The sequence below is a fragment of the Prionailurus bengalensis genome, chromosome A2 (genome assembly GCF_016509475.1).
Source record: "Prionailurus bengalensis isolate Pbe53 chromosome A2, Fcat_Pben_1.1_paternal_pri, whole genome shotgun sequence".
Lineage (NCBI taxonomy): Eukaryota > Metazoa > Chordata > Mammalia > Carnivora > Felidae > Prionailurus > Prionailurus bengalensis.
Genome location: NC_057348.1, coordinates 9,891,636 through 9,959,420, shown reverse-complemented (window position 1 = coordinate 9,959,420; position 67,785 = coordinate 9,891,636). Strand labels below are relative to the sequence as shown.

Here is a 67,785-nt window from a genome sequence, read left to right as displayed (position 1 = left end):
AAAACTGCCCCTTGACCATTGTGGCTTTAGAATGCCATCCCCACTGGACACTTTCGTAGATGAAAAGCCTACCTAATAATGTTAACTGATCCTACAACGAAACTCCTTCTTTAAAAAGATGCTTATTTACTTTTGAGAGAGAAAGAGAGAGAGAGAGAGAGAGAGAGAGAGAGCAGGGGAGGGGCAGAGAGAGAGACACACGCACACAGAATCCGAAGCAAGCTCTAGGCTCCAAGCTGTCAGCCCAGAGCCTGACTCGGGGCTGAACCCACAAACCATGAGATCATGACCTGGGCTGAAGTCGGACGCTTAGCCAACTGAGCCACCCAGGTGCCCCTAGAAGCAAACTCCTTTTGTTTGTTTGTTTGTTTTAAATGTTTTTTAACGTTTATTTATTTTTGAGACAGAGAGAGACAGAGCTTGAATGGGGGAGGGGCAGAGAGAGAGGGAGACACAGAATCGGAAGCAGGCTCCAGCCTCCGAGCCATCAGCCCAGAGCCTGACGCGGGGCTCGAACCCACGGACCGCGAGATCGTGACCTGAGCTGAAGTCGGACGCTTAACCGACTGAGCCACCCAGGCGCCCCTCCTTTTGATGTATAAAGACAAAACCTTTGGGGGGCCTGGTGTGAATGCTCACTGAACTTTTAAATATTCAGAATATGGGGATTTCTAGGCAGTTTTTTATTATCAATTCCCAGTACAGTCTGTGTTCTAATTAGAGCATTCTTTAATGTGCCCTTCATCACCTCACCCCTTTGAAGCTCCTGGAAACTGGCTCTATGGCCTGGTATGCAGTTGATTTTGGTAAATGTCTTAATTGTACATGGAAGAAAGGCATGTTCTGACATTTCCTATGTGAGTCTATTAGGTTGTTTGCTAATCACATGCTCAGATATTCTAGATCTTGACTTGTTTTTCATCTATTATGAAATTACTGATAGGAGTGTGTTAAACTCTCCCACAATGGTTGTGGATTCATATATTTCTCCTTGTTGTTCTGTCAATTTTTGCTATATGTATTTTAAAGCCATATTATTAGGTACATATAGTTTTAGTACTCATATCATATTGGTGAACTGAATTGTTGCCGTCATGTAGCTACCTTATTTCCCCTTCATTTTCTTCTTCCCTCCCTTCCTCCCCCTTCCTTCCCTTCCCTTCCCTTCTTTTTCTTTCCCTCCCTCCCTCTCTCTCCCTTTCTTTCTTTTCTTTTCTTTCTTTTCCTTCCTTCCTCCTTTCTTTTCTTTCTCTTTCTTTCTTTCTTTCTTTCTTTCTTTCTTTCTTTCTTTCTTTCTTTCTTTCGTTCTTGTGTTTATTTATTTTTGAGAGAGAGAGGGAGACAGAGGATCCAAAGCAAGCTCTGCACTGACAGCAGAGAGCCCAATGAAGGCTCAAACCCATGAACCACAAGATCATGACCTGAGCTGAAGCCAGACGTTTAACCAACTGAGCCACGCAGGGGCCCCTCCCCTTCACTTTCTACTGAATGTTACAATCAGAAGTCTTTATCATATTTTTTTAAAACATGACTATAGGGGTGCCTGGGTGGCTCAGTTGGTTAAGCTTCTGACTTCAGCTCAGGTCATGATCTCATGGTTTGTGACTTTAAGCCCCACGTCGCATTCTGTGCTGACAGCTCAGAGCCTGGAACCTACTTCAGATTCTGTGTCTCCCTCTCTTTCTTCCCCTCTCCTGCTCATGCTGTCTCTCTCTCTCTCTCTCTCTCTCTCAAAAATAAACATTTTAAAATTTAATATAAAATAAAATAATGTATTAAAAATTAATATTAGGGACACCTGGGTGGCTCAGTCAATTAAGCATCTAATTTTGCCTCAGGTCATGATCTCACATTTGTGAGTTTAAGCACCGCATCATGCTTGCTGCTGTCGGCGTGGAGCACTCTTCAGATCCTCTGTCTCTGTCTCTGTCTCTCTCTCTCTGCCCCTATTCGGATCGTGCTGTCTCTCTCAAAAAAAAAAAAAAAAAATTAAAAAAAATTAATATTAGACCATGTGGCCTAAGAGGGTTATGGGCCCTGCTGTTTTGTTCCTCTGCCATATTTACTGTGAGCCAGGGCCTAGCGACGCCTGGAACATTGTAGGTGCTCAACAGATTGGGAGCAGTGGGGATGGGTTTCTGTCCTCTCCTAACGCCACTTCCATACTAGCACCGGAGCCCTGGCGCACTGTGCTGTATTTTATGGAGCTGAGCCTACTCTTGCTTTCAAACCTTTGCACCTGCTGTTCCCCCCCCCCCCCCCGGCCTGCACCCATCTTCATGTCTCAGCTCAGACCTCCTAGAAGTAGCTGACGTTGGGGGAGGCTTGCCCTAAGCCAGGACCTCTCTGAGCATCCCTCTCCCCCCCCCACCACAAAGCCTTGGGGTCACCTCAAAGAGGCAGCATCAGCATCGTCACCTCTGTCTTGTCCACGTGGTTGTTATTTGGGGCTTCCTGACATGCGCGGGGAAATGGGACGGAGCCCCACAGCTCACCTTCCACAGAAGCAGGGCTTCCTGTGTGCCCGCTGTCCCGCAGACATTCCCCGATATCCATACGTCTTTTGGAGTTGCCAAGGAGGAGGAAAGGGGGGTACAAGTGAGAGAGGCACGGTGGTACAGACTTCCGGGAGGGGAGACGAGGGTGTCGGGCAAGCCTGGAGAGCCTCACCAGAGGGCGGCGTCTGGAAGGACAGAACGGGGCTCCGGTGGCCCCACAGACCCTCTTCGTTCTCCATTCGGCAGCGGCCGTACACCTGATAGCCAGTGGCTAGCTCCAGGTCCTGGATCTCAATGGGGGTCAGGGGTATGGACTTCACTTCTGGCTCCAGCTGGCGGAGAGACAGGGAAGAGCAGTGAAGCCGAGGGCGGAGTTGCGAGCATCTGACCTGGTATCTCCGCAGGGTCCAACTGCCCTCTGCTTTACACACGACCAAGGGGACTCCCAGGACCCAGGCCTTTTGGGTTTGACATTGGGACAATCCCCAGCAAAAAGAGGAGACAAATTGGCCACTCTATGGCTCATGTACAGCAGTAGGTAGGAGTAAACTCTGTTATTCTCCCCTTTTACAGTTGAGGAAAACTGAGGCCCTGGAGAGGGGGAAGTGCCTTGCCCAAGGTCACAAAGCAGGTGGGCGCTGGAGATGAGAGTCATACCCAGGCAGTCAGATTCCAAAGTCTGCCTCTCAGCATTGCTCTGAATCGCATGCATAATCACAATGACAACTTTCTTCAATATTGCAATGTTTTGCATGAGGCGCCTGAGACAACTGGTGATCCCCAATATCCATTCTCCCCTTTTTCCTTTGGAAATAGAAGCCCTGAGTATCAGCGGGGAACATGGCTGTCAAGACTGAGGACTACATTTCCCAGCCTCCCTTACAATCAGGTGGGACCATGTGACCGTGTCCTGGCCAATGAGATATGAGAGGAAATGATCCTGGCAACTTCTGTGTTTGTACAAAGTGCATGGGCGGGTCCCCCAACTCCTTCTGGGGGTCTCCTCGCTCTAGGGTTCTCTTCCATTTTCTTGCTGTGCGAGCTTGGTAAGGTGCTTAACTTCTCTGAGGTTGGCTTCCCCGACTGTGAAACAGATATCGTAAAAGCATCTGCTATAAAGGAAAGTTGGGAGGGACTCATCAAGATAATCTGTGCAATTAGCCTGGGACCTGATGATGCCCAGCAGGTGCTCAGAAATGTCAGCTGCCTTTATTAATTATTTTTTAGTGTTTATTTAAACCAAGCCTTGCTCCTCATCTGTAAAGCGAGTAGGTATAAAAGGCATCTACCTCGGGGCGCCTGGGTGGCTCCGTCGGTTAAGTGTCCGACTTCAGCTCAGGTCATGATCTCGCGGTCCGTGAGTTCTGGCCCTGCATCGGGCTCTGTGCTGACAGCTCAGAGCCTGGAGTCTGCTTCGGATTCTGTGTCTCCCTCTCTCTCTGGCCCTCCCCCCCACCTCAAAAATAAATAAACATTGGGGCGCCTGGGTGGCGCAGTCGGTTAAGCGTCCGACTTCAGCCAGGTCACAATCTCGCGGTCCGTGAGTTCGAGCCCCGCGTCAGGCTCTGGGCTGATGTCTCAGAGCCTGGAGCCTATTTCCGATTCTGTGTCTCCCTCTCTCTCTGCCCCTCCCCCGTTCATGTTCTGTCTCTCTCTGTCCCAAAAATAAATAAACGTTGAAAAAAAAATTAAAAAAAAACTGTTAAAAAATAAATAAACATTAAAAAACAGGCATCTACCTCAAAGAGTTCTTGTAAGGGTTCAATAAAGAGCCTAGAATAGTGCCTGGCACACAGCAGGCACTTTCTAAATGTCTTCTGTTATTTTAAGGTTAATGTAAGCTATCAGAGGGCTTCTTTGCATTCACAAAAAGGCTGGAGGAAGTTTACTGAGTTTCTCAAAATTCCCAAGTGGAGTTTGGATTGGGACTGCATGAAATTTGAGATTATTTGGTGGGGCGGGGTGTGATTTTTTTTAGCTGAACAAGATGCAACATACAGGCCTTTTGTGTGAGATGGGGACAGACTCCAGGAACAAGTGAGGAACGGGTTCTGGGCTGGGTCTCTGATTTGGGGATGATGCCTTGGACCTTGCCTGGAGTAGGGTGGGGGAAGAGGGGCCCCTGACACTCACCAGAGTCCAGGCAGTCCCCTGGCATCTTTGATAGTAGAACTGGCAGACCAGGACCTTGTGGGGTGGCCACACCGGCGGGGCCCAATGGACAGTGGCCTCCAAGGGGTCATCCTCTGAAAAGTCGACGTCAGGGTAGAGCCGGGGGGCATCCGGCTTCACTGAGGAAGGAGAGGCCGGAACGTATTTAGCCGGGGTCTCCAGGACCACCCCCCCCCCACAGCACGCCCCCCCCCCATCCCCCCTGTTACTTCGGGTTTCCAGGTTCACGAAGACTGGGGGCCAGAGAGGCTGGCCGGCCTCAGTACCCCAGACAAGCAGTTCATCAGACATGGTAAGCTGTTCCCGCGGAATGGTCACCCAGCTCTGCCCAGTGGGCACTGTCACAGTCCACGTTCTGTTGGGATGGCTGTGAGGAGAGATGTGGGGGTAGGGGGGTATAGATTGGGTTGGGGCCAAAGCCATCATGATAACTGCTCTGCCTGGGTTCAAATCCCAGCTTTGCTGCTTCAGGGCTGTGTGACCTTGAGCAAATGGCTTCACTTCTCTGTGCCTCAGTTTCCTCATCTACAAAATGAGGGTGACAGAAGCGCCTGCCGAAGGGCGGAAGACCGAGGGGAATCAATGAGGGAAGACGTGGAATGTATTACCACGGACGTTTAGAACATAAACCACGTGGTAATACATGGAACGTTTAGAACAGCATTGGCGGGGGGGGGGGGGGGGGTGCACCTGGGTGGCTCAGTCGGTTAAGCGTGGACTCTTGGATCCTGCTCAGGTCATGATCTCACGGTTCCTGAGTCCGAGCCCGGCACTGGGCTCTGCACTTGATAGGGTGGAGCCTGCCTGGGATTCTCTCTCCCCCCCTTTCTCTGCCCCTCCCCTGCTCGAGCTGTCTCTTTCTCTCTCCAAATAAATAAATAAGCTTAAAAAAAAAACAACAAACCAAAACAGCAGTGGGTGCCCGCCACAAGCCACGTGAGCATTGCTCGTTGCATTTATTGAGCACCTACTTCCAGGCGGGCACATTTACACTTATGCAACGATACAGTCAGCAAATCCATATTGTGCCAGGCCCTGCTGTAGGAGCTGGGGACAGGACTGGGACCAGAGCAGGCCAGGACCCGGCTCTCTAGAGCTGCTCCTCCAGTGGGGGGGAGGCCAACGAGAAACACATAAATATATAATCGATGGCGGTTATACGCGATACACAGAACAATCATCAGGGTGGAGAGGATACAGTGCGGTGATGTGGTGAGGAAAGACAGTGCTATTTTAAGCAGGGTGGTCAGGAGCCTCGCTCAGAGGTGGAGACCTTTGAACAAAGGCCCGGAGGATATGAGGGCGGGGCCGTGCAGTACAGGGTGGTGGTGGGCGGGGGAGGGGAAGCGTTTTTTAGGAAGAAGCGGCAGTCGGTGCAAAGGCCTCGAGGTCAACTGACCGGTGTGTTTGAGGAACGGCAAGGAAGCCCGCGTGGCCGGGGTGCAACGAGGGAGGCGGACAGATGCGCCCTGACTCAGGTGTCCACGGGCGCCCTCTGGCTGCTGTGGCGGAGAACACGCCGGGAGGGCGCAAACCGGAGCCCAGGAAGGAGGTGGGGACTGCGTGGTCCGGGCTCTGCTGGCCAGGACGGGGACTAGACCAGGGTGGGTGCTGGGGAAGGAGAAAGTGCCAGATTCTGGATACTGGAGAAGGTGGAGCCGGCAAGGCTCGCTGACAGGTCAGAGGTGGGTGACAGAGAGCGGCGCTGGGGATATCCTGAAGGATGAGGTTGCAAAGATGCAAAGACGAGGCCTTCATAAAACAGCAACAACAACAAAAACACAGGCGCTCGTGAAGATGCCGAGGAACCGTAGGCCCTCCTACGGGAATGGAAAATGTTGCAGCTGCTGCAGAAAACAGTTGGGCCGTTTCTCAGTTAAACCCAGAATTGCTGTGCGACCCGGCAACTCCACCCCTATGCACGGACCCAAAAGAATGGAACACAGGGACTCAAACGCTTGTAGGTGTATGTTCCTAACGGTGCTAGTCACAGTTCCCAAAAGGTGGAAACAAACTAAATGGCCATCAACAGATGAATGGAGGGGCGCCTGGGTGGCGACTCTTGATTTTGGCTCAGGTCATGATCTCACAGTTTGTGGGGTTGAGCCCCGAACCACGCTCTGCACTGACAGTGCAGAGCCTATTGGGGATTGTCTCTCTCCGTCTCTCTCTGCCCCTGTCCCACTCACTCTCTCTCTCTCAAAATAAATAATAAGCTTAAAAAAAAAACCAAACAGATGAGTGGATACACAAAATGTGGTCAATCCTTACAGTGGAATATTATTCAGCCATAAAAAGGAACGGTGTTCTGACTCATGCTACAACGTGGATGAACCTCAAAACCCGCTAAGTGAGGGGCGCCTGGGTGGCTCGGTCGGTTAAGCCTCTGACTTCGGCTCAGGTCATGAGTTCGAGCCGGACATCAGGTTCTGGGCGGACAGCTCGGAGCCTGGAGCCTGCTTCGGATTCTGAGTCTCCTTCTCTCTCTGCCCCTCCCCTGCTGGCACTCTGTCTCTCTCCCTCTCTCTCAAAAATGAACAAACTTAAAAACAACAACAACAACAACAACAACATGCTAAGTAAAAGAAGCCACACACAAAAGGCCACATAGTGTATAATTCCTTTTATATGAAATGTTCAGAACCGGTAAACCCACAGAGACAGAAAGCGGGATGGCGGTGACGGGGACCGGTGGGGAGCACGATAGGGAGCAGACTGTTCGTGGGATGGAACTTCCTTTTGGGGTGATGAGAGTGTTCTGGAAGTAGAGAAGGTGGTTGCACAACACTGTGAATGTACCGAACGCCACTGGATTGTTCGCTTTGAAATGGTTAACTTTGTGTTATGTGAATTTCGCCTCCTTAAAAAAGGGGGGACCTTCTCCGACTGCCCCCTCTTAAACCGAGGGGGCTTAAACCTAGGCCCCTCTGGAAAGGAACGGTGGGGACCGCTGCCCAACGATGTGAATGTACCGAATGCCACCGAACACTTAAAAATGGCTGAGAGGGGCGCCTGGGTGGCGCAGTCGGTTAAGCGTCCGACTTCAGCCAGGTCACGATCTCGCGGCCCGTGGGTTCGAGCCCCGCGTCGGGCTCTGGGCTGATGGCTCAGAGCCTGGAGCCTGCTTCCGATTCTGTGTCTCCCTCTCTCTCTGCCCCTCCCCCGTTCATGCTCTGTCTCTCTCTGTCCCCAAAATAAATAAACGTTGAAAAAAAAATTTTTTTTTTAAAGGCAACAGCCCCTCCCCGACCAGTGGTTCCCACCTTTCCATGCCCCTTTCACGCCTCCCTCACTTAGCCAAATTCGACATGAATTGGAGTTTGCAGGTGTGATTCATCATGAAGCAACCCAGGTCTCCCCCCTTCAACTGTGACTTCCACGAGGTCCAGGCTGTCGGTCGGCCTCTTTCACTGCTGCGTCCCCAGCACCAGACCAGATCCTTTTTACACGCTCAGAGAAGTTAAGCTACTTGCCTAAGGTCACACAGCAATAAAAGCCAGCTTCTAATTATTAAGCAACTTCTCTTGGCCAGTGCCTAACTCGTTGAACCCTCAAAGCCAAAGCTGGGAGGCAGGTCCCTTTATTCTGGCCATTTGGTGAGGGAGGAAAGAGAGGCTCAGAGAGGGAAAGTGACTGCTTTAGGGTCACACAGCAAGGAAATGCACAACCTGGATCAAAGAAAGGGCTTGAGAGTGGGGGGGGGAGGGGTCCTCTCAACTGAGTATGCTGGGACCTGACTGGCCACCCTTCCAAAGCCTCAGTTTCCCCACGTCAGCCGGTTGTACTCACTACTTCTGGCTCTGGAGGTGCAGCGTGGAGGGGGCTGCCAGATCCCCAAGAGGTCCCCACGAGCAGTTCAAGTCGCCCAAGGGTCCAACTCCATAGCACTGCAGTGGCCCGGGACTTCCTGGAGAGGGAGGTGGGAGGGTCCCAGGGAAGAGGGTCAATTCTCCCAGCCGCCTGCACATCCCAGAACCTGAACTTCCCCCGGACTTCTGCCAACTGGGGAGGGCGATCCAGGGTCCCTGCCGGAGGCGAGCAGTAGGAAGGGGGCGCTGGATACCCCTCCCCAGGCTTTGGGCATAACTACTCCACTCCCTCTGCCAGCCACATCCTGTTGCCACCCCAAGAGCCTCCACCCCACCCCCGGGCCTCGGGCTCCCACCTCGCTGCCGACCCCCGTTCCCCAGCTGCCCTCTTGGCGCGGTCCCCGCCCCAGGAGGTGCAGAGAGGCGGCGGTCGTTCCGCAAACTTGCGGTGCACCCGGAGGCTTTGCGCCCCCGAGGCGAGCGCGGCGCCAGAGCGCCCGACACGAGCTCGCTCCAGAACTCACCCTGGGGTCGACTCCGGTGGCACAGCAGCGACAACAGAGGCAGCAGCACCAGCTCCGGCCGCGGCCGGAAGGGAGAGGCCCGGGCCCCTCGCATGGCGCTCCCCCTACCGCGCCCCGAGTCCGGCCGGCCCTGCCCGGCCCTGCCCGGCGCGGCAGCGCCGCTCGCCTCGCTCTCCGGGTCCGGCACCCAGGCGGCCACGGGAAGCGCCCCTCCCCTCCCAGCCGCCTCCGCACCTTGCGCTCCGGGTCCCCGCCCCTTCCCGGTGGCGGAAAGTCCCCAGCGGCGCAGGCTGGGGCTGTCGAGAGGGAGGGGGAAAACGGCCTGGGGCGTCTGGCGGGTGCTGAGCGCCTCGCCGAGCTCGTGTGAAACCCGTGCCCTCCCCACCCCGCAACAACGCACACGCCGCAAAGTCCTTTGGAACTTTTATTATTGGGGTCGAAGAAGGTTCCGATCGGTCCCCCCCCCCCCCCACCGAGCCTCCCACCCCAGGATGGGTGAAGGGAGCCCAGGGGTCCCCACCATTATTTCTAGGGTCCACAGCACTAGAACCCCAGCCGGTGGGGTTGGAGGAGGAGGGGCTGGAAGGCAGGGAGCAGGCACCCAGCAAAGGCTGGAATGGAGGGGGGGGGGGTTGTAATTTGGAAGAGTGGCCACAGTTGGGCAAGAGAGAATCACAGTTTGGGCAAAGGTCTCAGCGTGGCCGGTTTCAGTACAATAGGGGCGCCACTGCGGCAGGGAACGGTATAGGCCAGGCAAAGGCATGATAGGACCTAAGGAGAGGTCAGGGGTCAGGATCAGAGGTTCCCATTTGGCCAGGTAGGGAAAGTTTGCTCGGGTTTAGGAGAGGCTGGTCAAAGGTCAGGGTCATTGGGTGGGGGGGGGGGGGCGGCGTGTCCAAGTGCACAGTGCCTGACCCCTGACTTGCGGATGAATGAACGCATGAGGGGCCAGAGTCAGGTGCCCAGCTGGCCCCTGGGCCCCTGGCCACCCGGTCGCTGGTCTAGCAGAGGCTGCTGATTTCACTCTTACTGCACCCCCACTTGCAGCAGTTGCTGGAGAGGCCATCCAGGACATCACGGACAGCGCGCGGAGCCCCTGGAGTTCCCTGCCAGCCAGGTCGGTCTGCATACAAAGCCCGGGGGTACTTGGTCAGGGACAGCCACTCGCTGGAGGCTACTGCCCCGTCCAGCTCGCTGTCTGTGTCAGAGTCTGTGTCTGGGAAGGCGAAGGATGAAAAGAGTTAGTGCTTGGGGCTCAGCTGCGATCACACCCAGAGGCTGTCTCAGCTACTTCTATTCTTGTGATGGAGCTTCATGGTCAAAAGTTTTATCCCATTCAGGCCTACCTTCCAGTTTTGGCAGGCAGATTATTCAACCTCACAGAGCTTGACTGTCCTCTCTTATCATTTCTTTTCTCCTACTCTTTATTCATTGAGGACCTGATGGTTAAGAACATGTGTTTGGGAGCCTCTCTGAGTTATACTCTGGAGCACATGAATGTACTTCTCCGACCCTTGGTTTCCTTGTGTGCAAAGTGGGGATAATAATAATGCCTACCTTCTAGGGTTTTACGTGGAGTAGATGACAGAATTAATACCCATGGAAAAGCTTAGAACAGAGTCTGGCATGCGAGAAGCACTCACCGTATACTTACCATGTGCCAGCCACTGTGTTGTGGTTGGTTTTTTTAATGTTTATTTAGTTTTCACGGAGAGAGAGAGAAAGAAAAAGCAGGGGAAGGGCAGCGAGAAAGACAGAGGATCCAAAGTGGGCTCTGTACCGACAACAGAGCACCCGATGTGGGGCTCGAACTCACAAACTGTGAGATCGTGACCTGAGCTGAAGTCACACCCTTAACCGACTGAGCCGCCCAGGCATCCTCTGCCAAACGCTGTTTTAAAGGATTTAGTGGGCTAACTCCTTTATTCCTCACAATGACAACCCCATGAGGTGGGGGCACCTATTACCATGCCCATTTGCCAGAGGAGAACACCGAGGCACGGTTTCGTAAACCAACTTGCACAAGAACACGCAGCCATTAAGTTGTAGGTCTCCTACGTGAACCCAGGCAGCGTGTCTTCCAAGTCCACCTTTATATCATCACCATCATGAAAACTTTTGTTTAATTTTTTCGCCAGGCTCCTGCCCTTCATGAAACCAGGCCCCATGCCCCCCCGCTTGAGCCCAGACTGAGCCCCCTGCCCACCGTCCTGATCTGCTTTGACTCAGTGTTGCCACTTAGCCATCCTGGGAGATTCAGGGACTGTGCCTCTCATTTGCAGATAAGGAGGCTCAGAGAGGGTAAGCAACTTGCCAGGAGGGTCACCAGCTAGGTGGCAAAATCTGGCCTTGTATACACCACACCCCTCACACTACCTTCCGCAGAGGGTTGAAAAGCGGTTCAGTGTCAGTTTCTCAATGGCGTCCCATCTCCCACCCCACCCCCCATCCTTAAGGACAGGCTCATACACAGCAGGTGCTCCAAAAACAGCGGCCAGTTCTCTCACGACTCCGCAGGTCTGCTAACCGGCTCCTCCCTGCCTCGGCACAGCTCTGAGGCCTGAGCCAGTTTCCCCAGCTGTACATCATAGGACAGGGACTCTCCTGCCCCGGCCCTTCATCTCATCTCCATCCCTGGCTCCTTGGACCATCCCATGTCCCATCCATTGTCCACCCCTCCCTGCCACACTACCCCCCCCCGCAGCCGCACCCCCCCAGCCTCACCCGTAGCTTCATGGGCCAGGATGTCTGACCGCCTCCATCGGGAGCCCCCGCAGGTGAAGATGACGGCCCGGATGAATTCCCGGCCGCAAAGCTTCACTCCGTAGGGTGATGCCCGGGCCTCGGTGCTCAGCCACAGCTCCCCAGCCAGCACCCACACGGCCAGCAGCAGCAGCAGCGAGCGCTTGGCCATGCTGGACAGGAACACCTGGGACCCTGGGGCACAGCGACGCAACCTCCCTGGGAGTCTGTGTCTCTGCTGCCTCCTGGCCCCCCATTTATACACCCCGGGTTCCCCCCACCTGTCACGGAGAAGGCAAGTGACCTCCTTTATCTCCTCCAGCAGAGGGGAGGCTGGCATGCCCCCCCCAACCCCGACCTTTCCCGTTTCCAGGAGCAAGTGATAACCTTTAACCAGGGACGGAGTGACGTGCTCCAGCTCACTGTCATCTTCATCTAGAAGGGCGAGAAGGTCTCAATTCAGCAGAGACCGGGGACCCAGACCCCACCAGACCCGAAGAGAGGGCACAGCCAAGATACAACCCCCGCATAGGGCTGGATCTCCTCTAGAATAACAATGATAATGAGCGTTTCTGCTTCGCAGTGTGGGTTAGGCTACAAGGCCAGGCACTGCTCTAAGTATTTTGCATCTGTTTCATCCTCCCAGTGACCTATGATAATGGTTCTCAAATTTGAGCAAGCCTCAGTATCTCCCAGAGGGCTCGTTAAAACACAGATTCCCGGGCCCTATTTACAGAGCATCTGAGAATCTGCATTTGCAACAAATCTCCAGGCCGTGCTATTGCTACGTTGCTCCAGAAACGGCACTTTTCTGTCTTTCTTTTTTTTTTTTTACATTTATTTATTTTTGAGAAAGGGGATGGGGAGGGGCAGAGAGAAGGAGACAGAGGATCTGTCGCAGGCTCCTTGCTGTGACCGCAGAACCCGATGAGGGGCTCGAACTCACGAACGTGAGACCGTGACCTGAGCCAAAATCAAGAGTCGGCTGCTCAACCGGCTGAGTCACCCAAGGCACCCCAGGAACCGCACTATTGAGACCCACTGGACTATGAGATTAGGACTAAGATCATGCCCATATTACAGATAAGGAAACTGAGGCACAGAGTGGTGACAGAAGGGGCCCAAGCTTGGCTAGTAAGTAGGGGGGGGGATGGGAATTCAAGCAGAGCCACCTGACTCCAAAATCCATGCTCTCCAAGGGAAAATCTTAAAGATCACAAAGAATATATTATGGGTACAGGGTTGTAGTTTTACAAGGTGAAAAGAGCGCTGGAGACAGATGAACTGGACACGTAAAAGCGACGAAGATGATCAATTTTATGCGTATTTTACCACCATTAAAAAATAACTTTAAAATGTTTAATTACGATAACATACATCAAGAAGCTGGGATGTGCTGGGAAGCGTTTACCAATGAGTTCTCCAGAAGAAAGAAAAAAAAAAAAAAGAAAGAAAGAAATTAAAAAGACCCTGGTTTGTAGCAGCTGTTGGTTTCCGGCCAATTTCAAGCTACCGATATGACGTCTGCGTGGTCAGCAGAGTCCCGAAGAGTCAACCATCAGGTCTCATAAGCGAGTGTCAGCTGACTCGGCCAGAACGTGCATTTGAAAGAATCATAAACAAGACACCCATGTTGTTACCGCTCAGGTCAGGAAATGGGACTGTGCCAGCAGCATAGACATCCCCCGCTGCATAATCCTGTCACAGGCCCTCCCACCCCCTAGGGGTAGCTTTAGTTGTCGCTTCTTTGTATTTTGTTGTGATTCTAACGCCAACATGTGCATTTCTGGGACAGATAGTTCTGTTTCCTTCTTTCCTTGTGCATTTCTCTTGCCTTCTTTATTATTTTTTATTTTAGAGGAAGAGAGAACAGGAGGTGGGGAGAGGTGCAGAGGGAGAGGGAGAATCTCAAGCAAGCTTTATGCTCAGCACGGAACCCAACATGGGGCTAGCCCCCATGACCCTGGGATCATGACCTCAGCCAAAACCAAGAGTCCAACGCTCAACCAACTGAGCCACCCAGGAGCCCCATCAATTGAACTTTTGATCAAAGTATGACACACTTAAGGAAGAGCACACAGATCATTCGTGGACACCCAGAAGAATTTTCACAGACCAAACATACCGCGTAACTATGACTCGGGTCCAGAAACACCCCTTCCAACCACCCCCCAAGATAGAAGAACGAAGCTCCACCTTCTGGGAAGGGAGAATTTGGAAGGATTTGTGGACATACGTCAAAAGTACAGTAGTTGAGGGGCGCCTGGGTGGCTTGGTCGGTTACGCGCCGACTTCAGCTCGGGTCATGATCTCGTGGTTCCTGGGTTCAAGCCCCGCATCGGGCTCTGTGCTGGCAGCTCAGAGCCTGGAGCCTGCTTCGGATTCTGTGTCTCCTCCTGTCTCTCTGCCCCTCCCCCACTCATGCTCTGTCTCTCGAACATGAATAAACGTTAAAAAAAATTTTTTTTTACAGTACAGTAGTTGAGATACGCTTTGGATGAAACACTTTGAGGCTCTGCAAAGATCTTGTTTCCCAGTTTACCCACTCGCGCTAGCATTCTGGGTAGATTGTGTGCATAGACGTGTTACTGTGGTGTTTGTTTGTTAGTAGTTTTCCACGTACCTCATCCCTTCCACATTTACTATCACTTATTATTTGGAATTCTGGAGGAAGAGTTGTTCTGTCTCCAGTTATTTGTTCATTCAATCATTTATTTATACCAATATGGACTCGTGAACGGTTATTTCAGTCTTTGGGTTGTAACCCGACACTATTGTTATTTGTTTTGTTCCTCACACTGTTCCAGCTGTGGCCATTGGGAGCTCTTTCAGTTGGCTCCCGCTCTAAGCATTTTATTTCAGGCGCCCTCCTTTCGCGGCCGTGACTCCGTATTTTTTGTTGGTTTGTTTTTGGTTTTTTAGCACTTCTTATTTCCTGGCACCACAAAAAAAACGCAGGGCTTGCCTCGTGTTTTCCCTGCCCCAGTCCTAGAATCAGACGCTTTCCTAAGGAGTCAGGATTCCCTTTTATTGGAGTATCGCAATGGGAAGTCAAGACCTGGGCACTGGGTGTGTCCATCACCACTGGGAGTGCGGGTGGGACGGGTACGTCATTGCTTCCAGGTCCTCTCAGCTGAGAGTCTTCCTTTTTTTATTTTTATTGATTTATTTTAATTTTGTAATGTTTATTTTTGGGAGAGAGAAAGAGAGAGAGAGAGCAGGGGAGGGGCAGAGGGCGAGGGAGATACAGAATCCGAAGCAGGCTCCAGGCTCCGAGCTGTCCGCACAGAGCCCGACGCGGGGCTCAAACCCACAAACTGTGAGATCATGGCCTGAGCCAAAGTCAGACGCGTAACCGACCAAGCCCCCCAGGCGTCCGGCATTCATTTTTTTAAAATACTGGGTAAAATTCATACAGGTAAAATTAACCATTTCGGTGTTACATGTACATGTATGTTGATAGCACTATTCACACAAACAGCAGGAACAACCCGTCAACAGATGTATGGATAGACAAAATGCGGTAGATCCATACAATGAAACATTATTCGGTCATAAAAAGAAATGAGGTTCGGATACACGTTACGGCGTGGTTGAACCTTGAAAACATTACAGCGAGTGAAAGAAGCCAGACCCAAAAGTCACATATTATAGGATTGCGTTGATCCGAAATACCCAAAATAAGCACATCCCTGGAGACAGAAAGCAGACTAGTGGGTTGCCAGGGGCTGGGAGGAGGACAGAGTGGGGAGTGATCACTACTGGGTATCCCTTTGCAAGGGTGAAAATGTTTTGCACAGAGGTAGTGGTCGCAGAACATTGTGACTATCCTATCTGCCGCTGAATTGTTCACGTTAACATAGTTTTGTGTTACGTCAATTTCACGTCGATTTAAATAAACAATACTAGGGGCTCCCATGATGGGCTGAGCTGCCTTGGAATCCCACCCTTGCCTCTTTCCTGCTGTGTGACCGTAGTAGGCAAGGAAGGCACTTAACCTCTCTGTACCTTGGTTTTCTCACCTGTAAAACAAGGAAGATTCAATGCGCGCATCTTAAAACATCCCGGGGCCGGCGGGCAGCGCTGTGTACTTCTGTTATTTCTACTTGACACATTCTCTCTGGATCCGAACTTTATCCCTTTGTCCTTTTCTTCATGACAAACTCCTGGCCTCTGTTGCCCCCTGTGGTGTCTTGGGCCCAGGCAATGCTCCAGGAGGCGGGAGTCATATCTGATTGTACTGCTTTGAAAGGGCTGATGAATAAAATGCTCCCCCCACCTCCTCTTCTCCCAGCGACTCTCCAGGGACGTACCCCTTCTGCCCTTTTCTCCATATCCCCAGTGCCCGGCTCAAGGGCTGGCAAAGAACAAACTCGCTGGGAAATAATTGCTGTCTGTCTGAGTTTGACTGCCTGGCCCATAACCAGAAGGCTCTTTTGTGCTTCACACAGAATCAGAGTTTTGAGCCCAATATAGCTGCATTCAAATTCCAGTTCCTATGTGAACTTGAGAAAGGCCTTACACCTCTCTGAATTCATTGGGAAGACGGAGTTAATTATCATATTTCCTGGGGCGCCTGGGTGGCTCAGTCGGTTGAGCCTCTGACTTCAGCTCGAGTCATGATCTCGCGGTTCGCGAGTTTGAGCCCCACGTCGGGCTCTGTGCTGACAGCGGTCCCCCATTCTCTCTGCGACTCCCCCGTTCACACACACTCTCTCTCTAAAATGAACAAACATTAAAAAAAAAAAAAAGAAAATTAAAAAAAATAGGCCTATTTCCTTCCTGGGGCTGTTTGGGGACTTGGGTGAAATTCTGTAAAGTGCTGAGCACCACGCACAGCGCACGGTAAGTGCGGTGGGTTGGGTGTGACCCTGCACAAAGATACCTCCCCGCGTCCTAACCCTCCGGAACTCTGAACCTGATATTATTTGCGGAAAGGGTCTTTGCATACGTAATTAAGGCCTTTGAGATGAGATGGTCCTGGATTATCCGGTTGGACCCTAGACCCAATGACACAGGAGAGATAAGGCCATGTGAAGACAGAGGCAGAGGTTAGAGTGATATACACGAAGAAACCAAGTCATGTCTGGAGCCACCAGAAGCTGGAAGAGACACGGAAGGATCTTCCCCCAGAGTCTTTGGAGGGAGCATGGCCTTGCGGACCTTGATCTCAGCCTTCTGGCCTCTAGAACCGTGAGAGAATACATTTCTGCTTTTGTAAGCCCCCCAGTTTGTGGCAACTATCAAAGCAGCCACAGGAAACGAATACGCAAGAATTAGGAAAGCCCGCCTGCTACTAATATCATTATTATTTTCATTACCATTATTATTTTTGGTCAGCATACAAATGCACCCAAAGTTTACCAATCCTAAATAAAACCACTCTCTCCAAACTTAAGTAATCCTATTTCTGGATGGTCGGTACAGCCTGGTGCATCAGGAGATAAAAAGCATAAGATCGGCTGCGGTATCTCCCTCCCAGTCTCAGCCCCCACTTTCCCCTACAGGTAACTCACTGCTCTTAGTCTCCTGAGTATCTTTCCAGAATTTCTGTGCACCTGTACAAACATGTGAATATAGGTTCTTATCCTCCCCCCCCACCCCCCCACATACACACACCCACTTTTACATGAAAGGTAGCATTTAAAATTGTTTAATTGTGGTGGGGCGCCCGGGTGGCTCAGTCAGTTAAGCATCCGGCTTCGGTTGAGGTCATGATCTCGCGGTTCGTGGGTTTGAGCCCCGCGTCGGGCTCTGCGCGGACCGCTCGGAGCCTGGAGCCTGCTTCGGATTCTGTGTCTCCCTCTCTCTCTGCTCCTCCCTGGCTCGCTCTCAAAAGTAAACAAACATTAAAAAAATGTTTTTAATTGTTTATTGTGGTAAAATATACATAACATACAATATGTCATTTTAACCCATTTTAAGTGTCCTGTTCAGCAGCATTAAATACGTCGCATTGTTGTACAGCCGTCCCCACCATCCATGTTTACCACCCCTATGTTTTTAAATCTTCTCAGATGTTTTTAAAATTTCCTTTTAAAATTTATTTATTTTGAGAGAGAGCGAGGGAGCATGCACACACGTGCACAATAGGGGAGGGGCCGAGAGACAGAGAGAGGAAAAAAAGAGAGGGAGAATCCCAAGCAGACTCCACGATGTCAGCACAGAACCCGACCTGGGGCTCAATCCCCCGAACCCTGAGATCACGACCTGAGCCGGTATCAAGAGTCTGACGCTTAACCCACTGAGCCACCCAGGCGCTCCTCTTCAGAACTCTTTCATTTTCCCAAACTGAAACTCTGTCCCCATGAAACACTAATCTCTCACTTCCCCCCTTCCACTCAGGCACCCATCATTCCCCCTTTTTGTCTCTATGGATTTGCCCATTCCAGGTATCTCGTGTGAGTAAACTCCTATGACGTTTGTCGTTTTGTGTCTGGCTTCTTGAACTTGGCACAATGTTTTCTTTTCTTTTCTTTAATTTTTAAGCCTATTTCTTTATTTTGGGAAAGAGAGGGGGTGGGTAGGGGCACAGAGAGAGGGAGAGAGACTTCCAAGCAGGCTCCGAGCTGACACAGCGCAGAGCCTGATGCGGGGCTCGAACTCACAAACCGTGAGATCACTGTCTTGAGCGGAAATCAAGAGTTGGAACCTTAACTGACTGAGCCACCCAGACGTCCCTCTTTCCCCCCCTTTTTTTTTTTAAGTTAATTTATTTATTTTGAGAGAGAGAGAGAGAGAACAAGGGAGTGTGTGCATGAACAGGGGAGGGGCAGAGAGAGAGAGAGGGAAACAGAGAATCCCAAGCAGGCTCCACGCTGTCAAGTGCAGAGCCTGATGTGGGGCTTGAACTCACAAACCACGAGGCCATGGCCTGAGCTGTAATCAAGAGTCAGATGCTGGACCAGCTGAGCCACCCAGGTGCCCCAGGCACCACGTTTTCAAGTTCATCCATGTTGTAGCATGTGTCAAAACTTCAATTCAGGGAGGCGCGTTTTATACATTCTGCTACACCTTACTCCCCCCCCCCCCCCCCGCCCCACTTAACAACAAACGCCGGAGATCTCCCCATATTGAAACTCTCTTCACACACCTTGTTGTTGTTCTACAGCTAGGTAATATTCTGCTGTGTGGATGTCCCGTAGTTAATTTCACTCCCAGAGACGGGCGACATTTTTCATCCGTTTGTTCTGGAGCTAACACTGTGGTGAAAAACCTTGTAGAAATGTCATTTCGCACATATGCAAGTGTATCAGTAGAAAAGTTCCCCAAAGTGAGATTTCTGGCTCGAACAATATGCGCATTTGTGCTTTTTATAGATATTGCCAAATTTCCCCTTGGGGGGATAGATTAATCCACACTCCCTCCAGCAATTAATGAGTGTTCGGCTCCTCTATGGCCTCACCCACAGAGTGTGTCAACCTTTGGATTTTTGCCAGCATAACAGGTGAAAAATGGTATCTCGGAATAGAGAAAATTTACACTTCCCTTCCATAAGTACAGTGGGACATACTCCATGTGTTCCAGAGCTATTACAGTGTTCTCGTTCCTCTCTGGTCACCTTCGTTGCCCGTTATTTTTTAGGTTGTTGATCTTTTTCTTCTTGATTTCTAGGGGTTCTTTATATATTAAGGAGATCTCTTATCTGGTTATCCGATGGGGGATAAATATTTTCTCCCAGGTTGCCGTTTCTCCAAACTTTTAAATTAACGAACACTGACATTTATTGAGAATTTGATGGACGCCTGGTCTTCTGCGGTGCTTTAAACACCCTAGTCAACCTGACTGACATCATTTTTCGTCTCTAAATACTACGTGTAACATGCATCCCTAGAAAATAAGGATATTTATACACTGACAAATATACAAGCATTCTTCGGTATCATCTTACGCCGAACACATATTCAAATTTCCCTGAGTCTGTGAAATGTCTTTTCAGAGTTGATTTACAGCCCAGACCAACAGAACTTTCCACGAGGGTGGGAGTGTTCTATATCTGTGCTTTCCACCATGGTGGCCACCAGCTGGCTACTGAGCGCTTGAAATGTGTCCAATAGCGATGAGGAACTAAGTTGTTCGTTGTATTTTATTTTAGTTACTTTTATTTTTTTTAAGGGTATTTATTTATTTTGAGAGAGACGGGCGTGTGTTAGAGAGTGGGGAAGGGGCCGAGGAAGAGACAGAATCCGAAGAAGGCTGCACTGTCAGTGCAGAGCCCGACGCCAGGCTCGAACTCGTGAACTGTGAGATCATGACCTGAGCTGAGATCAAGAGTCCGGCGCTTAGTTGACTGAGCTACCCAGGCATCCCAAGTTACTTTGAATTTTAACAGCATGTGGGAAATTGCTGGTCAGGATCCCTGATGCACGTAGGTGCAAAAACCCTCAACAAAATATTAGCGAACTGAATTCAACAATACATTAAAAGGATCACACACCACGATCAAGTGGGATTTATTCCGGGGATGCAAGGACGGCTCGGTATCCGCAAATCAGTGTAATACGCTAGGAAAATGAAGGACAAAAATCATAAATGATCATCTCAAGAGATGCAGAAGAGCATTCGACAAAATCCAACATCCTTTCGTAACGGAAACTCTCAACAAACTGGGCATAGAGGAGACGTAGTTCGACGTAATAAAGGCCACGTACGACAAGCCCACAACTGACATCATAATAGTATAACACTGAAAGCTTTTCCTCTAAGACAGGAACGAGACAAGGGTACCCGTTCCCACTACTTTTATTCAACACAGTGCCGCGAGTCCCAGCCAGAGCAATTTGGCAGAAAAAGGAATAGAAGGGAGGGGCGACTGGGTGGCTCAGTCTGTTCAGAGTCCAACTTCTGCTCGGGTCATGATCTCACGGTTCATGAGTTCGAGTCCCGCGTCGGGCTCTGTGCTGACAGTGCAGAGCCCGCTTCAGATCCTCTGTCCCCCTCTCTCCTTGCTCCGCCCCCAGCCCTCGAGCCCTCTCAAAAATGAATAAATGTTTCAAAAACATTAAAAAAATAAATAAAAGGTATCCCTTTCTCCCCCCCCCCCCCCGCCCCCAGCAGCCACCATATTAGTGCAGATTTCAAATCTGTCTTCCTGACCCAAATACATCTAACCTACATTCACTGTCTCCATTCACCTCCCAATTGGCCCTCAGCCGTTTGCCATCTGCTATATGCTCCCCAAATGCCAGTGAACCTAGGTCTCACCGAGTCCCATCTCTCCCCAAACACTATTACGCCCTCACTGGTCCAGGCAAAGTGCCCACTGGTGTAATTTCATCCCAGATAACCAATTTCTTGCTCTTCCCAAACCACTGCCAGAATCTCTAAGACATTTGCCCTGTGTTCCTGAACAGGTACATAACCTCGAGCAATAGGATGTACCACTGTGTATGTTTATATGCTCACTTTGTATGTGTGTGCAAGTATGTTGTGACTGGCACAATGGGACTGTGTACTAGATTTCCATCTGTACCCTTTTAGCTCAGTGATATATTGCATTTTTGTTAAGAGAGTCAAAGCGGTTATTAACTTATTTCCTTCAGCCTCTCCCCACCAAAAATTGTCTTACCACTTGGTGGGGGGTGGGAATAGGTTGACACAAGTTCATGTGGATACGCATGTGTCCCAAGCATTTTCTCTCAAAGCCCAAGCATTTAGGGGATCACCTCTCAGATTTTTAAAAAAGTTTATTTATTTTGAAAGACTGGGGGGGGGGGGTGGGAGAGAGAGAGGGAGAGAGAGACGACATGTGCCAGAGAGAGCAGGGGAGGGGCAGAGAGACAGGGAGAGAGAGAGAATCCCAAGCAGGCTCTGTGCGGTCAGCACAGAGCCTTACGTGGGGCTTGAACTCACAAACCTCAAGATCATGACCTGAGCTGAAATCAAGAGTCAGAGGCTTAACCAGCTGAGCCACCCAAGCGTCCCTCACATCTCAGATTTTTGTTTTTTAATTTTGTATTTATTTTAATTTTTTTAATGTTTATTTATTTTTGAGAGAAAGAGAGAAAGAGCGTGACCAGGGGAGAGTGAGACACAGACACAGAATCCGAAGCAGGCTCCGGGCTCTGAGCTGTCACCACAGAGCCCGATGCGGGGCTTGAACCCACGAACCGTGAGATCATGACCTGAGCTGAGGTCAGATGCTTAACCGCCTGAGCCACCCAGGCGCCCCTGTTATTTTGTAAATCTCAGTTCATTCCTTTTTCTTCCCCTCAACTTTTCCTTCCGCTCGATGATGCAATACCTTCAACAATATTTTCCCAAGATCACCTTAACTCATCAAAACCCTGCTTGCAACATAGTTCCCAAAACCTGTCGGACTGGGCGTCCTCTGACACTAGATTCCATTTTATCCATGGATATATCTGCACAGTATTCACACATTTACGATATATTTTTTTCTCTTACCCCATTGTGTGGCTTGAAAAGTTAGAACTAGCCTGCTAAGCATAACACTTAATAATAAGCAGAAATGCACCGGCTTTTATGATGATTTGCCAGTGTAACAGGAGGATGTCTTGTTTGCATTCCAATGCACCGAGGGTCAGATTCTCCTTGGTAGCTGGCACATTCGTAGATAGTTTAAAATTTCTTCTTTTTCTCCCTTTTAGCAAAACTCCACGGAGATCTCTTTCTCCTGCCGCTTGCGGGAGAAACAGGGTTGCCGGGTCTTAAAATGCTATGGTGTCTGGGTTTCACGCCCATTAGCACGATACTTTGTAAGCTACTTTTTGCTGCCGGGCTACTTGGCTGAGGAGTCTGGATCATGCCCCTTTCTTAGTTCATCTTGCTAGAAAGATGGACATGTACGTTGCCTCCAGTGACCCACCTCAGTGAGTATGCTCACCCGGTGCAAAACTTTCAATGAATATAAAAATTTGGAGCAGAACCACCGAGGCGCGGTTCCCTTGGTTTAACAGAGACCCGATGACTGGCTTAAATGCGAGAGAAGGTTGGTCTCTGCTGGTGGATAGCTGGGAAGCCCGTGCCCTTCTGTCCCTTGTTGTGCCATCCTCTAGGGTAGTATCTCCAAGGACGTTTGTCTAGAGACATCTTTCAGTGTCATACCTGGCTGGGGGAGGAGGCTACTGGCATCTAGTGGGTGGGGGCCAGGGGCACTGCTTAATATCGTAAAACACACAGGACAGTTTCCCACCACAAAGAACAATTTGGCCCCAAGTGTCGACGGTGCCGCCTGCCCTAGAAAAGTCCCCAGTCCCTTTATTTCACGACTGACTTGTTGAAGAGACAGGGACAGTTGTCATGTGGTACCCCCCCCCCCCGACTGTGGATTTGTCTGTCTGTCGCTTCCTGATATTGTCATTTAACTTGTTTCTCTACCCTTTCCATTTCCTGCAAACTGGATGTGAGGTTGAGAGACTTCATCAGAGTCAGGTTTAACGTTTTGGCAAGACGTGTCCTAGGGGAAGCTGTGAACTTCCTTTCGCATCACATCGGGAGGCCCAGGGCCCTTTACTGTGCTGCTGAGCTGCCTGGCAGCTAATGCTGGTGACAGCCTGGCCTCCGTGATCAAGTCCACACCCCTGGGCTCCGAGAGCCATCCAGCATCCTGCGCGTAGTTTGTTCCCCATCATTCTCTCACCTGCTGCTTTATGATGCCCATCGACGATCATTGCCCAGATCAATGATTTCCTTGGCTTTTGCAAAACGGCAAATTTTCTTTTTCTTTTTTTAAGTTAATTTATTTTGAGAGAGAGAGGAAGAGGGAAGGAGCGGCAGAGAGAGAAAAGGAGAGCATGAATCCCAAGCAAGCTCCGCACTGTCAGCACAGAGCCCAACATGGGGCTCGAACTCAACAGACCATGAGATCATGACTTGAGCCAAAATCAAGAGCTGGATGCTCAATGGACTGAGCCACCCGGAAGCCCCCAAATGGCATTTTTTCTAATTCTTTCATTCTTTCTGCATTAAAAAAAAAAAAGTTTATTTATTTTGAGAGAGAGTGAGCAAGCGGGAGAGGGAAAGAGACAGAGGGAGAGAGAGCATCCCAAGCAGGCTCTGTGCCATTATCGAGGAGCCCGACATGGGGCCTGATCCCACGAACTGTGAGATCATAATCTGAGCTGAAATCAAGAGATGAACGCTTAATGGACTGAGCTACCCAGGCCCCCCTAATTACCAATGTTTCAGAAAGGAGTTGGTCAAGAGTATAACTTGACTTCCAATGGTATAACGTGTGTTTTTAAGTTTCAAATTGGGGTATAACATACATAAAGGACATAGATTTCGAATGGAGAGCTCAGGGAATTTTTTGTATCTATAAACCCATGCAAACACTATCAAAAAAAATAGAACACTTCTAGCCCACACTGCCTTCCCTGCCACAAAGGCTTATAATGAATATTTGCGATTGAAGAAATGATTTCCAGGCTTGGCTGTGCTCACTGGGGGGTTAGGGACTTCAGGGAGGTGGGGAAATGGGTGGGAGGTGGCAATAGGGCTTCTAGTCCCCCACCCCCACCCCCCCGTGGCCCCCATGCACACAGGGCTGGCCCTGGGACCTCCACCTGTCTCACAGACGCAGCTGCAGGGGCTGACTGGCTCTGCGGGCTGGGATTTATCCTGGCCACCTTATGCCTGCAAGTCCCATTCATTCTTGGGTGGACTTATCAGGGCTGGGGCTCCGAGAGCATTTCCAGGCTGATTGAAACTGCTGCTGCTTTTCCTGTACCGTGGAGGGTCACACCCCGGGGCATCAAAGCACATTGGAAAGGCCCAGAAAAGGAGACAGGCTGTCTGGGTTCTGCTGCCTCCCAGCTGTGTGATCCCGGAAGAAATCTACTTCTACCTCTGAGACTCTATTCGCTTTTTTGCTTTACCCGTCTAGCGGGGCGGGGGGGGGGGGGAGTGGATGTTCCACTTTGCGGGGCTGTTGGGAGGTGGAGGGTTTCTGGGGAATCACCTGGCTGCCTTTGCTTATCTGACCTCACCTCCTGACGCTTTCCTCTTTGCTCATTCTGCCCCAGCCTGATGTTTATCTCCCGCCTCCCCTCCTCCCCGCCGTTCCCTCCACCTGGGTTTTATGGAGTTTGCTTCTTTTCACAACTCAGGACTGCAGGACCCCTCCCTCAAGTGACACAGGCCACTGCATCCTGTCACTCCTCTCCCCCCCCCCCCCCCCATGTCACTCGTACAGCCCCTTAAAAACCTATCTTATGTAGTCATTTCACTAGTAATGGTGTCTCTCTTCATAAAATGCAAAGCCTGAGGTTTTGTCTGCTTTCTTTACTTTTACAGCCCGGGCCTTGCACACAAGAGGGGTGAAGTTGGTTGAACCAGGAAACGGCAGCTCAGAGACGGAGCCGCTTCGTCACGCTGTCACACAGCAGGACTACAAGTAGAACCGTGGGCTCTGAGCTTTTTCGTTCATTTTCCTGTCTCTGGTGGAGACCACGGGGCAAAACTGAAGCGGGTCGCGGGGCGGGCGGGGGTGGGGGGGGGTGGGCAAAAAACTCATTTATCAAGATAATTACTATTTTGAGAAATCAAAATTAATGCAAAAAATTTTGAGGATTAAAATATGTTTTTGAAAAAGTAAAAGACAAGATCCGATCCAGCACTCACGTGACTCACTTCATCTTGATCCCACTCCTGGCAGGATCCTATCTTTATTTGAAATTTTGGTAGTTTGGTCATCATGGATTTATTTTTTCCCCATTAATTTTGATACTTAAAAAATATTGGATAGAATGTCATTTATCTTGATGATTGAGTTTTTGCGCCCTCAACCTAGTCTCGACCCGCTTCTGTCTCTTCTCTCCTGGAGAAACTGAGGCAAGGAGGACGGTGAGGGGGCGGCGCGACGGAGGGGGAAGAGCGTCGGGGTGCGGTGTGGAGCCTTGGTGAGCAGCCCGCACTGCCCTGGGGGTGCTGGGCGCCGACCTTTGCTTATCGCCCGCGCTAGAAGCCTCTAATTAAGTCCTCCGCTTGCAGGAGACCTTTCCCAGGGCTGTCCGCACCGCCTGCGGGGCGGAGATAGCCGCGGTTGTCCCGGCAGCGGTGACCTTTTCCGGCCCGATAGGAGGGGGAGGCGGGAGCCCTCGCGGAGGCCGGGTCTAGGCGGAGGTGGCGGAGGAAGTTTGCTCGAGGGATGGGACCCGGGATCGAACCCAGCCTTCACATCCCACGACCATCTTACCAACGTAGGGCAATAGGGGGGAGGGGAAGAGCGCCCAGTGACGTCACTGAATCCCTAGCCCAGCTCCGCCGCTGACGTCACAGACGAGCCGCGCGCGTCACTGCATTCCTCCCGTGACGTAAGCGCGCGAGGCGAGGAACAGACCCACCGGGGCAGGAAGAAGTCTGAAGGAAGAGAGCTTTCCTTTCTCGCCTTTTATAGTTGGTAAGGCTTTTAAAGTACGCTGAGCGGACTACCACTCCCAGCTGGCTTTGCGTGCTGCGCATGCGCACGGTTCCCAGCTGGAGAGCGCGGCAAACCTTTGGAATGGATTGACATCCCTTTAGCTGAACCATAAGGCAGGTTTTACAGCCGCAAGCCAATCCCAACCTCACAGACCCCACCCCTTTATTCTTAGGCCGCTGCTTCCTTGCGGGAGTGACGGGTTCTTCTGCCTTTGAGGGTTCAATTTCCTTTGATGGACATTCACACCGATGAATCAGAGCGCCGAGAAGTCGAGAGGGTGTTGAAAAGCGTGACTTAGGACCAATAGCTTAGCAGCAGCACCTAGCGCCATCCAATCACTTCTCCTGGCGCCGCCAATCACCCGGGACTCCGCCCCCGCTCATGACGTGTGTAGGGTGGGTAGCAACAGTTGCCCCGGTGAGGGAAACGGAGGCGCCATAGCCACGGTAGTCGTGGCGACCAAGCAACCCGGCAACGCGAGTCAACAACAACAACCGCCCGGCCGACCCCCACCCCCACCCCCCCCTGCCCGGCCCGGGGACCCCGGCACGTTCCGTCCCCCTCCCAACATCGCCTCCGAGACCTCTGGAAAGCCCTTCTGCGGACAGAAGTAGGAAGAAGCCGAGGTAACCCGGGCGGCCCTGGGGTGGCGGGCCCGGCCAGGGAGGGCGGCGGGGCCCGGGCGGCGGGTGTCGCTGTAATCATAGTCCGGGGGGAAGGGGCGGGCGGTCAAAATGGCGGCGGCGACTGTCGGGGCCGTGGGGGAGGGGGCCGGGGCCCGGCTGGGGCGACACCACCCGCCCCTGGGGTCCGGGGCCCAGCCCCCGCGAGGGGCGGGCGCTAGCAGGCCGGCGGCGAGTGGAGGTCGGTTGGACGGGGCGGGGGGCTTTTATATGTTGGGAGGCGCGGAGAGGCGGGCCTGGGGAGGCTGGGCCAATGGGAGCGAGGGAGGGGCGAGGCGGGGCGGAGGTGAATGGGCGGGGCCAGGTCGTAAGGTGTGGGCGGGGCCGGCGGGTGCCGGTGGCGGGGGAACCGGGTGGGGCAGTTGCCGCCAGGGCCTTACAGCCTCCCAAAGGGTTGGAAAGCCACCTGTGCTGCGTCGCTTTAGAACCCACCCCACCCCAGTCATTCCCAGTACTCCGTGTCTGCCACATCTGAGGCCTCAGTTTTCCATTCTGTAAAGTGGGGAGAATCATTGCCATCGTCCCTTTTCTACATTTCAGGGATTTCTGACTCCTTTCAGGAATTTCTCTAGGCCTCATCTTTGAACTTTTACTGCTATGTGCTATTTTTGAATATGGTTTGATAGAACTGTTAGCTAATCTTGATTTCCACACTGCCGTCTGTTCCTAAATCTCCCTTATTCTCGGAGAGAAAGCAAAGGAAAACAAAGTTTCGTGGCGAAACTGTGGGCGAGGAATATGGCTTCAGCCGGAAGGATTTGGTTTGCAGAAGTCGAAGCCCATGGCAGGGGAGGAGTGATCTGGGGTGAGTGAGGTCGTCGAACAGAAACTTGATTGCTTCTCTGTGCACTGCTGTCTTAGACCTCGTATCGTCCCTGGCCAGAGGACTTGTTTCTGGAGATGGGACGATTTCCAACCTTCTTGCCCATCAAGGTCTGCCTTTCTGGGAATGGGAAGCAAATGGCGCCTGGAGAAGTTTCTTAGATTTCTTAAGCTGCTTCTCTTGGCCAGACACATGTTTTTGTGTCAATCAAGTTGGTGTCAGCTGGGTCACATGTCACTGAGGAGGTACCAGCCTCCAGAGCCACGTGGGCAGGAGCGGCACATCAAGATTAGAGGAAAGGGGAAGTGTTCCATGTTTGTTACAGGAGAATCTGAGCGACTGCTTTGGCGGGCAACAGGATCTACCTGCTTGGGGAAGGACTTATTTTTTTCAGATAGCCAGCTGGGCCAAGTCCACGTTGCTTGTTCTCTGTCTTGCTTTGGAGCTCGGCATCAGCAGAGCTGAGTGGCGGTGTGCAAACTGTAGCCCTTTTCTTTTTAAAATTTTTTTTTCAACGTTTATTTATTTTTGGGACAGAGAGAGACAGAGCATGAACGGGGGAGGGGCAGAGAGAGAGGGAGACACAGAATCGGAAACAGGCTCCAGGCTCTGAGCCATCAGCCCAGAGCCCGACGCGGGTCTCGAACTCACGGACCGCGAGATCGTGACCTGGCTGAAGTCGGACGCTTAACCGACTGCGCCACCCAGGCGCCCCAAGTCCTTTTCTTTTAAAGTCAATCAACTTCGAGGAAAAGGATCGTCTCAGGCTTTCCGTCAAGAATTTGAGACAAGGGGGGAGGGGTGGGGGGGGTCTCACTTCTCCGGGACTTTTTCTAGACCCGTTCCTCTTTGAGAGGTGACAGGACCCCTTGAAAGTTCAGAAAGGCAGAGATTAATTTTCCGAGCCAGACTGGAAATACCAAGTCGCCAGAAAGGTCATCACCACCTGTTGGAAAGGCAAACTTTGAGCAGAAGGCGATGTTAGCAGTTATCTAGGCTTGTTAACTGCCCCCCCCCCATAACTTTTACATTTGAAGGGGTCTTTTTACACAGAGGGGTCTTGTGACTAGGGTCGAGGGCACTGGTTTAGTTTGCTTGTGGAAGCAATCAGCTGCTTTCTCGCAATCAACTGTCGCTGTGTGCCCTTCGATGAGTTACTGTGCTTCTCTAACCTCAGTTTCCTTTTGTCCAAGCGAGGGACAGTGACCATTGGTAATACTTTTAATCTCATATTCCTGTGTTATGGACCCGATAAAAGAATCCATGTTGAACATCAAATACATAGTAATTGCTCAAACTGTGTTAGTGGCTACCCTTATTATCATGATTGTCCTCTCCTGCTCAGCCCTCCGAATTACACCGCTTGTATTTATTTTTATCATTTTGAATTGGGTGAGAGCCTAGTGGCTTTAAAGGTTGACTCACTTGTTGGGCTGTGTGGGCAGATGACAGAGATCCCGGGAAGCTGGATACCAGGACTCTAGTTTCTAGTGGGAAAGTGTTATTCCCCTCGCTCCTGAATAGTCCTTCTCCCGCTTCAGGAGAGCAGCCAAACAGAAAAAATTCTCCTGGGCCTGGGCCCAGACTCAGCCCCAAGGCTTCCAGGAGGCAGCTGGGTGAGCCAGAGATGTGGGTGTCGTGGGAATGGTGTCCCTGGAGCTGAAGTCCTTGCCCTCCCCTCCCCATACACGTCTCAACATCTCGGGGATGGGCCAGGCAGACTTCCCCAGGGATGCAGTCTGCAGATAGCAACGGCACACTGCATGCTCTTCTTGGGCTGGGCAGCCCGTTCTGGACCAGGGGGCATTGCCCAGCCCTGCTGCACAAGCCTGCTGCTGGCAGGCAGAGGCAGGAGGCAGTAACTCTTTCACAAGGTCTCGTCCATTGGTAGATTCACAGTGACCTTTGACACCCATTAACAGTGTGTTCCTGGCATGTGGACACTCATTTGACAGTAAAAGTTGAGTCCCTACTACGTGCCCGTCAGTGTTCTGGACCCGGAGGTCAGTGATGGGCAAGGCGGGCCAGGTCTCGGCCCTGGGAGAGCTTGCGTTTCCGGTCATGGAAGGAAGACGAACTATGGATAAGAAAATGGGGGGGCGCCTGGGTGGCTCAGCCGGCTAAGCTGCTGACTCTTAACTTTGGCTCAGGTCATGATCTCACGGTTCGTGAGTTCGGGCCCCCGCATTGGGCTCTGTGCTCACAGAGCAGAGTCTGCTTCGTATCCTCTGTCTCCCTCTTTCTGCCCTTCCCCTGCTCTCTCTCTCTTTCTCTCTCTCAAAAATAAAATAAATGGTTAAAAAAAGAAAAGAAAAGAAGGAAATAGAGGTCCAGGAAGAAAATCAAACAGGAGTCTGTGCTTCAGAGTACTTGGGGTGGGAGGCACACTTGAGACCCAAGAAGGTGACATACAAGCTGAGATCTGAACGATATGAGGCAGCCAGCAGTGGAGAATGGGAGTAGAGGTGAGGAGAGGATGTCAGTCAGGTGGAAGAGTTGGTGCAAAGGTCCTGAGGCAGGAGGAGGCATGGAACATTCTCGGAGCAAGAGCCAGTTTGACTAGAACATTCAAAGTGAGCAGGAGAGACTTGAGGGGCTAGATGCCTCAAGGCCTCAGAAGTCTTGGGAAGGGCTCTGGATTTTATTTAATTTCCGTGATAGGAGCCTTGGAATACAAGAGTGACAAGATAGGATTTGTGTTTTCAAAGGATCTTAAAGACTATAGAGGCGAGACCGGAGCTAGAAGCCAGTAATGAGAGTGTTGTGAGGGTCTGACAACTGGGATTGGCTGATGAAAGTGGAGAGAAGTGTCCAGCCTTAGGATCTGTTTTGGAGGAATTACAGAGAAGTCTTAAAAACTAACTGGCTATAGAGGATCAAGGAAACGCACATCATGATATTTAAATTCCCTGTTCCCCTGCAAGTTCCCCATTGGAGCCATTCTACGGATGAGGAAAGTGAGCTTTCTTTCCATTTCCTTCGGAGGGCCTTGTCCAAGATATAAACCATCTGGTTGTAGAATCTGGCATCCAGAACAGAGGTCGGCAAACTTTGCCACCTGGTTTTGTGTGGCCTGTGAACAAAGAATGATTTTTACACTTTTCAGAGATTGGGGGGGGGGGGGAATCAAAAAGGAGAATATTGTGTGGCATGAATAAAATGTCCTGGCGTGATAGGATATGAAATTCAAATTTCAGTGTCTATAAATAAAGTTTTATTAGCACATAGCTGCGTTCATTTGTTTACATATTATCTATGGCTGCTTTCACTGCAAGGGCAGAGTTGAGTAGTTGCAATAGAGGCTGCCTGCCCAGAGATTGACTGATTCAATGATTGATGCAAACATTCTCCAAAAACAGATACTGACTTTGAAAGATAGATACAGCCATTGGTGACTTTCTTGGCAGTTTCATTGCCAAGGAACAGGTTTGCTGAGTGATTCCCTTGTTCTGTGTGCCCTGCTCTGTAAAGAAAGGGGTCCCATGCCGTATAAATATTCGTGACTTATTTCTCTCTAGGGAGCACCTTGCAGAACAGTGCTTAACCTACTCATCCACGAATGGAAAGAAAAGGGCTTCCTGGTCACACAATTGTGGGAAACGTGGGATCCTGTATGGCCCTTCCTGGAGACTGATGGCAATGACAGTTGCCAATAGAGAAGTTGGTTTAACTGTTTCACTAATCTCCCCTTCTCTTAAAAAAAAAAAAATGTTTATTGATTTTTAAGAGAGACAGAGAGAGAGAGAGAGAGAGAGAGAGAGAGACAGACTCCGAGTGGGGCAGGGGCAGAGAGCGGGAGACACAGAATCTGAAGCAGGCTCTAGGCTCTAAGCTGTCAGCACAGAACCTGATGCGGGGCTCCAACTCACAAACAGTGAGATCGTGACCTGAGCCGAAGTCAGACACTTAACAGGCTGAGCCACCCAGGCGCCCCTCCCCTCCTCCTTTTCAATTTCGCTGTTCAGCCTTCATTGTCCCTTCCTTCCCCTGCCCCTCAGTGGAAGGAATGAGGCCTTCGGGCTTTGCACCTCAAGGAGGAGAAAGCACCTGCAAGTGTGGAGCTCCCTTCCTTGTGGGAGGTACCCCAGGAGCAAGCCGTGCTGGGGCTCAGAAAAGCCCAGGCCAGGGTTTCTCACAGACGTCCCTCAGGGCCACCTGCCTCGAATCATCTGGTGGAGAGTTAGCTCAAACAGCAGACTCTGGGGCCATCCCAGACTCTGGGCAGTGGGGCCCAGGAGCCTGCATTTAACTAGCTCCGTAGGTGATGCTGATGAACAAACACCAGGGTTGGAGTCCCCCTGGGCACCTCTTTCTAAGACCTCTTTCCCCTTCCCCCTCCATCTCTACGTGGCACAGATACTTGTTCAATGAGAAGGAGAATAGTGGTTTCCACCTCTCAGGGCTTACTGGGTGCTGGGCTTGTCTTGTCGGACCTTTACACCAGCCCTATGCATCGGTGTCCTCCTCATCCCCAGGTACAGATGGGGAAACTGAGGCCCAGCGGAAGGTCAGTAACGTGTTCATGAATTAAGAGACCAGTCAGGGTTCGTGTCGAGGCGGCTCTGACCCCAAACAGACGGACACTGATCAGCAGCCGTGACTCGAGCCCCTGAGCTCGGCCGGAGTTTGGACCTGATGGTGTGAGGAGCCCCCATAAGGCAGCCCCTCTGATGCTGGCACGAAGACTTTGGGAGGGCAGGGGCTGCAGGATGATGACATCTTCTTGCGCGTGGCAGGTGTTTAATCTCTGTGCATGGGGCTCAGGTATCCCCATCTGGAAAACAGGGAACACGCTATGTACTGATTGAGAGAAGTAAGTGAGCCCTGCGCCTGGCTCCCGGGGTGGGGCTAGCAGTTAAGAGCACGCATCTGGAGCTCAGAGAGACCCGGGTTCAAATCCTCTTCTTACCAGTTGCTGGGCACCCTTGGCGTGGTTTTGCTCATCTGTAAAATGGCCATGGTGGCTCCTCCGTCATGGGGCTGCTGTGCAGAGGTGATCGCAGCCAGGGCTCCTGGGGCTTCCGGTCAACCAAGAGTTGTCCCCACCCCCCTACCCCCACCCCCTACGTCCTTCCCCTTGCGAATCCCACTCCTCGTCACCAGTGGCTGGAGGGCTGCCTGTTGAGCACACAGGTGCTCAAGGGTTAGCGCAAGAGAGCCTCTGGTTCAGCGGCCATCGGGGCCTGGAGTGCCCACGGGTGTCACAGGCGACCTCGGGCAGGGCTGTCAAACTCAAATACTATCCTGGGCTGGCAGGGGCCGCGAAGATACGGGGGCTGGAGCTTCTGTTAACCACCCCAGTGTTTGTTCCGCTGTCCTCAGATATTCAGGGGCTGGGGATGGCACCCGTTAGTGTGGGCGGCGGCGGCGGCGGGGGCGGCGGGGGGGGGGGGGGGGACCGTTTGCCCATCTTCTGGGCTTGGTGAGAGGGAGGTGGGGCTTGCGGGGGTGGGGCTTAGCACTGGGAGGGGCGCAGTCAGCTAGAAGGGACTAGGCTCATCAGGAGGGGCGGGTGCCTAGCCCAGTACCTGGGAGCGGGACCCACGACCCCTCAGCAGCCAGAAAAGCTGCCTCTGCCTGGTTGGGCCGGCCCCATTCTGAGGTCAGCTGTGACTGCTGAGCCTGCCCTGTGGCCGGGGCCTGCTCCCAGCCCGGTGCCCCTAGACTCGGAAGGGCACTCTTCCTGTGATGAGCTCACATCTGCTATGGTAACCCATTACGGTCCATTCAAGGGCCTGAAAGCCTCTGTGGCCACAAGCTGCTCTAAGAGCTTTTTGGACTCAAAAACACTCTTCCCTTGTCTGGCACCCCACTGGGAATGATACCCAGCCAAGAATCCAAGCCCAAATAGCAGGCATGTAGGGAACTGGGGCAGGCTGGCTGCGAGACAGCTTTCCCCACGACCTTACCTTCCAACAATTAGCCAGCTACTCAGGTGCTCAGAGTGCCCAGGACTCAGCCTCAGCCTGCTGTGTGGCCTGGGGCAAGCTCCTTAACCTCTCTGAACCTCAGCTCCTCATCTGGCAGGAGCAAACCCAAACCCAGGCATGGTTGTTGCAAAGTTTAAAATGAAATAATGGAGAGAAAGCACTCAGCACATTGCCCAGTCTGCAGGAGCCCTCGGGAGAAGTGTACTATTTGTCTCTGGGTGAGGGCCCAAGACCCCACCCTCCCTCACCCTCCTTTGACACAGGGGTCCCCCAGGCAGCCGAGGCTGGGAAGGAAGAAGGCAGAAGCCCTGGACAGGGGTGAGTGGAAGAAGCGTGGGCCAGCCCCAGTCCATAACCAGTTCCCCTGCAGTGGTGGGTTGGTTGTCTCTGGCCACCAGCCTCAGGATTTAATTAAGTTAGCGATGAACCTAACCGTGTCTCTAGGGAGCCAGGAGCTGCCCCTGGTTTCCTCCGCCTGTAGATTAATTCTTGTTTTTCCTTCTTTTTTTTTTTTTTTGTTCCCCCCCCTCCCCTTCTTCCCAAGGAAGAAAAAAAAAAAAGCCTTATTTATTATCATTTCCCCCACTGTTGGCATGGCAACACCAGCGTACGTTACTGAGCTCCAGGCAGCCCCACAACCATCCCAGCCACCACAGGCCCAGCCCCAGCCACCACCGCCGCCAGCAGCGGCGCCCCAGCCCCCCCAGCCGCCTGCCGCCGCGGCTACCCCCCAGCCCCAATATGTCACTGAGTTGCAGAGCCCCCAGCCCCAGGCACAGCCACCAGGCAGCCAGAAGCAGTATGTGACGGAGCTCCCGGCCACCCCCACGCCCTCGCAGCCGGCTGGCGCCCCCACCCCGACCCCGGCGTCCCAGCAGTACATCGTGGTCACCGTCTCTGGTAAGTGGACATGTCCTCGGAGCCGGGGGTGCTCTGAGAACGACTCGGACAGGACTTTGGGGAGCCCTGCGTCCTGGATGGAGGGGGGCAAAGGGACGCCCTCCCTCTGTCACTGTGCCTGTCAACAGCACGGCAGCTTTCAAACTTGCTGGGGTCCCCGGGGGGGGGACATGGTGGGGGGCATTTCTGGGGAAGGAGGGGTCAGGCCAAGCAACGAGGCTTCTGTACGCCTGAACTCCTTTCCACCAGGGCAGCCCTTAGAGCTGTTTCTGTCTCTGTCCCCAAGTAAACTGCCACTTGAGGAAAGGACTGGGCGGGGGACTTAAAGTTTGCAAACGTCTGTTGGAGACGGAGGGCGAACGGCCTGCCCTCATTTCATGCGAGGCATTCGTGGGGGCACTTTGGGGAGGTCAGCCGGGAGGCCTCCCCAGAGGTGCACCCTTTTTGTTTCTGGCAGGACCCAGGGGCCGAGGGAGGCTGTTGGTTGGGCAGTTTCTTGATCGCGTGGCCAAGGACCCCTGTTTCTCACTGCAGTCTCCCCTGTGGCTGTAGAGAAAGTGGCCGGGAAGCTTGAGTCGTGGCGTCCGTGATTCTTGCCTGGACCATCTTTCCCACGTCCTAGAGATGGGCCCAGCAGGAGGGACTGGGAGCAGAGGGTCAGGACAGGGAGTCACGCCCCTGAGGAGGCAGAGCTCAGACCAGGACTGGGCATCTTCAGTGGTTTCCAGTGTGCACCGAGGGGTGGGGTGGGGGTAGGATAGGGGGAGAATGCCTTGAAGCCCCTCAATCCTTCCAGAATGGAAAGGGAAGGAGGGGGAATCGCAAAGCCATCCTGGGAGGCTGTGGAAGGGGCAGGTCAAGGCCGGGTTTAGGAAGATAGGACAATATAGAGTGATATGTGGCAACTGACATGGCCCCAGGGGACCAGAGCGGATGTAGCCGGAGCCCCGAGCAGCATCCTTTAGGCTCCTGGCAGTGTCGGAGTCTCCAGAGAGGGGTGGGGGTGGGGGCAAGCAGGGGCTCAAAGTGGTGACTCTTTACCACAGGGGCTGGCCTGGAGGGATGTCATGTGAGAGCCATGCTGAGAGCACCAGCCATGGACATGGCCAGGGTCCCCAGGTCGCAGATCTCCAGCAGGTTCCCAGCACTGCCCAGTTATCCTGCTGGGTTTTCTCACCAGCATACCCCACCTCCCAACTCTGCAAGAAGCCGACCCTCACCTCCATCATCTCATCTCACTCCTCCCTCCTGATCCCTGACCCTGCTGCCTACCTCACTGGGGACTGGGGACTGGGGACAGGCGCCATCACTTATCAAGAAGGACCCCATCTCCCCTGAGCTGGCCTCACAGCTCTCAGGGTGGGTCTGTGCCCACCAGCTCTGAAAATCCCAGGCCATCCCCTCCAGGGCCTCGTGGCTCAGTCCCTCTCTTGCACATCTTTCCCACCAGCCTGCAAAAGTGAAACAGCTCCCATTTTAACCCGAAACCCCAGTTCCTGCACCCCTCCAGCTGCTGCCCACGGCTTCACTTCCTTTTAAGTTCAAATTCCTTGAAGGGTTCCCCCTCCCTTCCTTAACTCGTTTTCTCTCCTCTGCTGGCCTGTGCCTTTCCCCCCCACCCCCCGCCCAGGGCCCCAGTTGGGAGTCGCCCACAGCTCCACCTTGTCTGTCTGCTGGTCTGCTTCCTTGGTCCCTGGGAGCCGCCTGACACACTGGTCCCCTTCCTCCCAGAAGCACCCTTCTGCCCTGGTCTCTGCCCACTTCCTGCCTCCCTTCTCAGCCCCCTTTGCTGTTTTCCTCCTCCCGTCCCTTCAGGGTGGCCTTGTCCAGTGTGTCCACTTCCACTCCCACCTCGGTGCTAACAGCACTCCCTGGGCCATGGCCTTGAACCCCAGCCACCTGTGACCCATCCATTCAGGGTTGAGCAGGCCTCCCAAGCCAGCATGGCCAGATGGAACTCTGGATGTTTTCCCCTCATCCAGTCCGCCCTCTCCTGAGACTTCCTCGTCCTAATAAATACCACACCCGGGCCCAGGCCAGCCTGGATTCCCGTCCTACCCATCCCTGAGCAAGACCTCTTGGCCCCACCTCCTAAATGCTGCCAGCACCCACCATCTCTCCCACCTCCATGGCCCCCCCCCAACCCTGATCCAGCTCCTGCCCTCACCCACCACCGTCCACCCCCACAGCGCCCAAGAGGGAGCCTGATGGCAACTATTGATTAATCGCATCACAACCCAGTTCAACCCAGATGATTCGGAGGCAGGTGGCCCTGGGAACCCTCTCTGAGAAACCCTGACCTTGGCTTTCTCACCTGAGGAGAGCTGGCCCCCCGTGGCCTCTCCCACAAGGAAAGGGCTTTCAAAGCTCCGCCCTTCCTACATCCCCTGCCGACAATTGCCTAGCGTTCCAACTCTGGCTGGGAGATCTGCCAGCCTCCCAGCCCTACCTGGTCCCACCTGCCCCCTCCCACATCTGCTCCAGCCCTACTGGCCTTCCTGCGGCTCTAAAAACCCACAAGGCTCAGTCTGACCTCCAGGTCTTTGCGCTGTCGGCGCCTTCTGCCTGGAGCGCTGCTCGTCCCAAACCTTCCCATGGCTTGTCCTCTCTGTTCTGGTGTCTGCTCAGATGCCACCTCCCTGACGCCCACACCTCCCACCCTCCACGGCTCGCTCCGTCTCCTGACTTTGCTTTATTTTTCTTCTTAACACTCATCGTCACCTGAAGTGATGACGCCCATCCCCTTATCCCTGAGGGCGGGGCTCTGTCCACTGGGTCTTTGTGGAATGACTGGTGAGCACCCACGTGAGTGTCAGCCTGACCCATCACAGCCTTCCCGTTCGGTCAGCCCTGGGCAGCCGAGAGCAGGCGGGAGGCCTCGCCTGTCACTGCGGGAGGACTTCGCTCAGCATACAGGGCATCTGATTGGCCCTGGACTTCCTGGGTGCTGGTTTTTGCTGCTTTGGGGGTCCGGGGCCCTCAGGGCAAGGGTTTGGAAAGGGCACATGGCTCCAGGCCCTAGGGCACCCCCAACTCCTGGCATGTTCCTCTCTCCCCGCCCCCAGCCTCTCCTGTGTTCCCTGATGCATGCCCAGGGAGCAAGCCCCTGGTGCTTAGAGGTCAGGCCTTTGCTCCCACTCCCCTGGTCCTCCGTTATACCGTGGGGCCACTCTATGCTGGTGGGCTGCAGTAAATGGGCCACGGGGGTGACACTAGGGATTCCTTCTTTGGTCTGTCTTTCACGGTGGTGCTGGGGGCTTTTTGTTCCCCGCTGCTCCCTGTTCCGGTGGCAGGGAGCCTGTCCCCCAAAGGGTTACTGGGTGATGCTTCCTTCGTCTGTTCTGAGGAAGAGGAGGTTGGCTGTACCTTGTCATTCCACTTGCTGCTCCATTGGCCCCTCCCCCCTCCCCTCGCAGTGATTTCCCAGGGTTCCTCCATGACCCTCTCCTGGGTTAGTGTCTCTTTTCATCTAAGGGTGGCCTCTGGATCACGTGAGCCCATCCCAGGCACGGCGGCGGGGGTAGGGGAGGTAACTGACACCAGTCAAGGCTGCGGCAAGGTGCCAGGGGCTCCTTCAGAGCCAGAGCAATCTGAGCTGACCAGGGATCCAGGGGGACGCAGGGAGGAGGTGGGGGGGGGGGCGCGGGCCAGATCCAACCTGGAGCCCAGGCTGGAAGCCCAACTGAGAGCAACACCACACGCCAGACTTTATGGGCTCTGCCCGAAGGTGTCTTTGGAGGTGATGGGAAGGAAACTTGTTTCCCTGCTCAGGACCAGCCCTCTAGATCCATAAGTGCCTGTCCTCACAGGCTGCCAGCCTCTTGCCCGAAACTCAAGGTGGAAGGAGGGCACTGCGGGCCCTGGCTGCCACGGCAGGAAGGTGAAACTGAGCCGGCCTGCAGGAGACAGGGCTGGGCTGAAGGAGGGTCTGCGGCCAGCCTGTCTTCCCTGCTTAGCTCACACTTGGAGTCCTTGGGAGTCCAGGAAGACTTGTGTCCGAAAGAGAGCTTTACAGACGGGGAAGCCAAGGTCAGGGCAGACGAGGGACCCAGGACCCACAGGCCGCTCCAAGAGTGCCTGACGGAAGTCATTTCGGGATCAAAGGATCGGGAGGGAGAGAGCCAGACTGCCCCGTCTGTCGTCCGTGAGGACGACAGCTTGTCATCAAGCCTCTGGGGCTTCCCTCAGTCTTCTGGAGATGTGAGTAGGTCTCAATGGGGAAGTTGCAGGGCCCGGGGAGGAAGTCATGCTCATCAGATTGAGGGACAGGAAACCAGCTGCCACTTCCTGACTATAGACTTGAGGCTGCAGGGCCCTCCCTGGTCTCATGCACATGCCCAGAATGGAGAAAGCAGACAGACAGATGCAGAGGCCCCAACACACACACACACACACACACACACACACACACACACACACACACACGAAGCCCCTCATCCAAATATTAGACTCTGGAATCTCACCTGCTTACTTCATGGTGCAGCCTGGCACCCCCTCCTGGCCTGGCAGATCCGGGGCTCCCAGCCTTGAGGACCATCCCAGACTGTTTCCTGGGGCTTCCCCATCCCCTGGTCTCAGCAGGTCCCCAGGCCTCCCAGCTGCTGAGGGTCCCGCTGAAGGTCCCACTGAAGGCGTTTTCATCGGAGGCCCCGGGCCTAGGAGGTAGCTGGGGCCAGCCCTCCACTCAGTGGCCCACCATGAACTAGGCAAAACCTGTCAGAGGCCTCTTCGGTTGGGTGCCATTCCTTGGGCTGGGCCTGGCTCCCCGTGTCCCACGGACGGCCAGGTGTGCCAGGCCCCTCACGTGACTCAGGGCTTTCTCAGGTTTCTCCCAGGGGCCCATCTCAGTGATGGCTGCCTCCCTCACTGCTCAGGGAAGCCTAAGTGGATATGAGGGAGGACTCTAGCCGGATCTAGGGATTGGTATCTCCTGGAACTGGCTGCAGAGGCAGCTGGCCAAGCAGGCCTGAGGTTGTCCCAGTGTGTGTCCCACGTGTGGCCAATGAGAGGCCTCCCCCAACAACCACCTCCCACATCTGGCCACCACTCCCCCTCCCCGCAATGCATAACACGTTCCTGAGCTCTGCTCCAGACTTGGTCCCTGAGGTTCTCGCTGCTCCCTGGCACTGCCCTTCTGCCCTGGCCAGGCTCTTCTCCCAAGCCTGTGTCCCCACAGAGCCAAGGCCCAGCTCCCAATGCTCTGGTCCTTCTGGGATTCCCGTTGACCGCCCCCCCTCACTGTTTACCACGGCCCTTGGGGTGTCAGCCCAAGCATGACCCGAGACTCTGGATTCTACGCACAATGTGAGGTTTATGTGGGCACAGCTCTGGGCCAGCATCCTGTCTTGCCACTTCCCATCTGGGTGACCTTAAGCAGGTCACTTCCTCTTTCCCTGTCGCTTGCCTTATCTAATAACAGGGGTGATAAAAGTTCTTTCTGTCTCCAGCTACCCGGGAAGACCGTAGCGCAACACTTGGGGCACTAGAAGCACTATAGGTACCCCTCCTCCTTGCCCACCACCCTCCAGTCCTGCCAGGGACCCCCCGGGGAGGTGGCACTGGCAGCTTAGCTCCTGGTAGCACTTTGGAGGAAGGCAGGCACACATGCGCCCCACCACCCTACCCTGACTTCTGGAACTGCTGGGACCAAGCCAGGCCACAGGGAGGGGGCAGGATGGATGGTATCCTGACTGGGGCGGGGGGCTCCCAGCCAGCATCCCTCAAGGACAGTTGCCCCCCGTGCCCCTCCCCTTCTCAGCTCCCTTGTTAATCACTCAGCGAGATGTGCATGAAACTCGACCTGCGCCTGCCCGATAGCATCTCCGGGTACCAGCCTCCCTCCTGACTTCATAGCAAGGCCCCGGCCCAGAGAAGGCCCTGCTTGGGCCGTGTCTGCTGGGAGGAGAGTGTTTATTCTAAGAGGGCAGCCGGGAGCTCTGCATCCACCGGGAGGGATTAGCTCCCCAAGGTTGCAGGTAGAAAGCTGCCCACGCACCCTGCTGTTCCCAAGGAGGTGGGCAAGGAGTGAGGACCGTGGGGCAGGTTCCCCTGGATGGACGGGGGCAGGGGCAGGGGCAGGGCGGGGACAGGTGGGCACCATGTTCTACGACTGCCTCTTCTCGGCTGCCTGTCAGCGTGAGTACCTGCCTGCCCACCTCCAAGCCCCCCCGCTGCCCCCGCCCCACCGAGGACAGGGAGGCTGGGACAGTGGAGGGGGGGGGGTGGGTGCTTGGCCACAGGCTGGCAAGGCCTTCTGAGCTCACTCCTGACCATCTCCTATTCCTGGGAAGCCAAGAGTCCTCTTGAGGAAGGTGGCCCCAGCACCTTGGTCCTTCCAGGGCTGCTGAGACCCTGGGGAAGGGGGTCAGTCACTGGCTGTCCACAAGTCCTGTCTGTTGGGGAAACGGATTCAGCCCTCTGGGCCTGAGCATCACGGCTCCTCAGTCACCCCTCCTGGTCTAGCGTTGGGACGAGGAGGGGTGGGGTGGGGTGGGGCTTCTTCTACATGTCAAGGGCCACAGGTCCTTAAGGCTTATCCCAATGTGCAGTGTCAAGGCCTGCCAGGAGACAGGCAGGATGTTGGAGAGACCCCGCTCTGTCAGAGGATCAGCTTCAGGCCACTTCGTCCCCTCCTGATGGGCTCAGGCTCAGGGTTGACAGGGACAGCAGGCGGAGCTGACCCAGTGACCCTTCCTCACAGAAGGCGCCATGCGGGCCAGTGAGACTGTATCAGAAGCCAGCCCGGGCTCCACAGCCAGCCAGACCGGAGTCCCCACTCAGGTGGTTCAGCAGGTGCAGGGCACCCAGCAGGTAGGACGTACTCCCCTCCCCCCCCAGGGGGCAGGGCGGGAGGGCACACGAGAGGGGCATTGGTGACGGTGGCCACAGGTACTTGGCCTCCCCTCCCACCCTGCTGCCAGAGCCATCTGCACCTGTTCTTAGCAAGATGTTCGCTTCAGCCACCACCCCCACCCCGCCCTGGGGAAGCCCGCATGGCTCAGGTCCTTACTCCCTGCCCCTACAGCGTCTGCTGGTCCAGACAAGCGTGCAGGCCAAGCCGGGCCACGTGTCTCCCCTCCAGCTCACCAACATCTCAGTGCCCCAGCAGGTAAGGCTGCCACACCAGGCCCGGCGTCCCCCTGGGTTGCAGAGCCAGTTCCTGGTGGCCTGCTCAGATGTGCCTTCACCAGCATCAAGGACCTAGGCCCCATCCAGGGGGATGACCGCCGCCTCCGGCCAGTGAGACGGTGGCAGTCAGGGCCCGTTGGGGAAGGAGTTGCTGCACGAGACATCTTAATAGACAGCCGAGGAGTAGCAGTAAGGAAGGTGGCTTTCAGGCCCGGCCCCGATATCTCAAAGCAGAGAACCCAATGCCAGTTAGGAGCCAAGAGCCCGTAGCCAGCACGGGGACCGTGAGTACATGGTGGCCTGTCCCCCAGAAGGCTGCCGGCGGTGTGACGGGGCTCCGCCCAGAACGGGCTTCAAGGGTGAGAGCATATTGCGCATGGCCTGTGGAGCCGGGCTCCCTAGACGTCAACCCTGGCTCGGCCACTTACCGGTTCCAGGGCCTCAGGCGAGCGCTTTCGCCGTCCCAAGCCTCGCTGTCACCGTGTGTGCGGTGGGGGTAGTAACAGCGCTGCCCGGGGGCCGTCGGGGCAGTTTTGTGAGCTGACGGGTGAGCACCACCAGGACATCGCCTGGTGTGGCGCAGATGCTCGCGGGAACCAGACGGGCTGTTGTGAGTGAACTGTGGTCCTTTTTCCTCCTGGTTCTAGGCTCTCCCCACGCAGCGTCTGGTGGTGCAGAGCACGGCCCCAGGCGGCAAGGGTGGCCAGGTTTCCCTGACAGTGCATGGCACCCAGCAGGTGCACTCGCCCCCTGAGGTAGGTGGTGGTCCCATCAGTTGCCCTCTCTGTACCTCTCTCCCCGGGTTGGGCATGTACCCCCAGAGTATACTTGGAGGGGTCCCTGTGCCCCCAAGCCCACTCGCTCCTCCAAAGTCCTTATTGAGCCCGGGTCGGGTGGCTTGGCTGCCTGACTCGTGGCCCTGCCAGCTCTGAGCTGCTTCCCACCCCAGGCTGAGATGGGCCTCCACATCAGGACCCCGCGTCCCAGGAAGCAAAGCGGGTCCCCCTGCGCCCCTCAGGGCTGGTAGAGGCTCTTCCCCAGACTACAGGGTGGATTCTGGGGACCCCCTAAGCACTAATGAGTGTGTTGGAGGCAGGCAGACCACGGGTGGCTGGGAGCATAGGTGGCAGCATCAGGAGCTTGGGGTCAGACCCCCAGCTCAGCCATTTCTCCTGGGGGACTCTGGCCAGGCCCCTGGAGCCTCCTGAGCCCAGTGTTTTCTGTGTAAAACAGCTAATAATACCAAGTGCCGTCAGCTCCGTGTGGCCACAGCATGGCCCAGAGCTAACAGGGACTCTGTCACCAGTCTGCCTGGGGTCAGTGCCCGGTGCCACCACTCAGCTGTGTGGCCTTGGGACATCCCTTCCCATCTGGAAAGTGGGGCTTGCCTCACCTACCCCTCCTCACCTCAAGGCGGCAGTCCCTCTGATTTCGGAGGCACAGGTGTCCTCTGAGCTGAGGCCATCTGGGCTGCAGAGGGTGGGTCCCCCCACCAGCACCTCTGAGCCGAACCCCTAGCCTTGCCTGGGAGTGAGCGGGGCTACGGCAGGGACTAGGCATTTGGATTCATGAAACGCGGCCAGTTACCAGCCTAGGAGACTGAGACCTCTGTAGACTGCCACCCTCCCCAAGTAGCTCTTGGGACAGCCCTCCTGAGAAGGGTTTTCCAGGGCCTGGGTGCCCAGACTACGCTCCCGTGTCTCCTTCCCTCGCAGCGGTCGCCGGGGCAGGCAAACAGCTCCTCCAGCAAGACGGCTGGGGCCCCCGCGGGTGCAGTGCCGCAGCAGCTGCAGGTCTGTGGCGTTCAGCAGAGTGTCCCCGTCACCCAAGAGGTGCCAGGCCAAGGCGGGCGGTGGCTGGGGCAGGGGGTCCTGGCCAGGCAGCCTCTGCGGCCTCCTTGGCTGTCTGTGAGAGCTGCGGTCGGGAAGGTCTGTGGGAGCCAAGCAGGTAGGGGTGCATCCTCAGCCGGCCCCCGGGGGCCTCTGGCAAGAACCTCTGCTCTCCTTCAGACACGGCATCCTTATCTGCATAATGGCTTCTGCCCTGGGAGTCTGGGGGCAGGGTGGCCGGGGTTGCTGGGGGATGAGATGTGGTCCTCACAGGTGGCACCTAACACTGAATGGGCGCTGGAAACAACTTTGAGAAACAACCTTGCCTCTTTGGGCCCACTCGCCGGGAGGAAGCCCCGAGGCCAAGTCCAGGCTTACCCCTAAGGAGCTCAGGGAGAGACCCAGCCTCCAAATGCACGGCCCGCCTTTGGGAGGAGGCTATGCTCTGAGCTGCTGGAGCAGGTTAAGTGGCAAGGGTCGTCTGCCATCTGGTTGTCATCACTCACGTTGCGGGGTCCCAAACCCCTGGCAAAACCAGATGAAAGGCACAGACCTCCCCCAGAGGAAAAGCAGAAACCCCATCCCGAAGGATTCGCAGATGTCCTGCCGAGCACCACGCACCCTCTGAACCTCCAGGCCTGGGTCCGAGTCCTAATCCACCACTCGGCACCCCACCCCACCCCCGGCCTCTGCCCCTCGCTCTGTGCCCTGAGGGCGATGTCAGTATTCCTGCGGTAGCGTGAAAGTAAGGAGGAGGAGGCATGGCGGATGTGGGGGTGTGCGATAACTCATGTCCAGAGTAGGGGTGGGTGGCAAGGACTCCCGCAGTCAGTCCCAAGTTCAACTTCAGTTCTGCCACTTCCTGTCAGCCTCACTTTGATGCGCCTCTGTTCACGCCTCTAACTGAACGCCCGGGGTCAATGTGGTCCTGAATCTCAAAGGCACTTGGTGCAGGGCCGGCAGGGAAGAGCTGGAGAATGGTGGCCTCTTTCTCACCGGGCTGCTGTGAGGCTTACAGGAGTTCATGTGGGCATGGGGTGGGTGCTCAGGGATGGGTGGGCCTTTGGTCGCCACGGTTACCACAGTCTGACTTGCCTTTTCCATCCCAGAGGTCCGTGGTCCAAGCCACTCCACAGGCGCCCAAAGCCGGCCCCGTGCAGCAACTTACGGTGCAGGGGCTCCAGCCAGTTCACGTGGCTCAAGAGGTGCGTGTCTTCTCCACTTACCTCTGGGCAAACTGGGACTGGGGAGGCCCGGGCTGGGGAGGGGTGGGTGCGGGCCCATCAGGCTGCAGGGAGGGAATGGGGCGGGGCGGGGGGCTCGGGGGCGGGGTGGGGGGGGGGGGTCGGGGTGGGGGGAGTTCCTCAAGGGCTTGGGCTGTGGGCTGTAGACTCTGTCTTGGAGCCTCCCCTCTCCCCGGCACCTGGCGGTTCAAGGGCCCAGGTTTTGCTAAGAGAGAGATCTGGATTCTCCCCTCCCTGAGGCACCGGGCGGGATCTTCTGTGGGGTTGCCGCGTGGGCTCAGCGACCCGGTGGGCGGCGGAGGCCTAGAGCCCCGCCCGCGGCCGCTCCCGGTGACCCCCCAGTGTCTCTGTTTGTCCTCCAGAGCTCAGGCAGTCAGTTTCCCGCTAGGAAGGCAGAGCAGCAGGAGCCCTGGCCCACGCCGCCGCCGGAGCCGCCGCCCCGGCCACCCACGCCCGGGCCCCGGCCGAGCGCGCTGGCCCCGGAGCCGCCGCCGCTCCCGCCCGCGTGCAGGGGCGAGGTCCGGCAGCTAGGCAGCCCCCAGCCGCCGCCGCCCCATTACGAGCCGGGCGCCGAGCAGTGGGTGGAGCTGGTGGGCGTGATGCCCCCGCACCTGCTCCTGCCGCAGCAGAAAGTGGTCTTCGAGCCACTGCCCGGGCTCCCGGCCCGAGCCAGCCCCGACCAGAGGGTCAGGATCCAGAGAGTCCCCCAGGTGCTAGTGTTCGGCACGGCCGCCACGGCCCTCAAAGTAGGTGGCCGACGCACGGGCGGGGGGCATCGGGCGGGCGGGGGCGGGATCCGCCGGCCCGGCCGGCGCCCGGCCCCAGGCTGCCCCCTGGCCCTGCTGGCCCTGAAGACCCCACCTCCGCCCGGCCAGTGTGGGGACCCACCTCCGACCCCACCCCCACCTCCCACCCCCCACCCCCCACCCCCCACCCCCCACCGCCAAGACTGGCGGTCCCAGGTCCCAGCCTCCACTCCCAACAGACGGGCAGGGGATGGGGGTGGGGAATTCAGGCCCCGCCCCCCAAACCTTGTCAGTAATTCCAGGTTGTGTCCCGCCAACCGGAGCCCCACCCCTGGCCTCTGGCTCCTCCCCTGACATCCTGTACTTAGCTTCCAGGCCCCGCCCCTACAGACGGGGATCCTTCCCTTGATGCAGGCTCCACCCCTGAGGCCCTGTTTGTATGTGGTTTTCAGGCTCCAGCTTTGGCTTTAGCTCTAGTGACAGCCTTGTCCCAGTGCTTGGCTCTACTTGTGGGGTCCAGCTTTCGCGCTCAGAGTAGGACTCCGGGGTCTCCTCAGCCCGCCTCGCGTCAGGCCCCATCCTTGCCGTCCGTAGCCTGAGCACAGAGTCCTGGCTTCTGACACAGCGCCACCCGGTTCCCAGCCCTGACCAAGGCCACAACCCCTGGGCCTCTGACCCCTGGCCCTGTCCAGGATGTGTTCAGAAAGTCCAGAAATGCAGCCTCCCCGCCGGGGAGCCAGGCGTCCTTGCGAGCTTGGACAGCTACCAGCCCTTTAGAGACAGAGACAGAGGCAGAGGCAGAGGAACCGCCCCACCCTGACCTCCTGTGTGCCCTTCCTCCCACACCAGGTGCAGCAGCTCCAGCAGGTGCCCGTCCCACACGTGTACTCCAGCCAAGTGCAGTATGTGGAGGGTGGTGACGCCAGCTACACGGCCAGTGCCATGTGAGTGGGCGCGGGGGGGGGGGGGGGGGGGGGGGCGGGGCCAAGTCGGCTCAGGACCCTGCTGGGACTCGAGGCCTGAGAGTCCCTGCCCCTAGCCGACCAGCCAGCCTTCAAGGCCTCAGGTGACAGGTGATAGGTGCTTCCCCAGGATAACCAGCAGCCATCAGGCAAGGGCAAAGCAGAGGGGGCCCTCGCAGGTTGGGAAAGGCATCCCAGTATAACTTAAGACCTTGGGGTCAGATGGGCCTGGTTTTTAGAAAAGAAAAAAAGAAAATTTAATTTTTATAAGACAAACTTTCTGAATTAGTAGGGAATGTTAAAGAAAAAGAAATCTTCCCTGTTGACCCCCAAGCTTGCTCCAAAGGCAGTGCTGTGACCAGTTTCTTTGTTTCCTCCTAGAGACACCCTGAGAATAGAAACTAGCCCCTTTTTTGTTCAGAAACAGGCAGAATGTTCGGTCCTTTATTTCTTCCCAGTTGTGTGTCTCAAAGCTCTTCCCTGTTTCTCTGACCGGGTCCCAGTCACCCTGTTTAACGGCTGCATAGTACTCCACGGTGCAGACGTAGCGTGAACGTCGTAGCCAGTGCCGTCAGCCAGTGCAGACACTTGGGGGCCCTCCTCTCCCTGCTGTCGCGTGCCCTGCAGCATTATCAGCACCTGCCACGTCAGGCAGATGCCATGCCCGAGGCCTGCCCGAGCCTCCGCTCTGGCTCACTGTTGTCCGGGAGACCCCTCACACCACCTTTGCTCTCTCCTCCTTCACAGTAAGAGTTCCAGGATCACGGTGATTGTCGGTTTAATTGTCGGAAGCTTCTTTCGGTTTTCTTTACATTGTGTCTGACCTTTTTTCTTACACCCCCCACCCACCTGTCCCATAAGGGCGTGATGCTGGGGATTAGCTCATAGAGCAACTCAGTCCCTGGATCGTGGTGCTGTGGCCTATCCCAGGGGGCTTGACCCTGGCACCTGAGTCATGGTCGACGGCCTCCAGCTACCTCATAGTTCCGTTGACTTATTTCCCATGCTGCCGGTCTCTTAGCCACGCAATTAACCAGAGTGGGTAGGGACCATACAGGGCATTCCGGAAAGAAGAGTGGCCCCCATAGGGCCCCCAGAAAGTAGAACTGAGGCACAAGCCCAGGCCTTGTGGTGCCGGGCTGGCTCCTTCTGCCTCCCCTGGTAGTGTCTGTCCTTGCTTCTGTTTGAATTCTCCCCTCCGGGGTTATCGCGTGTGGGATCACACGTAGCCCATCACCGCCATCGGATTCTGGTGAAATTGTTAGTAGCACTGTGTCCCCTGCCTGTCTCTTGCAGTGGATTTTAACTGGCTTCCCAGCCCTTTGCCAGCCTGGACCCCCTCCCTGGCCAAAGCCACAGTCCCTGAACCTCTGGCTCTGGCTCTGTCCAGAGACGCACACGTTCATTCAATCATGCAGCAAATTGCTGCCAGAGCAACATTTTTCGAGCACGTGTGGCTCCAGATGTGGGGTGGGGTGGGGTGCTGGGCTGGGCTGGCTGTGGTCCCTGCCTGGGGATGGGGTGGAGGGCACTTGCTGGTGCCACCCAGTGCCACTTCAGTAGACGTGGACCAGGATGCCGCAGTCAAGAGCTGCCTCTTGGTGTCCAACAGGTAGGGCGCCCACTTCGGGTGACCAGCCTCCCCCCCCCCTCCCCTCCCCCCTTGCCCCTCCCCCCGCCTTCTCCTTGCCGCCCTGGAGGCCTGCAAGTCTCCTTCCCCAGCTTCCTTCAGGAGTCTGTTACAACAGAGCCTTCTGCGGCGGGTCCCATCTGGCTGGCCTTGCTCCCTTTCTGGACTTTTAAAATTTGATGTTATTTTGAATCACTAATAAGTTAAGAGGACTCAGAAACCAAAACTGTGTCCAACGATGTCTTGTGAGATGCCCACTCCCCATCCATGGGGCCTCCACCCGCATGATGCAGACATAGATAGGAAATGGGGCACAGTCTCCCCCCTGTTCCGGAAACCCCATCCTTACCTTTCCCCACCTCTTTCGTTCACCTGAAAAAATGTTCTGGAGCTTCTTCTTTGGCAGGATCTTCCTCTCTCTTACCCTTTCTTAGGATTCTGTCACCTTTCACCTAACTGTCCTCCAAAGAGGGACCCCAGTTGTTTTTGCTCTCTTGCTATGAACTGCGGCCTTGAGCCCCTGCATCATCTGACGCGGGTCCTGGGACGGCTGGAGGAGAACGCTCCTCTGCCTCAAAAGGGACATGCTCTGCACTCCAGAAGTCGTCGCTGAATGGCCCCCCAGGGTGGCCACCGGATTGAAGGGAGGCCACCTCCCCTTTCTCCAGCCCCCTCTTCCCGTCTCATTTACTACCTGGGCACAGACCACGTTCTGCAATGCCCTTGATTCACCTCTGTGCTTGCTTCTCCTCTGGCTTCCCGGCGACAACGCGAACTCCCCCGGGCAGGGCTTTTTCTGTCTTACCCACTGTTGGGTCTGTAGTGCCTACAACAGTGTCCAGCATACAGTAGGTGCTCGATGAGTTGGTTTTTTTGTTTTGTTTTGTTTTGTTTTGTTTTTAATTGAGTGAAGTGTGTGCCCTATTCCAAGTGACCTAGCCATTCTGTCTTGGCTTCTTCACATCTGAGGTGTGGGCTCCCATGCCAGGGGCCGTTCTGATGATTACATGGAAAATTGCGCCCCATCAGGCACTCGCTCAGAGTGGTGCCTGGTCCGGCATGGGTAAACGTTGGCGGCCTCTGGCTCCCATCCTGGGAGGGCCCCGGCGCCACAGGAGCCCCCTCCGCCCCGCCCCTCGGCTGCCCAGCTCCTGCCCGCTGACTCCTGCCTCTGCTTCCCTCTCAGCCGCTCCAGTACCTACCCCTACCCGGAGACGCCGCTGTACACGCAGACAGCGGGCGCAAGCTACTACGAAGCTGCAGGCACAGCTGCGCAGGTCAGCACGCCCGCTACCTCCCAGGCGGTGGCCAGCAGCGGCTCTGTGCCCATGTACGTGTCCGGGAGCCAGGTCGTCACCAGCTCCGCCAGCAGCGCGGGTGGGGCCAGCGGCGGCGCCGGCGGCACCGGCGGCACCGGCGGCGGCGGGGGCGGCGGCGGCGGCGGCGGCGGGGGCGGCGGCGGCGGCGGCAGTGGCGGCGGCGGCAGCGGAGCAGGCACCTATGTGATCCAGGGCGGCTACATGCTGGGCAGCGCCAGCCAGTCCTACTCCCACACCACGCGTGCCTCGCCAGCCACCGTGAGTGCCGACTCGGGCCCCAGAAAAGGCATGCAGGGCCGGGGGCGGGGGGAGGTGCTGGGCGCGGGCGGTGGGTGGTCACTGGTCGCCGGCAGCAGGAGTCCTCGCACCCTTGCGCCGGAGTCCTCAGATGAAGATGTCCGGGGATCAGATCCTGGCTGTGTAGCCTCAGACAAGTTACTCAGCCTTTCTGGGCCTCAGCTCATATGCGTGAGGCTGTTAGACCAGGGCCCCAAGAAGTGTTGTCTCCTGTGATCAGAACTGATGATGGCAGGGGTATAGCAAGGGGAGGGAGAGGCAGGCACCAGCATGGGGGGAGCTGCCCTGAGCAAGGCACTTGGTCCATCTAGAAGGCGACAAGAAAACCTGTCTCTGCCCAGAGGTGGGCTGTATGGAGTCACTTGGGCCGGGCCTCTCACTAGCTCTGTGACTGTGGTTGGATCAGGGCCTAGTAGTCTCAGGGTGGTCCTTGTCCTCTTGGAAGTTGGGGTCTGGAGTGATTTTTTTTATTTTTATTTTTATTTTTTAATATTTAGTTTTGAGAGAGAGAGAGAGAGAGTGAGCGAGCAGGGCAGGGGCAGAGAGAGAGGGAGGGAGACAGAGGATCTGAAGCAGGCTCTGAGCTGTCAGCACAGAGCCCAATGCAGAGCTCGAACTCAAGAACCGTGAGATCATGACCTGAGCCGAAGTCAGGCGCTTCGCCCACCGAGCCACCCAGGTGCCCCCGGGGTCTGGAGCGATTTTTTTTTTTTTTTAATGTTTATTTATTTTTGAGACAGAGAGAGACAGAGTGCAAGTGGGGGAGGGGCAGAGAGAGAGGGAGACACAGAATCTGAAACAGGCTCCAGGCTCTGAGCGGTCAGCACAGAGCCCGACGCGGGGCTCGAACCCACGGACTGTGAGATCGTGACCTGAGCCGAAGTCGGACGCTCAACCGACTGAGCCACCCAGGCGCCCCTGGAGCGATTTTAAATACCGCCCTTTGGGGGCGACTGGGTGGCTCAGTCGGTTGAGCGTCCAACTTCGGTTCAGGTTGTGATCTCACCGTTCGTGAGTTCAAGCCCTACGTCGGGCTCTGTGCTGAGAGCTCTCGGAGCCTGGAGCCTGCTTCAGATTCCGTGTCTCCCTCTCTCTCTGCCCCTCCCCTCCCCTGCTCACTCTCTCTTCTCTCTCCTTCCAAAATAATAAACATTTAAAAAAGGTTTTTTAAATAAAATAAATAAATACCGCCCTTTGGCATAGCCACCCATCACGGACCACATAACCGAGACGGAAGCTTTCTCAGAAGGCAGGCTGAACCTCCTTTATACCCCCATGGAGCCCGGCTTCAGGTCTATGTTGTTCGAGTGCTGGTTGTGACCCACCCAGCTGATCTCATGACCCTGTAACAGGTCCTTACCCGAAGTTTGCAGACACGCTTCACTAGAACACTGCCGTCCTCTAGACATTCCCCATTGATAGAAGTATTTCCTCTGTGCTGTTCAATACAGAGGCCTCTGGCCACATGTGGCTATTGAGTGCCTAAGATGTGGCCGGGGTCACCAAGGAACTGAGTTGTTTGTTTTTCCTTACGCTATTTTGGTATAATTGTAGATTCCTAGGAAGCCGCAAAAATAGTACAGGGAGACCCCCGTGGGCGGCTCACCCAGGTTACCCCGCCCACTCAGATTACCCCACTAGTTACGTTTTACATGACTGCAGTACAGTATCCAGCCAGGAACCTGGCCTTGGTACAACGCGGGGGGTCTACTTCTATCTTTTCATCACGGGTGTACATTTGGAAACCACCGCTACAACCACGATGCAGAACTGTTCCACTGCCACAAAGATCACCCTCCAACTACCCCTTATAGTAACCCCCGCCCTCCTCCCTCCCAACGTCTCTAACCCCCAGTAACCATGAATCTGTTCCCCATTTCTATAATGCTGTCATCTCGAGAATGTTCTATGAATCATACTCCACATGACCTTTTGACATTGGCCTTTTCCACTCAGTATAAGTTAATTTAAATAGCTACGTGTGGTTGGAGGCACCTCCGTTGGACGGTGCAGTTCTAGAGAGTTCCATGAGATTTAGTTCCCACCGGTGATTATGCTGTGATGTGACCTACAACGTGGTTGTCAGCGTCACAATTGGAAATGGGCACAGAGAGAAGGGACGCCTGGGTGGCTCAGTCAGTTGAACCTCCACCTGCAGCTCGGGTCACGGTCTCAGGGTTCGTGAGTTCACTGCTGTCGGCGCAGAGCCCGCTTTGGATCCTCTGTCCCCCTCACTCGGCCCCTCCCCTGCTTGTGCTCTCTCTCTCTCTCTCTCTCTCTCTCAAAAATAAATAAACATTAACAAAAGAAAATAGGTACAGAGAACACTTCACAATGAGTATTCCAGAAACTAAAGCAATTCCTCATGCTCTTCGGTCCCTGGTCCGGCCCCAGGTTCAGTGGCTCCTAGACAACTATGAGACGGCCGAGGGTGTGAGCCTGCCACGGAGCACCCTCTACTGCCACTACCTGCTGCACTGCCAGGAGCAGAAGCTGGAGCCCGTCAACGCCGCCTCCTTCGGCAAGCTCATCCGCTCCGTGTTCATGGGCCTGCGCACCCGACGGCTGGGCACCAGGTGGGCCATCCACCCCCGACAGCCGCAAAGCCCGCCCCATCTTCCAAGTTCTCCAGGGCCTCGGCTACCCCTGTCACACCCTCGCTCACCGGCCCCTTCCTGTCACACCCACACATCCCCACCCCAGGGCCTTTGCACCAGCTATGCCTTCTCCTTCACGCACTCTTCCCCCGTATTCTTCCTCAAACGCCGCCTGGCCCCGTTAACTAAAACTGCAGCCTTCCCACCTCCCACCTCCCTGACTCCCCAGACCGCCCCCTTCCCCGCTTGCTTTTTCTCCTTACGGAGGAGCACCATCCAACATGACTCTGGGTTACTCCCTTCTCTTGTTTCTGATCTGGCTTCCAATGCTAAAATGCAGGAGCTGCACACGGTTGGTGCTTAAATCAGGGCCTTCGAGTGAATTCATGTAGGGAGGAACAAGGAGCCATCCCACGAACCCACTCTTCCCTTCTTCTCCTTTGCAACGCCCACACCTCCCTGGGGTGAGCCCTGCTCATCTCTCCGGTCCAGTTCCCAGCTTAGGCGTTGCCTCATTCGCTTGCACGTGCCTGACCGTCTCTCTGTGCCGCGGTTTCTTCTTCACCTGTCTGTGGAGGGTGCCAGGAGCACCCTTCAGGGGAGAGGGCTGAGGAACACGGGCCTTTGTGCGTGCGGAGCGCTCAGGCCAGGGCCCGCGGTGTCCTTGTAACTACTAGTCTACCAGTCCGTGCTGAGCTCCCGGCCCGTGCCAGCGTCAGGGGCCCAGGCGTGCCCTCCGATGCCGGCCCCGCCTTCCCAGAAGGCCGTTGGCACGTGGGGACCTCGCCTGGCACCCACAGCCCCTGTCCTTCCCCAGCGTGGCGCCCGCTCGGCTCTGTGGAACACGGGTCTCGCACCCGGGCTGTTCGTCCCCCAAGCAGAGAGGAGGCAGGGGGGACGGGAAGGGCCCGGCGAACAACCGGAGCCCCCCACCCCCCCCCACCCCGGGCGCAGCCTGGCTCTCACCCTCTGCCTCCCCCCCCAGGGGCAACTCCAAATACCACTACTACGGCCTGCGGATCAAGGCCAGCTCGCCCCTGCTGCGACTGATGGAGGACCAGCAGCACATGGCCATGCGGGGCCAGCCCTTCTCACAGAAGCAGAGGTAGCGGGAAGGGGCGGCCCCGCGCGGGCGGGGGCGGGGGGCAGGGCTTGCCGGCCTGTCTCAGGGCCCCAACCGCCCCCTCTGCAGGCTCAAGCCCCTCCAGAAGATGGAGGGCATGACGAACGGCGTGGCTGTGGGGCCGCAGCAGGCCGCGGGGCTGTCGGACATCAGCGCGCAGGTGCAGCAGTATCAGCAGTTTCTGGGTGAGAGTGTCCTGGCCCGCAGGGCGGGCTCTGGGGCAGGTCCGAGGCCTCCGGGAGCATGTACATGGTTCCCTTGTCCCCCCGCCGCAGAGCCTCACCGTCCCCCACTGCCTGCGGGGCGGCAGGGGGGGGGTGGGGGCCCTGCTGGGGAGGAGGGTGATGACAACCTGATACGATCCCCGGGAAGAGGCCTGGGGGGGGGGGGTGCACGCAGGTAGAGGATAAAGGCCTCATGGTGTCTCCTCCCGCCTCCAGATGCCTCGAGGAGTCTCCCTGACTTCTCGGAGCTTGACCTCCAGGGCAAAGTGCTCCCCGAGGGCGTCGGGCCTGGGGACATCAAGGCCTTCCAGGTCCTGTACCGGGAACACTGTGAGGTAGGGCAGCCGGCTGGGTGGGCAGGGGTGAGGGAAGGCCATGCTGCCCCACCCCCGCCCCGTCCCTGAGCATCCAGCCTCCCCAACAGGCCATTGTCGACGTCATGGTGAACCTGCAGTTCACCCTGGTGGAGACGCTGTGGAAAACCTTCTGGAGGTACAACCTCAGCCAGCCCAACGAGGCGCCTCCGCTGGCCGTGTGAGTCCCTCAGTGGGAGTGGGGAGGAGGGAAGGAAGTGGGGCACTGTGTGAGTCAGCAGCACCCGGGGCCGGGGCAGCCAGACCTCGGCCATCACATAGAAGGGGGGCATCTGCCCGAACCCCTGCAGTCTAGGGGGTGTACGTGGCCTTGTGACCCCCACCCCGGAGCGTGCCTGTGTGTCGGTCTGACGGCGCGGGGGTATAGCGCGCCTCGCTGGGCCGTCTCCTCCCCGCAGCGGGTGGGTGCCTGTGCCCGTGTGACCCCGGGGGCATCGGGACCCGTGTCAGCCTGACCTCAGGGGCGGGGTGGGTGTCCACAGGCACGACGAGGCTGAGAAGCGGCTGCCCAAGGCCAGCCTGGTGCTCCTCTCCAAGTTTGAGCCAGTGCTGCAGTGGACCAAGCACTGTGACAACGTGCTGTACCAGGGCCTGGTGGAGATCCTCATCCCTGACGTGCTGCGGCCCATCCCCAGTGAGTGCGCCGCTGCCGCAGCCTCCCCCCCCCCGCCCTCCCGCCTCTCCCCTCCCCCCTGCGGTCCTGATACGCCCCCGCTGCCACCCACAGGTGCCTTGACCCAAGCGATCCGGAACTTTGCCAAGAGCCTGGAGAGCTGGCTCACCCACGCCATGGTGAACATCCCAGAGGAGATGCTGCGTGTGAAGGTGAGGGCGGGCCGAGCGGCCAGCCTGGGTGCACAGCCCAGCTCCTCCCTCCTGGCCATGGAACTGTGGGCTGGGGGCCTTGTCTCCCCTGCCTGTTAGAGAGGCAGTTCCTGTTCCCTCAGAGTGAGCTTTGGGTGTTGTCTTTACAAACCGGCTTCCTCAGGTGCCCACTTCTGAAACACAACCCCTTGGTGGTATTTTTGTACACGATCCGACATCTTAAAAAAATAAAAACCAAATGCAGCTTGAAGTAGTTCTCTTCAGACGGTTTCAATGTTGGGGGGGGGGGGAGCACCATCTATAAGGTAACAGAATAATGGCCCTCTGCATCAATGCTGCACATTCACTGCTTACATGTGAGGGATTAGATGCGACGTGCTTGCTCTTGACCAAAAAACGTAAAAGGAAGAAAAGGGTTGTTTTGTTGTCCTTAAAATGGTAACAAGACAGCCGTACAGAACCAGACATCTGAAGCATCACCCCTGAGTGCACTGCACCCGGGGGGGGGGGGGGGGTGAGGGGTGGAAAGAGTAGAAGCTGGATCCAGGGGGAAGCCCTTCAGAACTGGCAAAACTCATGTATTCATTCGTTTATTCAGCATGCATTTATTGAGCACCTGCTGTGTGCCAGCATGGTTCTCAATGCTGGGAGCACAGCAATGACGGAGATGAACAAAACCCCACCCTCCCTGACACTCAAAGGAATAACAATCCAAGCAATGGCCTTTCTAGGCAGTGCCCTCAGAGTTTGTATTGTGTCCTTTAATTAAAAATAATAATAACACGGGGCACCTGGGTGGCTCAGTCGGTTGAGCTTCTGACTCTTGATTTTGGCTCAGGTCATGATCCCAGGGTTGTGGGATTGAGCCCTGTGTCTGGCTGTGGGCTGAGTGTGGCACCTGCTTGGAATTCTCTCTCTCTCTCTCTCTCTCTCTCTCCCCCTCCCTCCCTCTGTCCCTCTCCCCTCTCTCCCCTGCTCGTGTGCACAGTTTTTCTCTCTCGCTCAAATAAAATTTAAAAGAAAAATAATCTGGTCAGACACATTGCATTGATTTTTTTTTTTTTTTTTTGGTCCCATACTTTGGGTGTCCACCCAAAGTTTGAAAATCCCAAACCCCTTGATTGCCCAACAAAAATGACAAGATACATCCCTCCCTTTTAGGAGAAAGAAAGGATCAGAGAAGTTGCAGTGTGTGGGGCAGGGGATGGCGGGGGTGGAGGTGGGTTCCACACAAGCCACAAGCCTCCCCCCCTCCCCCCGCCCCGCAGGTGGCGGCGGCCGGTGCCTTCGCGCAGACGCTGCGACGCTACACGTCGCTCAACCACTTGGCGCAGGCGGCGCGGGCAGTGCTGCAGAACACCGCGCAGATCAACCAGATGCTGAGCGACCTCAACCGCGTGGACTTCGCCAACGTGCAGGTGAGCGCGCGGCGGAGCCGGTGAGCGCGGGGCGGCCCCGGGGCGGTGGCTGAGCCGCGGGCACGTGCCCGCTGTATTATTGCAGGAGCAGGCCTCGTGGGTATGCCGCTGCGAGGACCGCGTGGTGCAGCGTCTGGAGCAGGACTTCAAGGTGACCCTGCAGCAGCAGAACTCACTGGAGCAGTGGGCGGCCTGGCTGGACGGCGTCGTGAGCCAGGTGCTTAAGCCCTACCAGGGCAGCGCCGGCTTCCCCAAGGCCGCCAAGCTCTTCCTCCTTAAGTGGTCCTTCTACAGGTGCGCTCAGGCCCTGCGCGATCCGGGCGGGAAGAGGCGGGGTGGGAGGACCCTGATCTGAGGGCGGGGGCTTAGGGACGGCTCCTCCCCTCCGGGGGCGGGCCAGAATGGGATCACAGGAGGCCCCGCCTCCTCGGGGAATTTGGGAAGGGAGAAGACCTCGCCCCCCTCCCCGCCCCCGCCTTCCCTGGGGCTCAGGTGCCCTTTTACGAAGGCGGAGGCCCTGTTGGCGGCGGGCTGGGTGATGACCGTTTGCTGTCACTGACGGAAGCCCTTGGGGAGCCAGCGCGAGGCCGGGCTCGGGTCGCGGGGCTTGCCGGCGCTTGGGGTCTTTGCGGTACTATACGGGGGCGAGAGGCGGGGCCGGGCCTGACGGTCTCCTCTCCCGCCGCCGCCTACAGCTCCATGGTGATCCGGGACCTGACCCTGCGCAGCGCTGCCAGCTTTGGGTCCTTCCACCTCATCCGGCTGCTCTACGACGAGTACATGTACTACCTGATCGAGCACCGCGTGGCCCAGGCCAAGGGCGAGACCCCCATCGCCGTCATGGGCGAGGTGCGCGCGGCGGGGCGCCCAGGGCGCGGGCAGGCCCCCCCCCCTCCGGCGGGACCCTCACCCCTTGTCTTGCCTCCTTGCAGTTCGCCAACCTGACCACCTCGCTGAACCCCCTTGACCCGGACAAAGGTAGGCGGGGCGCGTCCCTACCCAGGGCCTGAGTCCAAGGGGCGGCGACCCAGGGGGATTGGGGCGGAGGAGGTGCCCACGGTGCTCTGGGGGTGCGGCCGCCACACGCTGAGCCGGGCCTGCTCTGTGTGCCCCAGACGAGGAGGAGGAAGAGGAGGAGGAGAGCGAGGATGAGCTGCCACAGGACATCTCACTGGCGGCCGGCGGAGAGTCACCCGCGCTGGGCCCGGACGCCCTGGAGCCGCCGGCCAAGTTGGCAAGGACAGACACACGGGGCCTCTTCGTGCAGGCGCTGCCCTCCAGCTAAGCCCGCGGCCTCCCCCCACCCCGCCCGCCCCCGCCGCCCATCCACGCCAGGGTCCCTCACAGCTTCTGTGGCTTCGCTGTCACCGTTCCAGCCTCGGCCAGGGCCGGGATGGGGGCCTCCAAGACAGGGAAGGCTAGGGGGTCCCCGCCCCCAGTGGGGCCGGCACCAATCACAGGGCCGGGGCGGAGCCGCAGCTGCAAACTGACACAAAAGACGTGCCTTAAGGAACCCGCCTCCGTGCCCAGGTGCCCCGTGGGACAGCCAGCTTGGCTCCTTGGCCTCCAAGGCCTCAGCATCTCCCTCTCCCATCCCAGGGGGCAGGCAGGCAGGCCCCCCTCCCCTGTGGAACCGTTAACTTATTCAGCTCGCTGGCTTTGCACAGTCTGTCCTGGGCCCAACCCTGAGCCCCAGGTGGGCACAGGTGGGCGTCACCTGGGGACCCCCACTGTCAGCAGCAGCCCCGGGACCCCTCCCCCAGCAACCCCACCGCTCCCCACTCCTTGGTATAAGTGCAATTAAAGCCGTGGGTGTCGCATCTTCTCCAGAGCTGGGCCCTCCCTTGCCCCGCAGCCCTAGAGGGGGGCACTGCCTGGCCTGGTCGGGGGTAGGGTGGCCGGGGGATGCCGCCTCCAGCTTCCAAAGAGCAGCAGGCGGGGGCTGGGCGTGGGAGCCCCGAGGGGCCTGCTGCCGGCAGTGGGGTCCAGAAGTGCCCGCGCCCGTCCCGGCCCAGGCTGGGGGCTCCACTCCCTCAGATCCAAGACCCCAGTGTCCCAGACCGCCCGCCTCTGGTTTGTAATGGAACCTCCGTGCTCCTCCTCTCCCAGGAGACTGTGCTTCTCCTCCGTGCAGTGCGCCCCGCCCCCCACACGACTATTGTGCGATTTTTGTGAGCCGCCTGAGCGGAGTTGGTAACTTGTTGGTTTTTTTCCAACCATCATGGCCTTATCTGTTCCGGTTTTCTCAGTGTCTTCAACCTGTGAGATAGATGTTTATGGCAAAAAGCAAAAAACAAAAAAAACAAAAAACAAAAAACAAAAAACAAAAAAAAAGAAAAACCTGAACCTATTGTATAAAAAATCACTATTTTGTGTGCTCCGCGTGCTACAGCTTTTGGGGTGGCCCACCCCGTCCCCCGTCCCCCCCCGCCCCCCGCCCTCGGGGCCTCCCCTCTCCTGGCCGTGAAAGTGTCCACGCGTGTGGTAGTCTAGTGTGCCGAGCTGTTTTCTACCTTTTTGTAGTCTTTCTTAAAACACAATAAATTCCGCTGTGATATTTGGCTACTGCTGACTCGAGGGGCCTCGGGGCTGGGGGCTCCAACTGGGCCCTGAGCGGCAGTAAAGGGAATTCAGTGAGGCTCAGAAATAAAACATTTATTACATGAAGAGGAATGACGGGCAGGGGGAGGGGATGGCCACGAGGTCTGCCACCTCAGGTGGGGGAGGCTGGGACGGGCAGGGCAGGGGAAAGGGGTCCATTCGGCCTCCCCGGGGGGCAACGTCCACACCTGTAGCCAAGGAAAGGGGCGGACGCGCAAAGAGCAAGGGCCTGTGCCCAGCGCGGGGTGAAGGTGGGCGCTTGAGGCTGGTGGGGCAGGGGGCTCCCTCCCTCTGCCCCTTCCCAACTTAAATAGGCATAAATAAGAAGCGTCCAGACTCTCAGGCCACCAGGGGCTGCCCCACCCGGCCCCCTTCCCCGCAGCCTAACACTAGTGCCGGTCGTCAGTCGGTCACCGGTCGGCCGGCCAGCCGGGGAGAGGCTGCCAGGAAGGCGGCCAGCTCCCAGGCCGCGGAGGTAGTTGGAGTCAGTGTCCAGAGCGGCCGGGCCCTCACAGCACAATCCACGTGTACCTCTCACTGTCTGCCAGAACCTTCAGCGAGCACCCTGCAGGGAAGGGGCAGAAGGGAGCCGTGGAGTCTCTGCGGGCCCAGGCTGTGGGAGGGGTCTGCCTCTTTCCCCGACTTGATTTGGGCCACACAAGGTTCCAGAAGGCAGTGAGGCCTGCAGCCACCCAGCAAAGCTCTGCTGAATGAAGGACTGGCCGCGGTTCCCCAGGCGCCACGCCTGCCGGGTCCTCTCCGAGCCGGCCCCTCGCCTCGCCGGGCCTGCCCTCCTCCCCTCACCCCCATTCCACCGTGTCCAGTGGCACAGCCAGCGGACTCCTCCATCAGGAACACTTAGGAATCAGCACCCGCTCTAGGCCTGGCGTGGCACCAGGGTAAGGACCTCAGTCCTGACTGCCATCGGGTCGCGGGGCCCACCTTTGTGCAGCGCCTCGTTGGTCATCCTATTGACGTAGCGGCCGCTGCTCTCAGGCACCAGCCACTTCATGACCATGTCCACGCAGCTCTTGCGGTATGAGCTCCAGACACTGCCGCTGAGGGCAAGGGGGTGAGGGCTCTCATCACCCAGGCCGCCCACCCCCGTCCCAGGCGCCCCCCTCCCCCGGCCCTGGCCCCAGTCCCACCTCACCTGGTCTGCCCCTTGACCTCGGTCAGGTCGCCTACACTGACTGTCACAAAGATGCCTGTGTTGAGGTCCCATGCCACTTTGAGGCTGGTGTGATAGGTCTTTGGTCTGCAGCGGATGAGGAGCAAAGGAGAAAGGGACGGGACCAACGGGTCCCTCAGCTGGGACCCAGGCAACCCTGGGGGGCTTCTGTCTTTGGAACAGTAATGGAATTTGGGGGGCAGGGGAAGTCTTCTCACATCCCCACTCGCCCACTCCCCTGAAGTATCCGAGCGTGGCCCGCTGCTGGGCGGGGGAGAGGGGCATCCAACTCACTCACCGGAGCTGGCCCTCCTCAGTGGGGGACGGGAACGCCAGGAGCAGCAGGCCGATGTTGATGAGGACTTGATTGGTTTCCGGGCAGACCTGGGGGGCAGGGGCGCGGGGGGGGGGGGGGCAGGCAGTGGGACAGTGACAGTTATTGAGGGTGATGCCCAGAACAGGGAGGCCCTGGGCACCCCTCCCCACCCCATTCCCTCCCTGGGCCCACCTCGAGGATGACAATGTCATAGTCACTGAAGGAACAAAACTGGTGGGCCCAGGTGGCATCGTGGCGGATGACCTCATTGATGACGTATTCGAAGTCCAGCGTGAGCTGCTCCACCGTCAGGTACTGACCCTGTGGGCAGCGGGCGGAGGGCAAGACTGCATCAGCTGTCACCCCAGCAGGCTCCCCAGGGGCCTGCCCCCCACTGGCACCAACCTGGACGGCAGCCCGCTCCCTCATGGGCCGCAGATTGCGGCCACGGAGATCAGTCACCACAAAGGGCAAGGAGATCTTGTCATCCTCGAACTCTGAGGGGGCAGGAAGTGGGGGTAGGGGTGGTGGGAAGCCTGGCTGGCCTCCCATGCCTGGGGCCCTGCCCACCAGGTGGGTTCCCAGCTCACCATCCTCCGCTTCGGTCCCTTCGCTGGACCCCAGCACGTAATACAGCTTGGTGTAGTTGACGTAGCCGGGCTCAGGGGCTGGTGCCTCCGCCGCAGGGGGGCTGTCTCGGGGTACCACCTCCCCACATGGGGCCAGGGGCTCTGAGGGCGGGCGGCAGCGACTGCCCGAGGGCCCCGGGCAGGGGGGCAGCCGGGCTTCCTCCGAGGTCCCGCCCTTGGCCTCTCTGGCCCTGCGGAAGATGTCGGCCACAAACTCCTTGGCTTTGGCGATGGCGGGTGAGGGCTCAGGGGCCCCAGGGACCCGGGCGGGGGCTGTTTCGGGACAGGGACTGGGGAGGGTGGGGGGCACCTCAGGGCTCTGAGGCCCAGGGGGGCTGGGAGGGGCCGGAGGGGAGGTGGTGTGGTCATACAGGATTTGGCAGAAGTTGTTCTCGCCTGAAACGAAAACAGTGAAGGGGGGGGGATGTCAATAAACAAGTTCAAATCTAGGGCACTGCAGACCTCCCTCATTGCCCGGGGGCAGGGCGGTGGGGGGGGGTGGGGCGGGTGGTTCTTAGAAATCCGCCTTGGGGACACCCTTCTAGAAGACTTCCCTATGCTGAAAGATCAGTTGAAAACACTCAGAAGGGGAAAAGGCCTTACGTGCGCGTGCAAACACGGGCATAAACAATACCTTCAAGCTTTATTTCTGAGCATCTACCAGATGCCACACTGAGGACGCGAGGGAACGAGACACAAAAATCCCTGCCCTTGGGGAGTTCACGGTTTACAGTGACAAAAGCTAAAAATCACCAAAGTCTGAAAACTTACTCCATAGCCCTCCATCCTCCCCAACGGGAGCCTGACTGACTTGGGCACAGTGCCCATCTATGGGCACCATCAGGAATGTGGGCTCGCCACGGACAACCCCAGTGTGTTCAGGGAGGAGCACTGTAGCTGAGCCCTGGGCCCTGCCTGCACCACCTCCAAAGGACCCCCCCGACAATCAACACTGAGAGGGCGGGGGCTGTGTCCTCCCAGTTCAGAAACTGGGGAACGAGGCTCAGAGGGAAACTTGTCCAAGGGCACGCTGCATGACAATGCGAACCAAGGCACTCCTGTCCACCAGAGTGGACGACGGCCAAGTCAAAACTCCCCCTTTGTGTAAACACTGTCCTATGGCGAGGTGTTAGACACGGGTGACGATGTCCCCCTCACCCCAGTGTGCACAAAGCTGAATCCTGTCCCACGTGACCCTTCCTACAGGGACCCATAGCCACAAGTACCGGGGGCAGGTATCGGCCTCAACCAGGCCTGGGTTCTGGAGAGGACCCTGCCCACAGTGGCACAAGCAGCCAGGGAAGGAGGCCCCTGCACGGGCCTGGGGACAGGACATCCTGGCCCTTGCTGGTTTGTGGCTTAATTGTATACATTTAATCCTTTTTTTTTATATCCACTCCACTCCCTCTCCCAGGGACAACCGTTTTAATGTACTTAGTGGGTGTCTTCTTATTGACTCCATTCTTACAAAATCGGGACGTAAGTGGTGTCGTTGACTGGTGACAGATCTCCTTGGTTTCTTTTGCGTTTGGATGTGTCTTCAAGGCATGCTCCCCAGACACGCGTGCTGGGGCGCTCAGTGGACTGCCGATCCAAGGGAATCACTGCCTTGTCCTACCTCCCCGATCCCCAGGGATGGACGCCAGGTAGCCCCTACCACCAAAGCCTTGGACGTGCCCGGGCTCAGGCCGGGCTGCGGTCACATTGTTGCCCTGTGGCCCTGAGGGTGCAGGTGAGGCCCCAGGGTCCCCCATCGCCGCCAATGGTAACATCAACCAGCTTAACATTAGCTACTCTTAACATTAGCTACAAGGGACATCACCTTGTGACTTTCACTGGCGTTTTTCCTATTCCCGAAGACATAAGATGGCCTTCTGTCTACCAACTGAAATTTTAAGTGACCGTTTCTGCTCGAAAAGGGCACTGCACTGTCCAGCATGGTGGCTGTGGCCACATGGGGCTACTTGAGCTCAACTAAAATTAAATAAAATTTAAAAGTCAGTTCTTGGGTCACTCAGCCGCTTCCAAGTGGCTACCGGTGGCGGCTGGAGCGGACACAGCAGATATAGACCATCATACCCCTACGGAAAGTTCTAGTGGACGGTGTCGGGGAGGAGCATGGCTAGCTTCGGATCCCGTACTCCTGCTGTCCAGCCGTGCGGCCCCGGACAAGGGACTCCACCTCTGCGTACCCCGGCCTCCTCATCTGCCGTGGGGGGCAGTGACAGGACCACCCCCGGAGGGCCGCTGGGCGGAGTCGACAGGTCATGGGCTCTGAGGCTTACAGCCCGTGCTCGGCCCATCGTCGGGCCCGGGGGCCTACCTGCCGAGTGGACCGAGACCGCACAGGCCACCAGAGAGTAGCTGGTGTTGAGCAGCACCACCTGGTCCTTCTTGAGCTGGAAGGCGGGCTGGAAGGTGGGGAAGGGGTAGACCACCTGGTACTTGGTGTGCAGCATGAAGCCGTGCCGCAGGCACTGCGCGCTGGGGTCGCCTGCAGCAACACAAGCCACCCAGGCTCACTCCCGGCCACGGGGCGGGGCGGGGGGGGGGGGGGAGCAGCCCGCACCCGGAGGCCCCCGGCCCGCTCACCCGGGTGGGCCCGGCTGGCTTCCCGGCAGGCGGCGCAGCGGCCCGGCGACGGCACCGCCACGGTGCTGATGTAGATGTCTCGGTGGTTCTCGTCACTCATCATCATCATGTTCATGAGCATCCCATTGGCCGAGCGGGTGCTGGGGGCCGGCACACCTTCAGCGGCCTGGCCCACGCACCACCCTCGCCAGGCCTTCCCTGTCCCCGGGTCTTACTTGAAGCCGAAGACGATGACCTTGGAGGCATCGCTGGGCCACTCGCACACGGTCAGGTACAGGTCGCTGTAGATCTCCTCATCCTGGAAGAGCCGCACCTGCCGGACCTGAGCAGCATGGTCGGGGTCGGTATGGAGCCAGAGCAGGTAGGGTGGGGGGAGAGGGGGCCCGAGGCTGCACGATGCTGGCCTGGAATCCGAGCTGGGGCTGAGCTGGCAGGAGCGCCCTTTCTGAGGGGTGGGGGGGTGGGGGGGGGTGTGACTCCAGCCAGGGAGTCTAAGCAGCCCCTGTACCTTAGCCTCTGCCTTCCTGAGGATGGGCAGGGGAAGCTACCCTCACAACCAGGGGAAGCAGGGAGGTGGCCTGGCACGGGAAGCAGGGCCCTGGCCCAGCAGGGAGGAAGCTAATAGAAGCCCTGCCTCACAAAAGGGGACCCTGCTAGACACATCGGTTCCAAGCCGGCTCCACCCGGAAACCTGTCCACCTCCCTGGGCTCACGTGTCAGCTGGTCTGACAGCACTCACCCGCTGGAATGGGGGGGTTCAAGGAGTCAAAGTCAGGGTTAAGCGAATGGGGTAGCAAAGCTAACGGCTCCCCCCTGGCCTGAGCCCGCCGTGTTCTGCAGGCGAGACGCGGAGCCGAACCTCACGAGGCTGCTGCCGTCTACCCGCTTTCAACTATAAAAACGGCAATTCCGTGTGGCGCTTGGCCTCCCACGTGGTAAGCCCTGACAACGACCTTAGGAGTACGATTTCTCTGCTTTACAAACAAGGAAACTGGGGCTCAGGGGTGCTGTGATCTGCGGGTCCTGCTGCTGGAAGGGACAGCCCAGCACCGGGCCCAGCCCTACCAGCTTGAGCTTGCTGTGGACGTTGAACTCCCACCAGTACAGATGGTAGATGTAGAAGGAGAAGTCGTCATCCCCGCTGCTGCTGGTGTAGGAAAGAACGTAACGGCCGCACTTGGAAAAGCCCAGGAAGATGTGTCTGTGGGGGCGGGGGCAGAATGGCCAGGTCAGGGCCAGCCTGCCACCCCACCCAGCCACCCCCCTGCTCGGCCCAGCCTCACGCAGCCTCACCCTGCGTAGAGAAAGTCCTCGTCCACAATGTTCTTGAGGGAGACGCAGACCCTGGGCGGCAGCTTCCGGAAGAGGCGAGGGGAGAGCTGCCCACTGATCTGGGGAAGGGGTGGCCCTGGCTCTTAAGGCACCATCGCCCCCCAGTGCCCTCGCCTAAAGCAGAGTAGCACCCCCAAGTTCTTGCCCACATAGCCACCCCCCCCCGCCCCCCCGCCAACTATGACGGTCAAGAGGGGTCCGAGCTCCGGAAGGTGGGAATAGCTAGGGAAGATGGCTCAGCTGGGCCTCACTTGAGCCTCGCTCTCCAGGAGGGACCCATGCCACCCTCCCAGCCTCACACCTCTTCAGTCTCAGAGCCCCTCTTGCGCAAGCACCCAGGTCCTGAGGACCAGCACTGGCATCACCTCCTCCAGGAAGGTTCCCCAGTCAACCTTGGTCACAAGGGGCCACACTGGCTGCCTTCCTAAAGGCCGTTTCCGGTGGGTGTCCTCCACCACTAAAGAGGCTTGACCAACCGCACTCACCTATTCCTGACCCACTAGCCTACACACAGGGTGCTCAGGGCCTTTGGGACAGCCCTGGCCTCAGGGACAGGTGAGGCAGCAGAAGGGTGGGGCTGACCAGTGACCTTCCAATTTCTGCCCAATTCCCCCTTCTCAATTAACCTAGCCGCCTTCCAACCGACTCCCTCATCCCAAAAACTTCAAGGAAGAATTGGGGGGGGGCGGGGGGGACAGGCAGGCACAAGCTGAGTGCTAGGGGATCAGAGCACCCGGGTCCTACAGCCCAATCTGAGTGAGATACTTGGCCTTGCCCTCAAGAGGTTCCAGTCTGATAGGAAACACCCCTATCTGGGGAGCTCTCTGGCACACTCTTCAAGGAGATCCCCGTCTGATGGAACAGCCCTGTTGGGGAGGCCCAGGCTGACGGGAGACACAATCCCAGTCCAGGGAGCTTCCAAGCTAAGGGTGGAGCCACAGACCAACCCAGGGAGCAACCAGGCTGAGGGTGGCGGCTATCCCTGCCCAAGGAACTCGTCAAAAGGAGGAGACACAGCCCTGCCCTCACAGAGTTCCCAACCTAATGGAGAAGGCACTCTCGCTACCCACAAGGAAACAGTTCTGCCCAGGTTGCTGCTGACCTCACAGCAGATTCACATGTCTGCCCTCCCGGAGCTCCCAGACTGATGGGAGATAGATACGCGGACACATTGTAAGTTTACAGTCTGATGGAGAAGACAGAGCCCTGCTCAGGAAGCTCCCAGTCTGAGGGAGAAGACCAGGCTTTCTCCAGGAAGATCCCTCCCATTCGATGGGGGAGGCAGACACAGGTACAGGAACTCCCAGCTCCCGTGTGGTCAGAGCCGGGACAGAGAGAGGAACACCAGGCAGAGGAAGCCCAAAGCCGGTAGCAGGGGCTCTGCCAAGGGGGCGGAAAGGCTCCATAACGGAGGGGCCATGGGAGCAGGGTTTTGAAAAACGAGTCTGACCCTGGATCGCCCCCTTTCTCCTTATTCCTCCAGCGACCCCCCTCCACCCAAGCTCTTTCGCGGCCACCTCCAGCAGCTCTTCCATCCAAGCCCCCTACCGCGGACCCCGCCCCCAGCCCACTCCATCCAAGCCCCCGTCCCAGCCCCCTCCATCCAAGTCCGCTCTCCTGGGCCCCGCCCAGCCCCCTTCCTCTGAGCCCCCTCCCCCGGGGCTCCGCCCCCAACCCCTCACCCCGCGAACTCCCTCCCTCCCTCCCTCCGCCTCCCTCGTCCCTTTTCCCCACCCTCCAGCGAGCTCTCCCCAGACTCCAGGCCTCACCTTGACCCGCTCCAGCTGCTTGAGGACGTGCTCCCGCCGCCGCCCCGCTGCCCGCTTCCCCCCGGCGCCCCCGGGGCCGCCGCCGCCGCTCCCGGCCCCGCTGTTCCGCTCCGATTTCGAGCTGGGCGCCATTTTCACCCCCTCCCTCCACTTCCGGAGCAACCGGCCTTTTCGTCCCACCCCCGCCTCCTCCTCATTGGCCCTTTCTCGGCATTGCGGCCAGTCTGTTGGGTGAAAGCCCGCACTTGGGGCCTCTTCCCGCTACGCCTGTCCATCAAAGCGATCTCGGCACTTGATTGGTAGAAACGGCACAACCCCCGTGGTCCGCCGCCGTATCCCCGCCTTTCCGCAAGGACGCACCCATCAGAGGCCCCATTTGCGCCCCTTGCCGAAATGACTTTGACCGGATAGGCGGAGGCCTCTATCCGTCTCGGCGGCGTCACGCCCCCCTGCGGCTAGTGGGTTTCCATGGAGACCGCGGGCGGTCCAGGCCTGTGGGCGGGGCGATGGGAGTCTGTGGTCCACAAGGGCCAGAGTCCCCAGCCTAGTGATGTCGGCGCTCTCTACGGAGGTGCAGAGGCCTGACAGTATCCTGAGACCACCAGGGCAGGCCGAAGAAAGGGATTTGCAAAAAAAAAAAAAAAAAAAAGATGAGATTCGATTAAAAACATCTTTCGTTGAAAGTAGGGACGGCCTGGTGGGATGACGATGACGATAATGATAGAATCTATCGCTTATATAGCACTTCACATGTGCAAGACACGGTTCTGAGCTTACAAACAATTCTATGTAGTAAGTCGCTGTTGTGCCCATTTTACAGATAACAATACTAATGATTGTTGAATGCCTGCTGAGTATCACTTTCATATGTGTTAGCTCATCTAATCTTCGCAACAGTTTTGTAGATAGGTCCTTTTTAAAAAGATTTTTTTAATGTTTTGTTTTTTTTTTTAATTTTGTGAGAAAAAGTCAGGACGTGAGCAGGGGGAAGGGCAGAGAGAGAGGGAGACACAGAATCCGGAGCAGGCTCCAGGCTCTGAGCCATCAGCACAGAGCCTGACTCAGGGTTCAAACCCGTGAGCAAGATCATGACCTGAGCTGAAGTGAAACGCTTAACTGACTGAGCCACCCAGGCGCCCCTAGATAGGTCCTTTTATTACGTCCATTTTACACAGGGTGAAACTGAGGCTTACCG

At 56.6% G+C, this 67,785-nt stretch overlaps 4 protein-coding genes across 14 annotated transcripts in view; 1 reads left to right on the top strand and 3 right to left on the bottom strand.

The window, feature by feature from the left end:
• IL27RA (interleukin 27 receptor subunit alpha) overlaps positions 1 to 9,211 on the bottom strand; it is a 19,958-nt gene extending 10,747 nt beyond the window's left edge. The window contains 6 exon segments of the mRNA XM_043586793.1: positions 2,496 to 2,560; positions 2,671 to 2,830; positions 4,632 to 4,789; positions 4,880 to 5,037; positions 8,460 to 8,577; positions 9,004 to 9,211. Coding sequence (XP_043442728.1) covers positions 2,496 to 2,560; positions 2,671 to 2,830; positions 4,632 to 4,789; positions 4,880 to 5,037; positions 8,460 to 8,577; positions 9,004 to 9,097 — 753 coding nt within the window. The 5' untranslated portion in view covers positions 9,098 to 9,211.
• A 202-nt stretch (positions 9,212 to 9,413) lies between these two features.
• RLN3 (relaxin 3) lies at positions 9,414 to 11,956 on the bottom strand. The gene is made up of 2 exons (XM_043586794.1): positions 11,724 to 11,956; positions 9,414 to 10,230 (listed from the first exon to the last, which is right to left on the bottom strand). Exons 1-2 carry the CDS (start codon positions 11,915 to 11,917, stop codon positions 10,005 to 10,007), a joined length of 420 nt encoding a protein of 139 aa, XP_043442729.1. The 5' UTR covers positions 11,918 to 11,956; the 3' UTR covers positions 9,414 to 10,004.
• Positions 11,957 to 25,961: 14,005 nt separating this feature from the next.
• Positions 25,962 to 58,737, top strand: RFX1 (regulatory factor X1). 11 transcript variants are annotated; one of them, XM_043586784.1, is made up of 24 exons: positions 25,962 to 26,107; positions 26,301 to 26,754; positions 33,828 to 33,882; positions 34,323 to 34,464; positions 41,165 to 41,274; positions 41,489 to 41,572; positions 42,240 to 42,347; positions 43,308 to 43,424; positions 44,531 to 44,626; positions 45,028 to 45,411; positions 46,261 to 46,355; positions 49,190 to 49,580; positions 52,014 to 52,195; positions 53,202 to 53,321; positions 53,409 to 53,524; positions 53,780 to 53,898; positions 53,988 to 54,097; positions 54,420 to 54,571; positions 54,665 to 54,762; positions 56,031 to 56,180; positions 56,266 to 56,474; positions 56,876 to 57,029; positions 57,113 to 57,158; positions 57,296 to 58,737. In XM_043586784.1, exons 5-24 carry the CDS (start codon positions 41,173 to 41,175, stop codon positions 57,463 to 57,465), a joined length of 3,003 nt encoding a protein of 1,000 aa, XP_043442719.1. In that variant the 5' UTR covers positions 25,962 to 26,107; positions 26,301 to 26,754; positions 33,828 to 33,882; positions 34,323 to 34,464; positions 41,165 to 41,172; the 3' UTR covers positions 57,466 to 58,737. The 11 variants fall into 11 exon arrangements, with proteins under 11 accessions (XP_043442719.1, XP_043442712.1, XP_043442715.1 ...); XM_043586777.1 differs by having other exon boundaries at positions 34,109 to 34,464; XM_043586780.1 differs by lacking the exon at positions 33,828 to 33,882 and adding an exon at positions 27,581 to 27,582 and having other exon boundaries at positions 34,113 to 34,464.
• Positions 58,738 to 58,814: 77 nt separating this feature from the next.
• On the bottom strand, positions 58,815 to 66,740 carry DCAF15 (DDB1 and CUL4 associated factor 15). Its single transcript, XM_043586789.1, has 13 exons — positions 66,591 to 66,740; positions 64,783 to 64,880; positions 64,555 to 64,690; positions 63,705 to 63,811; positions 63,490 to 63,629; positions 63,221 to 63,391; positions 60,859 to 61,293; positions 60,674 to 60,765; positions 60,461 to 60,589; positions 60,251 to 60,336; positions 59,935 to 60,039; positions 59,724 to 59,839; positions 58,815 to 59,346 (listed from the first exon to the last, which is right to left on the bottom strand). The coding sequence occupies exons 1-13, from the start codon at positions 66,720 to 66,722 to the stop codon at positions 59,291 to 59,293; spliced, it is 1,803 nt and encodes a 600-aa protein (XP_043442724.1). The 5' UTR covers positions 66,723 to 66,740; the 3' UTR covers positions 58,815 to 59,290.
• Between the last annotated feature and the right edge of the window lie 1,045 nt (positions 66,741 to 67,785).

Coding starts and splice junctions, on each gene's coding strand:
- DCAF15 (XM_043586789.1), bottom strand. CDS start 66,722: ATGGCGCCCAGCTCGAAATCGGAGCGGAACAGCGGGGCCGGGAGCGGC. Junction 64,881..66,590: donor AGCAGCTGGAGCGGGTCAAG/GTGAGGCCTGGA, acceptor CCCCTTCCCCAG/ATCAGTGGGCAGCTCTCCCC. Junction 59,840..59,934: donor GAGGTCAAGGGGCAGACCAG/GTGAGGTGGGAC, acceptor CCTTGCCCTCAG/CGGCAGTGTCTGGAGCTCAT.
- RLN3 (XM_043586794.1), bottom strand. CDS start 11,917: ATGGCCAAGCGCTCGCTGCTGCTGCTGCTGGCCGTGTGGGTGCTGGCT. Junction 10,231..11,723: donor GCCCATGAAGCTACGGGTGA/GGCTGGGGGGGT, acceptor CTTTTCATCCTT/CGCCTTCCCAGACACAGACT.
- RFX1 (XM_043586779.1), top strand. CDS start 34,158: ATGGCAACACCAGCGTACGTTACTGAGCTCCAGGCAGCCCCACAACCA. Junction 41,573..42,239: donor ACATCTCAGTGCCCCAGCAG/GTAAGGCTGCCA, acceptor TCCTGGTTCTAG/GCTCTCCCCACGCAGCGTCT. Junction 46,356..49,189: donor AGCTACACGGCCAGTGCCAT/GTGAGTGGGCGC, acceptor CTTCCCTCTCAG/CCGCTCCAGTACCTACCCCT.